Source organism: Lissotriton vulgaris, unplaced genomic scaffold (assembly GCF_964263255.1).
Source record: "Lissotriton vulgaris unplaced genomic scaffold, aLisVul1.2 SCAFFOLD_250, whole genome shotgun sequence".
NCBI lineage: Eukaryota > Metazoa > Chordata > Amphibia > Caudata > Salamandridae > Lissotriton > Lissotriton vulgaris.
Genome location: NW_028240859.1, coordinates 1,441,795 through 1,513,883, shown reverse-complemented (window position 1 = coordinate 1,513,883; position 72,089 = coordinate 1,441,795).

Sequence of the window (72,089 nt, the reverse complement as noted above, 5' to 3'; positions counted from 1 at the left end):
CTTTAAACATGCTAATTTTAGCTCTAACACTGATGATCCACCTACAAATGTGAACTGACGTTCAAAAATAAAACATTTGAAAACGGACCATTTTCCACATTTCTGAAGCATGACGTAATGGGGGGGTGTTATCTCTTTTGTCAAAAATCAGCTGTTTTTGCTCTAACATTAAATGCCTCCAAATGGTATTTAATTAACTTCCCGGGTGAAGAAACCCTTTTTGAGAACTCAGAGTGAGTAAATTGGCCATTTTCATGCACTTTTAACCATTCCATAAATCTTGTGTTTTGGGCCCCTGGAAGCATGAAAATCACTTTAAACATGCTAATTTTAGCTCTAACACTGATGATCCACCTACAAATGTGAACTGACGTTCAAAAATAAAACATTTGAAAACGGACCATTTTCCACATTTCTGAAGCATGACGTAATGGGGGGGTGTTATCTCTTTTGTCGAAAATCAGCCGTTTTTGCTCGAACATTAAATGCCTCCAAATGGTATTTATTTCACTTCCCGAGCCCCTGGAAGCATGAAAATCACTTTAAACATGCTAATTTTAGCTCTAACACTGATGATCCACCGACAAATGTGAACTGACGTTCAAAAATAAAACATTTGAAAACTGACCATTTTCCACATTTCTGAAGCATGACGTAATGGGGGGGTGTTATCTCTTTTGTCGAAAATCAGCCGTTTTTGCTCGAACATTAAATGCCTCCAAATGGTATTTATTTCACTTCCCGAGCCCCTGGAAGCATGAAAATCACTTTAAACATGCTAATTTTAGCTCTAACACTGATGATCCACCTACAAATGTGAACTGACGTTCAAAAATAAAACATTTGAAAACGGACCATTTTCCACATTTCTGAAGCATGACGTAATGGGGGGGTGTTATCTCTTTTGTCGAAAATCAGCAGTTTTTGCTCGAACATTAAATGCCTCCAAATGGTATTTAATTCACTTCCCGGGGTGAAGAAACCCTTTTTGAGAACTCAGAGTGAGTAAATTGGCCATTTTCATGCACTTTTAACCATTCAATAAATCTTGTGTTTTGGGCCCCTGGAAGCATGAAAATCACTTTAAACATGCTAATTTTAGCTCTAACACTGATGATCCACCTACAAATGTGAACTGACGTTCAAAAATGAAACATTTGAAAACGGACCATTTTCCACATTTCTGAAGCATGACGTAATGGGGGGGTGTTATTTCTTTTGTCGAAAATCAGCCGTTTTTGCTCGAACATTAAATGCCTCCAAATGGTATTTAATTAACTTCCCGGGGTGAAGAAACCCTTTTTGAGAACTCAGAGTGAGTAAATTGGCCATTTTCATGCACTTTTAACCATTCCATAAATCTTGTGTTTTGGGCCCCTGGAAGCATGAAAATCACTTTAAACATGCTAATTTTAGCTCTAACACTGATGATCCACCTACAAATGTGAACTGACGTTCAAAAATAAAACATTTGAAAACGGACCATTTTCCACATTTCTGAAGCATGACGTAATGGGGGGGTGTTATCTCTTTTGTCGAAAATCAGCCGTTTTTGCTCGAACATTAAATGCCTCCAAATGGTATTTATTTCACTTCCCGAGCCCCTGGAAGCATGAAAATCACTTTAAACATGCTAATTTTAGCTCTAACACTGATGATCCACCTACAAATGTGAACTGACGTTCAAAAATAAAACATTTGAAAACGGACCATTTTCCACATTTCTGAAGCATGACGTAATGGGGGGGTGTTATCTCTTTTGTCGAAAAACAGCCGTTTTTGCTCTAACATTAAATGCCTCCAAATGGTATTTAATTAACTTCCCGGGGTGAAGAAACCCTTTTTGAGAACTCAGAGTGAGTAACTTGGCCATTTTCATGCACTTTTAACCATTCCATAAATCTTGTGTTTTGGGCCCCTGGAAGCATGAAAATCACTTTAAACATGCTAATTTTAGCTCTAACACTGATGATCCACCTACAAATGTGAACTGACGTTCAAAAATAAAACATTTGAAAACGGACCATTTTCCACATTTCTGAAGCATGACGTAATGGGGGGGTGTTATCTCTTTTGTCGAAAATCAGCCGTTTTTGCTCTAACATTAAATGCCTCCAAATGGTATTTAATTAACTTCCCGGGGTGAAGAAACCCTTTTTGAGAACTCAGAGTGAGTAAATTGGCCATTTTCATGCACTTTTAACCATTCCATAAATCTTGTGTTTTGGGCCCCTGGAAGCATGAAAATCACTTTAAACATGCTCATTTTAGCTCTAACACTGATGATCCACCTACAAATGTGAACTGACGTTCAAAAATAAAACATTTGAAAACGGACCATTTTCCACATTTCTGAAGCATGACGTAATGGGGGGGTGTTATCTCTTTTGTCGAAAATCAGCCGTTTTTGCTCGAACATTAAATGCCTCCAAATGGTATTTATTTCACTTCCCGAGCCCCTGGAAGCATGAAAATCACTTTAAACATGCTAATTTTAGCTCTAACACTGATGATCCACCTACAAATGTGAACTGACGTTCAAAAATAAAACATTTGAAAAAGGACCATTTTCCACATTTCTGAAGCATGACGTAATGGAGGGGTGTTATCTCTTTTGAGGAAAATCAGCCGTTTTTGCTCTAACATTAAATGCCTCCAAATGGTATTTAATTAACTTCCCGGGGTGAAGAAACCCTTTTTGAGAACTCAGAGTGAGTAAATTGGCCATTTTCATGCACTTTTAACCATTCCATAAATCTTGTGTTTTGGGCCCCTGGAAGCATGAAAATCACTTTAAACATGCTAATTTTAGCTCTAACACTGATGATCCACCTACAAATGTGAACTGACGTTCAAAAATAAAACATTTGAAAACGGACCATTTTCCACATTTCTGAAGCATGACGTAATGGAGGGGTGTTATCTCTTTTGTCGAAAATCTGCCGTTTTTTCTCGAACATTAAATGCCTCCAAATGGTATTTATTTCACTTCCCGAGCCCCTGGAAGCATGAAAATCACTTTAAACATGCTAATTTTAGCTCTAACACTGATGATCCACCTACAAATGTGAACTGACGTTCAAAAATAAAACATTTGAAAACGGACCATTTTCCACATTTCTGAAGCATGACGTAATGGGGGGGTGTTATCTCTTTTGTCGAAAATCAGCCGTTTTTGCTCGAAGATTAAATGCCTCCAAATGGTATTTAATTAACTTCCCGGGGTGAAGAAACCCTTTTTGAGAACTCAGAGTGAGTAAATTGGCCATTTTCATGCACTTTTAACCATTCCATAAATCTTGTGTTTTGGGCCCCTGGAAGCATGAAAATCACTTTAAACATGCTAATTTTAGCTCTAACACTGATGATCCACCTACAAATGTGAACTGACGTTCAAAAATAAAACATTTGAAAACGGACCATTTTCCACATTTCTGAAGCATGACGTAATGGGGGGGTGTTATCTCTTTTGTCGAAAATCAGCCGTTTTTGCTCGAACATTAAATGCCTCCAAATGGTATTTAATTAACTTCCCGAGCCCCTGGAAGCATGAAAATCACTTTAAACATGCTAATTTTAGCTCTAACACTGATGATCCACCTACAAATGTGAACTGACGTTCAAAAATAAAACATTTGAAAACAGACCATTTTCCACATTTCTGAAACATGACGTAATGGGGGGGTGTTATCTCTTTTGTCGAAAATCAGCCGTTTTTGCTCTAACATTAAATGCCTCCAAATGGTATTTAATTAACTTCCCGGGGTGAAGAAACCCTTTTTGAGAACTCAGAGTGAGTAAATTGGCCATTTTCATGCACTTTTAACCATTCCATAAATCTTGTGTTTTGGGCCCCTGGAAGCATGAAAATCACTTTAAACATGCTAATTTTAGCTCTAACACTGATGATCCACCTCCAAATGTGAACTGACGTTCAAAAATAAAAACTTTGAAAACTGACCATTTTCCACATTTCTGAAGCATGACGTAATGGGGGGGTGTTTTCTCTTTTGTCGAAAATCAGCCGTTTTTGCTCGAACATTAAATGCCTCCAAATGGTATTTATTTCACTTCCCGAGCCCCTGGAAGCATGAAAATCACTTTAAACATGCTAATTTTAGCTCTAACACTGAAGATCCACCTACAAATGTGAGCTGACGTTCAAAAATAAAACATTTGAAAACGGACCATTTTCCACATTTCTGAAGCATGACGTAATGGGGGGGTGTTATCTCTTTTGTCGAAAATCAGCCGTTTTTGCTCGGACATTAAATGCCTCTAAATGGTATTTAATTAACTTCCCGGGGTGAAGAAACCCTTTTTGAGAACTCAGAGTGAGTAAATTGGCCATTTTCATGCACTTTTAACCATTCCATAAATCTTGTGTTTTGGGCCCCTGGAAGCATGAAAATCACTTTAAACATGCTAATTTTAGCTCTAACACTGATGATCCACCTACAAATGTGAACTGACGTTCAAAAATAAAACATTTGAAAACGGACCATTTTCCACATTTCTGAAGCATGACGTAATGGGGGGGTGTTATCTCTTTTGTCAAAAATCAGCTGTTTTTGCTCTAACATTAAATGCCTCCAAATGGTATTTAATTAACTTCCCGGGTGAAGAAACCCTTTTTGAGAACTCAGAGTGAGTAAATTGGCCATTTTCATGCACTTTTAACCATTCCATAAATCTTGTGTTTTGGGCCCCTGGAAGCATGAAAATCACTTTAAACATGCTAATTTTAGCTCTAACACTGATGATCCACCTACAAATGTGAACTGACGTTCAAAAATAAAACATTTGAAAACGGACCATTTTCCACATTTCTGAAGCATGACGTAATGGGGGGGTGTTATCTCTTTTGTCGAAAATCAGCCGTTTTTGCTCGAACATTAAATGCCTCCAAATGGTATTTATTTCACTTCCCGAGCCCCTGGAAGCATGAAAATCACTTTAAACATGCTAATTTTAGCTCTAACACTGATGATCCACCGACAAATGTGAACTGACGTTCAAAAATAAAACATTTGAAAACTGACCATTTTCCACATTTCTGAAGCATGACGTAATGGGGGGGTGTTATCTCTTTTGTCGAAAATCAGCCGTTTTTGCTCGAACATTAAATGCCTCCAAATGGTATTTATTTCACTTCCCGAGCCCCTGGAAGCATGAAAATCACTTTAAACATGCTAATTTTAGCTCTAACACTGATGATCCACCTACAAATGTGAACTGACGTTCAAAAATAAAACATTTGAAAACGGACCATTTTCCACATTTCTGAAGCATGACGTAATGGGGGGGTGTTATCTCTTTTGTCGAAAATCAGCAGTTTTTGCTCGAACATTAAATGCCTCCAAATGGTATTTAATTCACTTCCCGGGGTGAAGAAACCCTTTTTGAGAACTCAGAGTGAGTAAATTGGCCATTTTCATGCACTTTTAACCATTCAATAAATCTTGTGTTTTGGGCCCCTGGAAGCATGAAAATCACTTTAAACATGCTAATTTTAGCTCTAACACTGATGATCCACCTACAAATGTGAACTGACGTTCAAAAATAAAACATTTGAAAACGGACCATTTTCCACATTTCTGAAGCATGACGTAATGGGGGGGTGTTATCTCTTTTGTCGAAAATCAGCCGTTTTTGCTCGAAGATTAAATGCCTCCAAATGGTATTTAATTAACTTCCCGGGGTGAAGAAACCCTTTTTGAGAACTCAGAGTGAGTAAATTGGCCATTTTCATGCACTTTTAACCATTCCATAAATCTTGTGTTTTGGGCCCCTGGAAGCATGAAAATCACTTTAAACATGCTAATTTTAGCTCTAACACTGATGATCCACCTACAAATGTGAACTGACGTTCAAAAATAAAACATTTGAAAACGGACCATTTTCCACATTTCTGAAGCATGACGTAATGGGGGGGTGTTATCTCTTTTGTCGAAAATCAGCCGTTTTTGCTCGAACATTAAATGCCTCCAAATGGTATTTAATTAACTTCCCGAGCCCCTGGAAGCATGAAAATCACTTTAAACATGCTAATTTTAGCTCTAACACTGATGATCCACCTACAAATGTGAACTGACGTTCAAAAATAAAACATTTGAAAACAGACCATTTTCCACATTTCTGAAACATGACGTAATGGGGGGGTGTTATCTCTTTTGTCGAAAATCAGCCGTTTTTGCTCTAACATTAAATGCCTCCAAATGGTATTTAATTAACTTCCCGGGGTGAAGAAACCCTTTTTGAGAACTCAGAGTGAGTAAATTGGCCATTTTCATGCACTTTTAACCATTCCATAAATCTTGTGTTTTGGGCCCCTGGAAGCATGAAAATCACTTTAAACATGCTAATTTTAGCTCTAACACTGATGATCCACCTCCAAATGTGAACTGACGTTCAAAAATAAAAACTTTGAAAACTGACCATTTTCCACATTTCTGAAGCATGACGTAATGGGGGGGTGTTTTCTCTTTTGTCGAAAATCAGCCGTTTTTGCTCGAACATTAAATGCCTCCAAATGGTATTTATTTCACTTCCCGAGCCCCTGGAAGCATGAAAATCACTTTAAACATGCTAATTTTAGCTCTAACACTGATGATCCACCTACAAATGTGAGCTGACGTTCAAAAATAAAACATTTGAAAACGGACCATTTTCCACATTTCTGAAGCATGACGTAATGGGGGGGTGTTATCTCTTTTGTCGAAAATCAGCCGTTTTTGCTCGGACATTAAATGCCTCTAAATGGTATTTAATTAACTTCCCGGGGTGAAGAAACCCTTTTTGAGAACTCAGAGTGAGTAAATTGGCCATTTTCATGCACTTTTAACCATTCCATAAATCTTGTGTTTTGGGCCCCTGGAAGCATGAAAATCACTTTAAACATGCTAATTTTAGCTCTAACACTGATGATCCACCTACAAATGTGAACTGACGTTCAAAAATAAAACATTTGAAAACGGACCATTTTCCACATTTCTGAAGCATGACGTAATGGGGGGGTGTTATCTCTTTTGTCAAAAATCAGCTGTTTTTGCTCTAACATTAAATGCCTCCAAATGGTATTTAATTAACTTCCCGGGTGAAGAAACCCTTTTTGAGAACTCAGAGTGAGTAAATTGGCCATTTTCATGCACTTTTAACCATTCCATAAATCTTGTGTTTTGGGCCCCTGGAAGCATGAAAATCACTTTAAACATGCTAATTTTAGCTCTAACACTGATGATCCACCTACAAATGTGAACTGACGTTCAAAAATAAAACATTTGAAAACGGACCATTTTCCACATTTCTGAAGCATGACGTAATGGGGGGGTGTTATCTCTTTTGTCGAAAATCAGCCGTTTTTGCTCGAACATTAAATGCCTCCAAATGGTATTTATTTCACTTCCCGAGCCCCTGGAAGCATGAAAATCACTTTAAACATGCTAATTTTAGCTCTAACACTGATGATCCACCGACAAATGTGAACTGACGTTCAAAAATAAAACATTTGAAAACTGACCATTTTCCACATTTCTGAAGCATGACGTAATGGGGGGGTGTTATCTCTTTTGTCGAAAATCAGCCGTTTTTGCTCGAACATTAAATGCCTCCAAATGGTATTTATTTCACTTCCCGAGCCCCTGGAAGCATGAAAATCACTTTAAACATGCTAATTTTAGCTCTAACACTGATGATCCACCTACAAATGTGAACTGACGTTCAAAAATAAAACATTTGAAAACGGACCATTTTCCACATTTCTGAAGCATGACGTAATGGGGGGGTGTTATCTCTTTTGTCGAAAATCAGCAGTTTTTGCTCGAACATTAAATGCCTCCAAATGGTATTTAATTCACTTCCCGGGGTGAAGAAACCCTTTTTGAGAACTCAGAGTGAGTAAATTGGCCATTTTCATGCACTTTTAACCATTCAATAAATCTTGTGTTTTGGGCCCCTGGAAGCATGAAAATCACTTTAAACATGCTAATTTTAGCTCTAACACTGATGATCCACCTACAAATGTGAACTGACGTTCAAAAATGAAACATTTGAAAACGGACCATTTTCCACATTTCTGAAGCATGACGTAATGGGGGGGTGTTATTTCTTTTGTCGAAAATCAGCCGTTTTTGCTCGAACATTAAATGCCTCCAAATGGTATTTAATTAACTTCCCGGGGTGAAGAAACCCTTTTTGAGAACTCAGAGTGAGTAAATTGGCCATTTTCATGCACTTTTAACCATTCCATAAATCTTGTGTTTTGGGCCCCTGGAAGCATGAAAATCACTTTAAACATGCTAATTTTAGCTCTAACACTGATGATCCACCTACAAATGTGAACTGACGTTCAAAAATAAAACATTTGAAAACGGACCATTTTCCACATTTCTGAAGCATGACGTAATGGGGGGGTGTTATCTCTTTTGTCGAAAATCAGCCGTTTTTGCTCGAACATTAAATGCCTCCAAATGGTATTTATTTCACTTCCCGAGCCCCTGGAAGCATGAAAATCACTTTAAACATGCTAATTTTAGCTCTAACACTGATGATCCACCTACAAATGTGAACTGACGTTCAAAAATAAAACATTTGAAAACGGACCATTTTCCACATTTCTGAAGCATGACGTAATGGGGGGGTGTTATCTCTTTTGTCGAAAAACAGCCGTTTTTGCTCTAACATTAAATGCCTCCAAATGGTATTTAATTAACTTCCCGGGGTGAAGAAACCCTTTTTGAGAACTCAGAGTGAGTAAATTGGCCATTTTCATGCACTTTTAACCATTCCATAAATCTTGTGTTTTAGGCCCCTGGAAGCATGAAAATCACTTTAAACATGCTAATTTTAGCTCTAACACTGATGATCCACCTACAAATGTGAACTGACGTTCAAAAATAAAACATTTGAAAACGGACCATTTTCCACATTTCTGAAGCATGACGTAATGGGGGGGTGTTATCTCTTTTGTCGAAAATCAGCCGTTTTTGCTCTAACATTAAATGCCTCCAAATGGTATTTAATTAACTTCCCGGGGTGAAGAAACCCTTTTTGAGAACTCAGAGTGAGTAAATTGGCCATTTTCATGCACTTTTAACCATTCCATAAATCTTGTGTTTTGGGCCCCTGGAAGCATGAAAATCACTTTAAACATGCTCATTTTAGCTCTAACACTGATGATCCACCTACAAATGTGAACTGACGTTCAAAAATAAAACATTTGAAAACGGACCATTTTCCACATTTCTGAAGCATGACGTAATGGGGGGGTGTTATCTCTTTTGTCGAAAATCAGCCGTTTTTGCTCGAACATTAAATGCCTCCAAATGGTATTTATTTCACTTCCCGAGCCCCTGGAAGCATGAAAATCACTTTAAACATGCTAATTTTAGCTCTAACACTGATGATCCACCTACAAATGTGAACTGACGTTCAAAAATAAAACATTTGAAAAAGGACCATTTTCCACATTTCTGAAGCATGACGTAATGGAGGGGTGTTATCTCTTTTGAGGAAAATCAGCCGTTTTTGCTCTAACATTAAATGCCTCCAAATGGTATTTAATTAACTTCCCGGGGTGAAGAAACCCTTTTTGAGAACTCAGAGTGAGTAAATTGGCCATTTTCATGCACTTTTAACCATTCCATAAATCTTGTGTTTTGGGCCCCTGGAAGCATGAAAATCACTTTAAACATGCTAATTTTAGCTCTAACACTGATGATCCACCTACAAATGTGAACTGACGTTCAAAAATAAAACATTTGAAAACGGACCATTTTCCACATTTCTGAAGCATGACGTAATGGAGGGGTGTTATCTCTTTTGTCGAAAATCTGCCGTTTTTTCTCGAACATTAAATGCCTCCAAATGGTATTTATTTCACTTCCCGAGCCCCTGGAAGCATGAAAATCACTTTAAACATGCTAATTTTAGCTCTAACACTGATGATCCACCTACAAATGTGAACTGACGTTCAAAAATAAAACATTTGAAAACGGACCATTTTCCACATTTCTGAAGCATGACGTAATGGGGGGGTGTTATCTCTTTTGTCGAAAATCAGCCGTTTTTGCTCGAAGATTAAATGCCTCCAAATGGTATTTAATTAACTTCCCGGGGTGAAGAAACCCTTTTTGAGAACTCAGAGTGAGTAAATTGGCCATTTTCATGCACTTTTAACCATTCCATAAATCTTGTGTTTTGGGCCCCTGGAAGCATGAAAATCACTTTAAACATGCTAATTTTAGCTCTAACACTGATGATCCACCTACAAATGTGAACTGACGTTCAAAAATAAAACATTTGAAAACGGACCATTTTCCACATTTCTGAAGCATGACGTAATGGGGGGGTGTTATCTCTTTTGTCGAAAATCAGCCGTTTTTGCTCGAACATTAAATGCCTCCAAATGGTATTTAATTAACTTCCTGAGCCCCTGGAAGCATGAAAATCACTTTAAACATGCTAATTTTAGCTTTAACACTGATGATCCACCTACAAATGTGAACTGACGTTCAAAAATAAAACATTTGAAAACAGACCATTTTCCACATTTCTGAAACATGACGTAATGGGGGGGTGTTATCTCTTTTGTCGAAAATCAGCCGTTTTTGCTCTAACATTAAATGCCTCCAAATGGTATTTAATTAACTTCCCGGGGTGAAGAAACCCTTTTTGAGAACTCAGAGTGAGTAAATTGGCCATTTTCATGCACTTTTAACCATTCCATAAATCTTGTGTTTTGGGCCCCTGGAAGCATGAAAATCACTTTAAACATGCTAATTTTAGCTCTAACACTGATGATCCACCTACAAATGTGAACTGACGTTCAAAAATTAAACATTTGAAAACGGACCATTTTCCACATTTCTGAAGCATGACGTAATGGGGGGGTGTTATCTCTTTTGTCGAAAATCAGCCGTTTTTGCTCGAACATTAAATGCCTCCAAATGGTATTTATTTCACTTCCCGAGCCCCTGGAAGCATGAAAATCACTTTAAACATGCTAATTTTAGCTCTAACACTGATGATCCACCTACAAATGTGAACTGACGTTCAAAAATAAAACATTTGAAAACTGACCATTTTCCACATTTCTGAAGCATGACGTAATGGGGGGGGTGTTATCTCTTTTGTCGAAAATCAGCCGTTTTTGCTCGAACATTAAATGCCTCCAAATGGTATTTATTTCACTTCCCGAGCCCCTGGAAGCATGAAAATCACTTTAAACATGCTAATTTTAGCTCTAACACTGATGATCCACCTACAAATGTGAACTGACGTTCAAAAATAAAACATTTGAAAACGGACCATTTTCCACATTTCTGAAGCATGACGTAATGGGGGGGTGTTATCTCTTTTGTCGAAAATCAGCCGTTTTTGCTCGAACATTAAATGCCTCCAAATGGTATTTAATTCACTTCCCGGGGTGAAGAAACCCTTTTTGAGAACTCAGAGTGAGTAAATTGGCCATTTTCATGCACTTTTAACCATTCCATAAATCTTGTGTTTTGGGCCCCTGGAAGCATGAAAATCACTTTAAACATGCTAATTTTAGCTCTAACACTGATGATCCACCTACAAATGTGAACTGACGTTCAAAAATAAAACATTTGAAAACGGACCATTTTCCACATTTCTGAAGCATGACGTAATGGGGGGGTGTTATCTCTTTTGTCGAAAAACAGCCGTTTTTGCTCTAACATTAAATGCCTCCAAATGGTATTTAATTAACTTCCCGGGGTGAAGAAACCCTTTTTGAGAACTCAGAGTGAGTAAATTGGCCATTTTCATGCACTTTTAACCATTCCATAAATCTTGTGTTTTGGGCCCCTGGAAGCATGAAAATCACTTTAAACATGCTAATTTTAGCTCTAACACTGATGATCCACCTACAAATGTGAACTGACGTTCAAAAATAAAACATTTGAAAACGGACCATTTTCCACATTTCTGAAGCATGACGTAATGGGGGGGTGTTATCTCTTTTGTCGAAAATCAGCCGTTTTTGCTCTAACATTAAATGCCTCCAAATGGTATTTAATTAACTTCCCGGGGTGAAGAAACCCTTTTTGAGAACTCAGAGTGAGTAAATTGGCCATTTTCATGCACTTTTAACCATTCCATAAATCTTGTGTTTTGGGCCCCTGGAAGCATGAAAATCACTTTAAACATGCTCATTTTAGCTCTAACACTGATGATCCACCTACAAATGTGAACTGACGTTCAAAAATAAAACATTTGAAAACGGACCATTTTCCACATTTCTGAAGCATGACGTAATGGGGGGGTGTTATCTCTTTTGTCGAAAATCAGCCGTTTTTGCTCGAACATTAAATGCCTCCAAATGGTATTTATTTCACTTCCCGAGCCCCTGGAAGCATGAAAATCACTTTAAACATGCTAATTTTAGCTCTAACACTGATGATCCACCTACAAATGTGAACTGACGTTCAAAAATAAAACATTTGAAAAAGGACCATTTTCCACATTTCTGAAGCATGACGTAATGGAGGGGTGTTATCTCTTTTGAGGAAAATCAGCCGTTTTTGCTCTAACATTAAATGCCTCCAAATGGTATTTAATTAACTTCCCGGGGTGAAGAAACCCTTTTTGAGAACTCAGAGTGAGTAAATTGGCCATTTTCATGCACTTTTAACCATTCCATAAATCTTGTGTTTTGGGCCCCTGGAAGCATGAAAATCACTTTAAACATGCTAATTTTAGCTCTAACACTGATGATCCACCTACAAATGTGAACTGACGTTCAAAAATAAAACATTTGAAAACGGACCATTTTCCACATTTCTGAGCATGACGTAATGGGGGGGTGTTATCTCTTTTGTCGAAAATCAGCCGTTTTTGCTCTAACATTAAATGCCTCCAAATGGTATTTAATTAACTTCCCGGGGTGAAGAAACCCTTTTTGAGAACTCAGAGTGAGTAAATTGGCCATTTTCATGCACTTTTAACCATTCCATAAATCTTGTGTTTTGGGCCCCTGGAAGCATGAAAATCACTTTAAACATGCTAATTTTAGCTCTAACACTGATGATCCACCTACAAATGTGAACTGACGTTCAAAAATAAAACATTTGAAAACGGACCATTTTCCACATTTCTGAAGCATGACGTAATGGGGGGGTGTTATCTCTTTTGTCGAAAATCAGCCGTTTTTGCTCGAACATTAAATGCCTCCAAATGGTATTTAATTAACTTCCCGAGCCCCTGGAAGCATGAAAATCACTTTAAACATGCTAATTTTAGCTCTAACACTGATGATCCACCTACAAATGTGAACTGACGTTCAAAAATAAAACATTTGAAAACGGACCATTTTCCACATTTCTGAAGCATGACGTAATGGGGGGGTGTTATCTCTTTTGTCGAAAATCAGCCGTTTTTGCTCTAACATTAAATGCCTCCAAATGGTATTTAATTAACTTCCCGGGGTGAAGAAACCCTTTTTGAGAACTCAGAGTGAGTAAATTGGCCATTTTCATGCACTTTTAACCATTCCATAAATCTTGTGTTTTGGGCCCCTGGAAGCATGAAAATCACTTTAAACATGCTAATTTTAGCTCTAACACTGATGATCCACCTACAAATGTGAACTGACGTTCAAAAATAAAACATTTGAAAACGGACCATTTTCCACATTTCTGAAGCATGACGTAATGGGGGGGTGTTATCTCTTTTGTCGAAAATCAGCCGTTTTTGCTCGAACATTAAATGCCTCCAAATGGTATTTTATTAACTTCCCGGGGTGAAGAAACCCTTTTTGAGAACTCAGAGTGAGTAAATTGGCCATTTTCATGCACTTTTAACCATTCCATAAATCTTGTGTTTTGGGCCCCTGGAAGCATGAAAATCACTTTAAACATGCTAATTTTAGCTCTAACACTGATGATCCACCTACAAATGTGAACTGACGTTCAAAAATAAAACATTTGGAAACGGACCATTTTCCACATTTCTGAAGCATGACGTAATGGGGGGGTGTTATCTCTTTTGTCGAAAATCAGCCGTTTTTGCTCGAACATTAAATGCCTCCTAATGGTATTTAATTAACTTCCCGAGCCCCTGGAAGCATGAAAATCACTTTAAACATGCTAATTTTAGCTCTAACACTGATGATCCACCTACAAATGTGAACTGACGTTCAAAAATAAAACATTTGAAAACGGACCATTTTCCACATTTCTGAAGCATGACGTAATGGGGGGGTGTTATCTCTTTTGTCGAAAATCAGCCGTTTTTGCTCGAACATTAAATGCCTCCAAATGGTATTTATTTCACTTCCCGAGCCCCTGGAAGCATGAAAATCACTTTAAACATGCTAATTTTAGCTCTAACACTGATGATCCACCTACAAATGTGAACTGACGTTCAAAAATAAAACATTTGAAAACGGACCATTTTCCACATTTCTGAGCATGACGTAATGGGGGGGTGTTATCTCTTTTGTCGAAAATCAGCCGTTTTTGCTCTAACATTAAATGCCTCCAAATGGTATTTAATTAACTTCCCGGGGTGAAGAAACCCTTTTTGAGAACTCAGAGTGAGTAAATTGGCCATTTTCATGCACTTTTAACCATTCCATAAATCTTGTGTTTTGGGCCCCTGGAAGCATGAAAATCACTTTAAACATGCTAATTTTAGCTCTAACACTGATGATCCACCTACAAATGTGAACTGACGTTCAAAAATAAAACATTTGAAAACGGACCATTTTCCACATTTCTGAAGCATGACGTAATGGGGGGGTGTTATCTCTTTTGTCGAAAATCAGCCGTTTTTTCTCGAACATTAAATGCCTCCAAATGGTATTTATTTCACTTCCCGAGCCCCTGGAAGCATGAAAATCACTTTAAACATGCTAATTTTAGCTCTAACACTGATGATCCACCTACAAATGTGAACTGACGTTCAAAAATAAAACATTTGAAAACGGACCATTTTCCACATTTCTGAAGCATGACGTAATGGGGGGGTGTTATCTCTTTTGTCGAAAATCAGCCGTTTTTGCTCGAAGATTAAATGCCTCCAAATGGTATTTAATTAACTTCCCGGGGTGAAGAAACCCTTTTTGAGAACTCAGAGTGAGTAAATTGGCCATTTTCATGCACTTTTAACCATTCCATAAATCTTGTGTTTTGGGCCCCTGGAAGCATGAAAATCACTTTAAACATGCTAATTTTAGCTCTAACACTGATGATCCACCTACAAATGTGAACTGACGTTCAAAAATAAAACATTTGAAAACGGACCATTTTCCACTTTTCTGAAGCATGACGTAATGGGGGGGTGTTATCTCTTTTGTCGAAAATCAGCCGTTTTTGCTCGAACATTAAATGCCTCCAAATGGTATTTAATTAACTTCCCGAGCCCCTGGAAGCATGAAAATCACTTTAAACATGCTAATTTTAGCTCTAACACTGATGATCCACCTACAAATGTGAACTGACGTTCAAAAATAAAACATTTGAAAACAGACCATTTTCCACATTTCTGAAACATGACGTAATGGGGGGGTGTTATCTCTTTTGTCGAAAATCAGCCGTTTTTGCTCTAACATTAAATGCCTCCAAATGGTATTTAATTAACTTCCCGGGGTGAAGAAACCCTTTTTGAGAACTCAGAGTGAGTAAATTGGCCATTTTCATGCACTTTTAACCATTCCATAAATCTTGTGTTTTGGGCCCCTGGAAGCATGAAAATCACTTTAAACATGCTAATTTTAGCTCTAACACTGATGATCCACCTACAAATGTGAACTGACGTTCAAAAATAAAACATTTGAAAACGGACCATTTTCCACATTTCTGAAGCATGACGTAATGGGGGGGTGTTATCTCTTTTGTCGAAAATCAGCCGTTTTTGCTCGAACATTAAATGCCTCCAAATGGTATTTATTTCACTTCCCGAGCCCCTGGAAGCATGAAAATCACTTTAAACATGCTAATTTTAGCTCTAACACTGATGATCCACCTACAAATGTGAACTGACGTTCAAAAATAAAACATTTGAAAACTGACCATTTTCCACATTTCTGAAGCATGACGTAATGGGGGGGGGGTGTTATCTCTTTTGTCGAAAATCAGCCGTTTTTGCTCGAACATTAAATGCCTCCAAATGGTATTTATTTCACTTCCCGAGCCCCTGGAAGCATGAAAATCACTTTAAACATGCTAATTTTAGCTCTAACACTGATGATCCACCTACAAATGTGAACTGACGTTCAAAAATAAAACATTTGAAAACGGACCATTTTCCACATTTCTGAAGCATGACGTAATGGGGGGGTGTTATCTCTTTTGTCGAAAATCAGCCGTTTTTGCTCGAACATTAAATGCCTCCAAATGGTATTTAATTCACTTCCCGGGGTGAAGAAACCCTTTTTGAGAACTCAGAGTGAGTAAATTGGCCATTGTCATGCACTTTTAACCATTCCATAAATCTTGTGTTTTGGGCCCCTGGAAGCATGAAAATCACTTTAAACATGCTAATTTTAGCTCTAACACTGATGATCCACCTACAAATGTGAACTGACTTTCAAAAATGAAACATTTGAAAACGGACAATTTTCCACATTTCTGAAGCATGACGTAATGGGGGGGTGTTATCTCTTTTGTCGAAAATCAGCCGTTTTTGCTCGAACATTAAATGCCTCCAAATGGTATTTAATTAACTTCCCGGGGTGAAGAAACCCTTTTTGAGAACTCAGAGTGAGTAAATTGGCCATTTTCATGCACTTTTAACCATTCCATAAATCTTGTGTTTTGGGCCCCTAGAAGCATGAAAATCACTTTAAACATGCTAATTTTAGCTCTAACACTGATGATCCACCTACAAAAGTGAACTGACGTTCAAAAATAAAACATTTGAAAACGGACCATTTTCCACATTTCTGAAGCATGACGTAATGGGGGGGTGTTATCTCTTTTGTCGAAAATCAGCCGTTTTTGCTCGAACATTAAATGCCTCCAAATGGTATTTATTTCACTTCCCGAGCCCCTGGAAGCATGAAAATCACTTTAAACATGCTAATTTTAGCTCTAACACTGATGATCCACCTACAAATGTGAACTGACGTTCAAAAATAAAACATTTGAAAACTGACCATTTTCCACATTTCTGAAGCATGACGTAATGGGGGGGTGTTATCTCTTTTGTCGAAAATCAGCCGTTTTTGCTCGAACATTAAATGCCTCCAAATGGTATTTATTTCACTTCCCGAGCCCCTGGAAGCATGAAAATCACTTTAAACATGCTAATTTTAGCTCTAACACTGATGATCCACCTACAAATGTGAACTGACGTTCAAAAATAAAACATTTGAAAACGGACCATTTTCCACATTTCTGAAGCATGACGTAATGGGGGGGTGTTATCTCTTTTGTCGAAAATCAGCCGTTTTTGCTCTAACATTAAATGCCTCCAAATGGTATTTAATTAACTTCCCGGGGTGAAGAAACCCTTTTTGAGAACTCAGAGTGAGTAAATTGGCCATTTTCATGCACTTTTAACCATTCCATAAATCTTGTGTTTTGGGCCCCTGGAAGCATGAAAATCACTTTAAACATGCTAATTTTAGCTCTAACACTGATGATCCACCTACAAATGTGAACTGACGTTCAAAAATAAAACATTTGAAAACGGACCATTTTCCACATTTCTGAAGCATGACGTAATGGGGGGGTGTTATCTCTTTTGTCGAAAATCAGCCGTTTTTGCTCGAACATTAAATGCCTCCAAATGGTATTTATTTCACTTCCCGAGCCCCTGGAAGCATGAAAATCACTTTAAACATGCTAATTTTAGCTCTAACACTGATGATCCACCTACAAATGTGAACTGACGTTCAAAAATAAAACATTTGAAAACGGACCATTTTCCACATTTCTGAAGCATGACGTAATGGGGGGGTGTTATCTCTTTTGTCGAAAATCAGCCGTTTTTGCTCGAACATTAAATGCCTCCAAATGGTATTTAATTAACTTCCCGGGGTGAAGAAACCCTTTTTGAGAACTCAGAGTGAGTAAATTGGCCATTTTCATGCACTTTTAACCATTCCATAAATCTTGTGTTTTGGGCCCCTGGAAGCATGAAAATCACTTTAAACATGCTAATTTTAGCTCTAACACTGATGATCCACCTACAAATGTGAACTGACGTTCAAAAATAAAACATTTGAAAACGGACCATTTTCCACATTTCTGAAGCATGACGTAATGGGGGGGTGTTATCTCTTTTGTCGAAAATCAGCCGTTTTTGCTCGAACATTAAATGCCTCCAAATGGTATTTATTTCACTTCCCGAGCCCCTGGAAGCATGAAAATCACTTTAAACATGCTAATTTTAGCTCTAACACTGATGATCCACCTACAAATGTGAACTGACGTTCAAAAATAAAACATTTGAAAACTGACCATTTTCCACATTTCTGAAACATGACGTAATGGGGGGGGGTGTTATCTCTTTTGTCGAAAATCAGCCGTTTTTGCTCGAACATTAAATGCCTCCAAATGGTATTTATTTCACTTCCCGAGCCCCTGGAAGCATGAAAATCACTTTAAACATGCTAATTTTAGCTCTAACACTGATGATCCACCTACAAATGTGAACTGACGTTCAAAAATAAAACATTTGAAAACGGACCATTTTCCACATTTCTGAAGCATGACGTAATGGGGGGTGTTATCTCTTTTGTCGAAAATCAGCCGTTTTTGCTCGAACATTAAATGCCTCCAAATGGTATTCAATTCACTTCCCGGGGTGAAGAAACCCTTTTTGATAACTCAGAGTGAGTAAATTGGCCATTTTCATGCACTTTTAACCATTCCATAAATCTTGTGTTTTGGGCCCCTGGAAGCATGAAAATCACTTTAAACATGCTAATTTTAGCTCTAACACTGATGATCCACCTACAAATGTGAACTGACGTTCAAAAATGAAACATTTGAAAACGGACCATTTTCCACATTTCTGAAGCATGACGTAATGGGGGGGTGTTATCTCTTTTGTCGAAAATCAGCTGTTTTTGCTCGAACATTAAATGCCTCCAAATGGTATTTATTTCACTTCCCGAGCCCCTGGAAGCATGAAAATCACTTTAAACATGCTAATTTTAGCTCTAACACTGATGATCCACCTACAAATGTGAACTGACGTTCAAAAATAAAACATTTGAAAACGGACCATTTTCCACATTTCTGAAGCATGACGTAATGGGGGGGGTGTTATCTCTTTTGTCGAAAATCAGCCGTTTTTGCTCGAACATTAAATGCCTCCAAATGGTATTTATTTCACTTCCCGAGCCCCTGGAAGCATGAAAATCACTTTAAACATGCTAATTTTAGCTCTAACACTGATGATCCACCTACAAATGTGAACTGATGTTCAAAAATAAAACATTTGAAAACGGACCATTTTCCACATTTCTGAAGCATGACGTAATGGGGGGGTGTTATCTCTTTTGTCGAAAAACAGCCGTTTTTGCTCTAACATTAAATGCCTCCAAATGGTATTTAATTAACTTCCCGGGGTGAAGAAACCCTTTTTGAGAACTCAGAGTGAGTAAATTGGCCATTTTCATGCACTTTTAACCATTCCATAAATCTTGTGTTTTGGGCCCCTGGAAGCATGAAAATCACTTTAAACATGCTAATTTTAGCTCTAACACTGATGATCCACCTACAAATGTGAACTGACGTTCAAAAATAAAACATTTGAAAACGGACCATTTTCCACATTTCTGAAGCATGACGTAATGGGGGGGTGTTATCTCTTTTGTCGAAAATCAGCCGTTTTTGCTCTAACATTAAATGCCTCCAAATGGTATTTAATTAACTTCCCGGGGTGAAGAAACCCTTTTTGAGAACTCAGAGTGAGTAAATTGGCCATTTTCATGCACTTTTAACCATTCCATAAATCTTGTGTTTTGGGCCCCTGGAAGCATGAAAATCACTTTAAACATGCTAATTTTAGCTCTAACACTGATGATCCACCTACAAATGTGAACTGACGTTCAAAAATAAAACATTTGAAAACGGACCATTTTCCACATTTCTGAAGCATGACGTAATGGGGGGGGTGTTATCTCTTTTGTCGAAAATCAGCCGTTTTTGCTCGAACATTAAATGCCTCCAAATGGTATTTATTTCACTTCCCGAGCCCCTGGAAGCATGGAAATCACTTTAAACATGCTAATTTTAGCTCTAACACTGATGATCCACCTACAAATGTGAACTGACGTTCAAAAATAAAACATTTGAAAAAGGACCATTTTCCACATTTCTGAAGCATGACGTAATGGAGGGGTGTTATCTCTTTTGAGGAAAATCAGCCGTTTTTGCGCTAACATTAAATGCCTCCAAATGGTATTTAATTAACTTCCCGGGGTGAAGAAACCCTTTTTGAGAACTCAGAGTGAGTAAATTGGCCATTTTCATGCACTTTTAACCATTCCATAAATCTTGTGTTTTTGGCCCCTGGAAGCATGAAAATCACTTTAAACATGCTAATTTTAGCTCTAACACTGATGATCCACCTACAAATGTGAACTGACGTTCAAAAATAAAACATTTGAAAACGGACCATTTTCCACATTTCTGAAGCATGACGTAATGGGGGGGTGTTATCTCTTTTGTCGAAAATCAGCTGTTTTTGCTCGAACATTAAATGCCTCCAAATGGTATTTATTTCACTTCCCGAGCCCCTGGAAGCATGAAAATCACTTTAAACATGCTAATTTTAGCTCTAACACTGATGATCCACCTACAAATGTGAACTGACGTTCAAAAATAAAACATTTGAAAACGGACCATTTTCCACATTTCTGAAGCATGACGTAATGGGGGGGGTGTTATCTCTTTTGTCGAAAATCAGCCGTTTTTGCTCGAACATTAAATGCCTCCAAATGGTATTTATTTCACTTCCCGAGCCCCTGGAAGCATGAAAATCACTTTAAACATGCTAATTTTAGCTCTAACACTGATGATCCACCTACAAATGTGAACTGATGTTCAAAAATAAAACATTTGAAAACGGACCATTTTCCACATTTCTGAAGCATGACGTAATGGGGGGGTGTTATCTCTTTTGTCGAAAAACAGCCGTTTTTGCTCTAACATTAAATGCCTCCAAATGGTATTTAATTAACTTCCCGGGGTGAAGAAACCCTTTTTGAGAACTCAGAGTGAGTAAATTGGCCATTTTCATGCACTTTTAACCATTCCATAAATCTTGTGTTTTGGGCCCCTGGAAGCATGAAAATCACTTTAAACATGCTAATTTTAGCTCTAACACTGATGATCCACCTACAAATGTGAACTGACGTTCAAAAATAAAACATTTGAAAACGGACCATTTTCCACATTTCTGAAGCATGACGTAATGGGGGGGTGTTATCTCTTTTGTCGAAAATCAGCCGTTTTTGCTCTAACATTAAATGCCTCCAAATGGTATTTAATTAACTTCCCGGGGTGAAGAAACCCTTTTTGAGAACTCAGAGTGAGTAAATTGGCCATTTTCATGCACTTTTAACCATTCCATAAATCTTGTGTTTTGGGCCCCTGGAAGCATGAAAATCACTTTAAACATGCTAATTTTAGCTCTAACACTGATGATCCACCTACAAATGTGAACTGACGTTCAAAAATAAAACATTTGAAAACGGACCATTTTCCACATTTCTGAAGCATGACGTAATGGGGGGGGTGTTATCTCTTTTGTCGAAAATCAGCCGTTTTTGCTCGAACATTAAATGCCTCCAAATGGTATTTATTTCACTTCCCGAGCCCCTGGAAGCATGGAAATCACTTTAAACATGCTAATTTTAGCTCTAACACTGATGATCCACCTACAAATGTGAACTGACGTTCAAAAATAAAACATTTGAAAAAGGACCATTTTCCACATTTCTGAAGCATGACGTAATGGAGGGGTGTTATCTCTTTTGAGGAAAATCAGCCGTTTTTGCGCTAACATTAAATGCCTCCAAATGGTATTTAATTAACTTCCCGGGGTGAAGAAACCCTTTTTGAGAACTCAGAGTGAGTAAATTGGCCATTTTCATGCACTTTTAACCATTCCATAAATCTTGTGTTTTTGGCCCCTGGAAGCATGAAAATCACTTTAAACATGCTAATTTTAGCTCTAACACTGATGATCCACCTACAAATGTGAACTGACGTTCAAAAATAAAACATTTGAAAACGGACCATTTTCCACATTTCTGAAGCATGACGTAATGGGGGGGTGTTATCTCTTTTGTCGAAAATCAGCCGTTTTTTCTCGAACATTAAATGCCTCCAAATGGTATTTATTTCACTTCCCAAGCCCCTGGAAGCATGAAAATCACTTTAAACATGCTAATTTTAGCTCTAACACTGATGATCCACCTACAAATGTGAACTGACGTTCAAAAATAAAACATTTGAAAACGGACCATTTTCCACATTTCTGAAGCATGACGTAATGGGGGGGGGGTGTTATCTCTTTTGTCGAAAAACAGCCGTTTTTGCTCTAACATTAAATGCCTCCAAATGGTATTTAATTAACTTCCCGGGGTGAAGAAACCCTTTTTGAGAACTCAGAGTGAGTAAATTGGCCATTTTCATGCACTTTTAACCATTCCATAAATCTTGTGTTTTGGGCCCCTGGAAGCATGAAAATCACTTTAAACATGCTAATTTTAGCTCTAACACTGATGATCCACCTACAAATGTGAACTGACGTTCAAAAATAAAACATTTGAAAACGGACCATTTTCCACATTTCTGAAGCATGACGTAATGGGGGGGTGTTATCTCTTTTGTCGAAAATCAGCCGTTTTTGCTCTAACATTAAATGCCTCCAAATGGTATTTAATTAACTTCCCGGGGTGAAGAAACCCTTTTTGAGAACTCAGAGTGAGTAAATTGGCCATTTTCATGCACTTTTAACCATTCCATAAATCTTGTGTTTTGGGCCCCTGGAAGCATGAAAATCACTTTAAACATGCTAATTTTAGCTCTAACACTGATGATCCACCTACAAATGTGAACTGACGTTCAAAAATAAAACATTTGAAAACGGACCATTTTCCACATTTCTGAAGCATGACGTAATGGGGGGGGTGTTATCTCTTTTGTCGAAAATCAGCCGTTTTTGCTCGAACATTAAATGCCTCCAAATGGTATTTATTTCACTTCCCGAGCCCCTGGAAGCATGAAAATCACTTTAAACATGCTAATTTTAGCTCTAACACTGATGATCCACCTACAAATGTGAACTGACGTTCAAAAATAAAACATTTGAAAAAGGACCATTTTCCACATTTCTGAAGCATGACGTAATGGAGGGGTGTTATCTCTTTTGAGGAAAATCAGCCGTTTTTGCGCTAACATTAAATGCCTCCAAATGGTATTTAATTAACTTCCCGGGGTGAAGAAACCCTTTTTGAGAACTCAGAGTGAGTAAATTGGCCATTTTCATGCACTTTTAACCATTCCATAAATCTTGTGTTTTGGGCCCCTGGAAGCATGAAAATCACTTTAAACATGCTAATTTTAGCTCTAACACTGATGATCCACCTACAAATGTGAACTGACGTTCAAAAATAAAACATTTGAAAACGGACCATTTTCCACATTTCTGAAGCATGACGTAATGGGGGGGTGTTATCTCTTTTGTCGAAAATCAGCCGTTTTTGCTCTAACATTAAATGCCTCCAAATGGTATTTAATTAACTTCCCGGGGTGAAGAAACCCTTTTTGAGAACTCAGAGTGAGTAAATTGGCCATTTTCATGCACTTTTAACCATTCCATAAATCTTGTGTTTTGGGCCCCTGGAAGCATGAAAATCACTTTAAACATGCTAATTTTAGCTCTAACACTGATGATCCACCTACAAATGTGAACTGACGTTCAAAAATAAAACATTTGAAAACGGACCATTTTCCACATTTCTGAAGCATGACGTAATGGGGGGGGTGTTATCTCTTTTGTCGAAAATCAGCCGTTTTTGCTCGAACATTAAATGCCTCCAAATGGTATTTATTTCACTTCCCGAGCCCCTGGAAGCATGGAAATCACTTTAAACATGCTAATTTTAGCTCTAACACTGATGATCCACCTACAAATGTGAACTGACGTTCAAAAATAAAACATTTGAAAAAGGACCATTTTCCACATTTCTGAAGCATGACGTAATGGAGGGGTGTTATCTCTTTTGAGGAAAATCAGCCGTTTTTGCGCTAACATTAAATGCCTCCAAATGGTATTTAATTAACTTCCCGGGGTGAAGAAACCCTTTTTGAGAACTCAGAGTGAGTAAATTGGCCATTTTCATGCACTTTTAACCATTCCATAAATCTTGTGTTTTTGGCCCCTGGAAGCATGAAAATCACTTTAAACATGCTAATTTTAGCTCTAACACTGATGATCCACCTACAAATGTGAACTGACGTTCAAAAATAAAACATTTGAAAACGGACCATTTTCCACATTTCTGAAGCATGACGTAATGGGGGGGTGTTATCTCTTTTGTCGAAAATCAGCCGTTTTTTCTCGAACATTAAATGCCTCCAAATGGTATTTATTTCACTTCCCAAGCCCCTGGAAGCATGAAAATCACTTTAAACATGCTAATTTTAGCTCTAACACTGATGATCCACCTACAAATGTGAACTGACGTTCAAAAATAAAACATTTGAAAACGGACCATTTTCCACATTTCTGAAGCATGACGTAATGGGGGGGGGGTGTTATCTCTTTTGTCGAAAAACAGCCGTTTTTGCTCTAACATTAAATGCCTCCAAATGGTATTTAATTAACTTCCCGGGGTGAAGAAACCCTTTTTGAGAACTCAGAGTGAGTAAATTGGCCATTTTCATGCACTTTTAACCATTCCATAAATCTTGTGTTTTGGGCCCCTGGAAGCATGAAAATCACTTTAAACATGCTAATTTTAGCTCTAACACTGATGATCCACCTACAAATGTGAACTGACGTTCAAAAATAAAACATTTGAAAACGGACCATTTTCCACATTTCTGAAGCATGACGTAATGGGGGGGTGTTATCTCTTTTGTCGAAAATCAGCCGTTTTTGCTCTAACATTAAATGCCTCCAAATGGTATTTAATTAACTTCCCGGGGTGAAGAAACCCTTTTTGAGAACTCAGAGTGAGTAAATTGGCCATTTTCATGCACTTTTAACCATTCCATAAATCTTGTGTTTTGGGCCCCTGGAAGCATGAAAATCACTTTAAACATGCTAATTTTAGCTCTAACACTGATGATCCACCTACAAATGTGAACTGACGTTCAAAAATAAAACATTTGAAAACGGACCATTTTCCACATTTCTGAAGCATGACGTAATGGGGGGGGTGTTATCTCTTTTGTCGAAAATCAGCCGTTTTTGCTCGAACATTAAATGCCTCCAAATGGTATTTATTTCACTTCCCGAGCCCCTGGAAGCATGAAAATCACTTTAAACATGCTAATTTTAGCTCTAACACTGATGATCCACCTACAAATGTGAACTGACGTTCAAAAATAAAACATTTGAAAAAGGACCATTTTCCACATTTCTGAAGCATGACGTAATGGAGGGGTGTTATCTCTTTTGAGGAAAATCAGCCGTTTTTGCGCTAACATTAAATGCCTCCAAATGGTATTTAATTAACTTCCCGGGGTGAAGAAACCCTTTTTGAGAACTCAGAGTGAGTAAATTGGCCATTTTCATGCACTTTTAACCATTCCATAAATCTTGTGTTTTGGGCCCCTGGAAGCATGAAAATCACTTTAAACATGCTAATTTTAGCTCTAACACTGATGATCCACCTACAAATGTGAACTGACGTTCAAAAATAAAACATTTGAAAACGGACCATTTTCCACATTTCTGAAGCATGACGTAATGGGGGGGTGTTATCTCTTTTGTCGAAAATCAGCCGTTTTTGCTCTAACATTAAATGCCTCCAAATGGTATTTAATTAACTTCCCGGGGTGAAGAAACCCTTTTTGAGAACTCAGAGTGAGTAAATTGGCCATTTTCATGCACTTTTAACCATTCCATAAATCTTGTGTTTTGGGCCCCTGGAAGCATGAAAATCACTTTAAACATGCTAATTTTAGCTCTAACACTGATGATCCACCTACAAATGTGAACTGACGTTCAAAAATAAAACATTTGAAAACGGACCATTTTCCACATTTCTGAAGCATGACGTAATGGGGGGGTGTTATCTCTTTTGTCGAAAATCAGCCGTTTTTTCTCGAACATTAAATGCCTCCAAATGGTATTTATTTCACTTCCCAAGCCCCTGGAAGCATGAAAATCACTTTAAACATGCTAATTTTAGCTCTAACACTGATGATCCACCTACAAATGTGAACTGACGTTCAAAAATAAAACATTTGAAAACGGACCATTTTCCACATTTCTGAAGCATGACGTAATGGGGGGGTGTTATCTCTTTTGTCGAAAATCAGCCGTTTTTGCTCGAAGATTAAATGCCTCCAAATGGTATTTAATTAACTTCCCGGGGTGAAGAAACCCTTTTTGAGAACTCAGAGTGAGTAAATTGGCCATTTTCATGCACTTTTAACCATTCCATAAATCTTGTGTTTTGGGCCCCTGGAAGCATGAAAATCACTTTAAACATGCTAATTTTAGCTCTAACACTGATGATCCACCTACAAATGTGAACTGACGTTCAAAAATAAAACATTTGAAAACGGACCATTTTCCACATTTCTGAAGCATGACGTAATGGGGGGGTGTTATCTCTTTTGTCGAAAATCAGCCGTTTTTGCTCGAAGATTAAATGCCTCCAAATGGTATTTAATTAACTTCCCGGGGTGAAGAAACCCTTTTTGAGAACTCAGAGTGAGTAAATTGGCCATTTTCATGCACTTTTAACCATTCCATAAATCTTGTGTTTTGGGCCCCTGGAAGCATGAAAATCACTTTAAACATGCTAATTTTAGCTCTAACACTGATGATCCACCTACAAATGTGAACTGACGTTCAAAAATAAAACATTTGAAAACGGACCATTTTCCACATTTCTGAAGCATGACGTAATGGGGGGGTGTTATCTCTTTTGTCGAAAATCAGCCGTTTTTGCTCGAACATTAAATGCCTCCAAATGGTATTTATTTCACTTCCCGAGCCCCTGGAAGCATGAAAATCACTTTAAACATGCTAATTTTAGCTCTAACACTGATGATCCACCTACAAATGTGAACTGACGTTCAAAAATAAAACATTTGAAAACGGACCATTTTCCACATTTCTGAAGCATGACGTAATGGGGGGGTGTTATCTCTTTTGTCGAAAATCAGCCGTTTTTGCTCGAACATTAAATGCCTCCAAATGGTATTTATTTCACTTCCCGAGCCCCTGGAAGCATGAAAATCACTTTAAACATGCTAATTTTAGCTCTAACACTGATGATCCACCTACAAATGTGAACTGACGTTCAAAAATAAAACATTTGAAAACGGACCATTTTCCACATTTCTGAAGCATGACGTAATGGGGGGGGTGTTATCTCTTTTGTCGAAAATCAGCCGTTTTTGCTCGAACATTAAATGCCTCCAAATGGTATTTATTTCACTTCCCGAGCCCCTGGAAGCATGAAAATCACTTTAAACATGCTAATTTTAGCTCTAACACTGATGATCCACCTACAAATGTGAACTGACGTTCAAAAATAAAACATTTGAAAACGGACCATTTTCCACATTTCTGAAGCATGACGTAATGGGGGGGTGTTATCTCTTTTGTCGAAAAACAGCCGTTTTTGCTCTAACATTAAATGCCTCCAAATGGTATTTAATTAACTTCCCGGGGTGAAGAAACCCTTTTTGAGAACTCAGAGTGAGTAAATTGGCCATTTTCATGCACTTTTAACCATTCCATAAATCTTGTGTTTTGGGCCCCTGGAAGCATGAAAATCACTTTAAACATGCTAATTTTAGCTCTAACACTGATGATCCACCTACAAATGTGAACTGACGTTCAAAAATAAAACATTTGAAAACGGACCATTTTCCACATTTCTGAAGCATGACGTAATGGGGGGGTGTTATCTCTTTTGTCGAAAATCAGCCGTTTTTGCTCTAACATTAAATGCCTCCAAATGGTATTTAATTAACTTCCCGGGGTGAAGAAACCCTTTTTGAGAACTCAGAGTGAGTAAATTGGCCATTTTCATGCACTTTTAACCATTCCATAAATCTTGTGTTTTGGGCCCCTGGAAGCATGAAAATCACTTTAAACATGCTAATTTTAGCTCTAACACTGATGATCCACCTACAAATGTGAACTGACGTTCAAAAATAAAACATTTGAAAACGGACCATTTTCCACATTTCTGAAGCATGACGTAATGGGGGGGGTGTTATCTCTTTTGTCGAAAATCAGCCGTTTTTGCTCGAACATTAAATGCCTCCAAATGGTATTTATTTCACTTCCCGAGCCCCTGGAAGCATGAAAATCACTTTAAACATGCTGATTTTAGCTCTAACACTGATGATCCACCTACAAATGTGAACTGACGTTCAAAAATAAAACATTTGAAAAAGGACCATTTTCCACATTTCTGAAGCATGACGTAATGGAGGGGTGTTATCTCTTTTGAGGAAAATCAGCCGTTTTTGCGCTAACATTAAATGCCTCCAAATGGTATTTAATTAACTTCCCGGGGTGAAGAAACCCTTTTTGAGAACTCAGAGTGAGTAAATTGGCCATTTTCATGCACTTTTAACCATTCCATAAATCTTGTGTTTTGGGCCCCTGGAAGCATGAAAATCACTTTAAACATGCTAATTTTAGCTCTAACACTGATGATCCACCTACAAATGTGAACTGACGTTCAAAAATAAAACATTTGAAAACGGACCATTTTCCACATTTCTGAAGCATGACGTAATGGGGGGGTGTTATCTCTTTTGTCGAAAATCAGCCGTTTTTTCTCGAACATTAAATGCCTCCAAATGGTATTTATTTCACTTCCCAAGCCCCTGGAAGCATGAAAATCACTTTAAACATGCTAATTTTAGCTCTAACACTGATGATCCACCTACAAATGTGAACTGACGTTCAAAAATAAAACATTTGAAAACGGACCATTTTCCACATTTCTGAAGCATGACGTAATGGGGGGGGTGTTATCTCTTTTGTCGAAAAACAGCCGTTTTTGCTCTAACATTAAATGCCTCCAAATGGTATTTAATTAACTTCCCGGGGTGAAGAAACCCTTTTTGAGAACTCAGAGTGAGTAAATTGGCCATTTTCATGCACTTTTAACCATTCCATAAATCTTGTGTTTTGGGCCCCTGGAAGCATGAAAATCACTTTAAACATGCTAATTTTAGCTCTAACACTGATGATCCACCTACAAATGTGAACTGACGTTCAAAAATAAAACATTTGAAAACGGACCATTTTCCACATTTCTGAAGCATGACGTAATGGGGGGGTGTTATCTCTTTTGTCGAAAATCAGCCGTTTTTGCTCTAACATTAAATGCCTCCAAATGGTATTTAATTAACTTCCCGGGGTGAAGAAACCCTTTTTGAGAACTCAGAGTGAGTAAATTGGCCATTTTCATGCACTTTTAACCATTCCATAAATCTTGTGTTTTGGGCCCCTGGAAGCATGAAAATCACTTTAAACATGCTAATTTTAGCTCTAACACTGATGATCCACCTACAAATGTGAACTGACGTTCAAAAATAAAACATTTGAAAACGGACCATTTTCCACATTTCTGAAGCATGACGTAATGGGGGGGTGTTATCTCTTTTGTCGAAAATCAGCCGTTTTTGCTCGAACATTAAATGCCCCCAAATGGTATTTATTTCACTTCCCGAGCCCCTGGAAGCATGAAAATCACTTTAAACATGCTAATTTTAGCTCTAACACTGATGATCCACCTACAAATGTGAACTGACGTTCAAAAATAAATCATTTGAAAAAGGACCATTTTCCACATTTCTGAAGCATGACGTAATGGAGGGGTGTTATCTCTTTTGAGGAAAATCAGCCGTTTTTGCGCTAACATTAAATGCCTCCAAATGGTATTTAATTAACTTCCCGGGGTGAAGAAACCCTTTTTGAGAACTCAGAGTGAGTAAATTGGCCATTTTCATGCACTTTTAACCATTCCATAAATCTTGTGTTTTGGGCCCCTGGAAGCATGAAAATCACTTTAAACATGCTAATTTTAGCTCTAACACTGATGATCCACCTACAAATGTGAACTGACGTTCAAAAATAAAACATTTGAAAACGGACCATTTTCCACATTTCTGAAGCAGGACGTAATGGGGGGGTGTTATCTCTTTTGTCGAAAATCAGCCGTTTTTGCTCTAACATTAAATGCCTCCAAATGGTATTTAATTAACTTCCCGGGGTGAAGAAACCCTTTTTGAGAACTCAGAGTGAGTAAATTGGCCATTTTCATGCACTTTTAACCATTCCATAAATCTTGTGTTTTGGGCCCCTGGAAGCATGAAAATCACTTTAAACATGCTAATTTTAGCTCTAACACTGATGATCCACCTACAAATGTGAACTGACGTTCAAAAATAAAACATTTGAAAACTGACCATTTTCCACATTTCTGAAGCATGACGTAATGGGGGGGTGTTATCTCTTTTGTCGAAAATCAGCCGTTTTTGCTCGAACATTAAATGCCTCCAAATGGTATTTATTTCACTTCCCGAGCCCCTGGAAGCATGAAAATCACTTTAAACATGCTAATTTTAGCTCTAACACTGATGATCCACCTACAAATGTGAACTGACGTTCAAAAATAAAACATTTGAAAAAGGACCATTTTCCACATTTCTGAAGCATGACGTAATGGAGGGGTGTTATCTCTTTTGAGGAAAATCAGCCGTTTTTGCGGTAACATTAAATGCCTCCAAATGGTATTTAATTAACTTCCCGGGGTGAAGAAACCCTTTTTGAGAACTCAGAGTGAGTAAATTGGCCATTTTCATGCACTTTTAACCATTCCATAAATCTTGTGTTTTGGGCCCCTGGAAGCATGAAAATCACTTTAAACATGCTAATTTTAGCTCTAACACTGATGATCCACCTACAAATGTGAACTGACGTTCAAAAATAAAACATTTGAAAACGGACCATTTTCCACATTTCTGAAGCATGACGTAATGGGGGGGTGTTATCTCTTTTGTCGAAAATCAGCCGTTTTTTCTCGAACATTAAATGCCTCCAAATGGTATTTATTTCACTTCCCAAGCCCCTGGAAGCATGAAAATCACTTTAAACATGCTAATTTTAGCTCTAACACTGATGATCCACCTACAAATGTGAACTGACGTTCAAAAATAAAACATTTGAAAACGGACCATTTTCCACATTTCTGAAGCATGACGTAATGGGGGGGTGTTATCTCTTTTGTCGAAAATCAGCCGTTTTTGCTCGAAGATTAAATGCCTCCAAATGGTATTTAATTAACTTCCCGGGGTGAAGAAACCCTTTTTGAGAACTCAGAGTGAGTAAATTGGCCATTTTCATGCACTTTTAACCATTCCATAAATCTTGTGTTTTGGGCCCCTGGAAGCATGAAAATCACTTTAAACATGCTAATTTTAGCTCTAACACTGATGATCCACCTACAAATGTGAACTGACGTTCAAAAATAAAACATTTGAAAACGGACCATTTTCCACATTTCTGAAGCATGACGTAATGGGGGGGTGTTATCTCTTTTGTCGAAAATCAGCCGTTTTTGCTCGAAGATTAAATGCCTCCAAATGGTATTTAATTAACTTCCCGGGGTGAAGAAACCCTTTTTGAGAACTCAGAGTGAGTAAATTGGCCATTTTCATGCACTTTTAACCATTCCATAAATCTTGTGTTTTGGGCCCCTGGAAGCATGAAAATCACTTTAAACATGCTAATTTTAGCTCTAACACTGATGATCCACCTACAAATGTGAACTGACGTTCAAAAATAAAACATTTGAAAACGGACCATTTTCCACATTTCTGAAGCATGACGTAATGGGGGGGTGTTATCTCTTTTGTCGAAAATCAGCCGTTTTTGCTCGAACATTAAATGCCTCCAAATGGTATTTATTTCACTTCCCGAGCCCCTGGAAGCATGAAAATCACTTTAAACATGCTAATTTTAGCTCTAACACTGATGATCCACCTACAAATGTGAACTGACGTTCAAAAATAAAACATTTGAAAACGGACCATTTTCCACATTTCTGAAGCATGACGTAATGGAGGGGTGTTATCTCTTTTGAGGAAAATCAGCCGTTTTTGCTCTAACATTAAATGCCTCCAAATGGTATTTAATTAACTTTCCGGGGTGAAGAAACCCTTTTTGAGAACTCAGAGTGAGTAAATTGGCCATTTTCATGCACTTTTAACCATTCCATAAATCTTGTGTTTTGGGCCCCTGGAAGCATGAAAATCACTTTAAACATGCTAATTTTAGCTCTAACACTGATGATCCACCTACAAATGTGAACTGACGTTCAAAAATAAAACATTTGAAAACGGACCATTTTCCACATTTCTGAAGCATGACGTAATGGGGGGGTGTTATCTCTTTTGTCGAAAATCAGCCGTTTTTGCTCTAACATTAAATGCCTCCAAATGGTATTTAATTAACTTCCCGGGGTGAAGAAACCCTTTTTGAGAACTCAGAGTGAGTAAATTGGCCATTTTCATGCACTTTTAACCATTCCATAAATCTTGTGTTTTGGGCCCCTGGAAGCATGAAAATCACTTTAAACATGCTAATTTTAGCTCTAACACTGATGATCCACCTACAAATGTGAACTGACGTTCAAAAATAAAACATTTGAAAACGGACCATTTTCCACATTTCTGAAGCATGACGTAATGGGGGGGTGTTATCTCTTTTGTCGAAAATCAGCCGTTTTTGCTCGAAGATTAAATGCCTCCAAATGGTATTTAATTAACTTCCCGGGGTGAAGAAACCCTTTTTGAGAACTCAGAGTGAGTAAATTGGCCATTTTCATGCACTTTTAACCATTCCATAAATCTTGTGTTTTGGGCCCCTGGAAGCATGAAAATCACTTTAAACATGCTAATTTTAGCTCTAACACTGATGATCAACCTACAAATGTGAACTGACGTTCAAAAATAAAACATTTGAAAACGGACCATTTTCCACATTTCTGAAGCATGACGTAATGGGGGGTGTTATCTCTTTTGTCGAAAATCTGCCGTTTTTGCTCGAACATTAAATGCCTCCAAATGGTATTTATTTCACTTCCCGAGACCCTGGAAGCATGAAAATCACTTTAAACAAGCTAATTTTAGCTCTAACACTGATGATCCACCTACAAATGTGAACTGACGTTCAAAAATGAAACATTTGAAAACGGACCATTTTCCACATTTCTGAAGCATGACGTAATGGGGGGGTGTTATCTCTTTTGTCGAAAATCAGCCGTTTTTGCTCGAACATTAAATGCATCCAAATGGTATTTAATTAACTTCCCGGGGTGAAGAAACCCTTTTTGAGAACTCAGAGTGAGTAAATTGGCCATTTTCATGCACTTTTAACCATTCCATAAATCTTGTGTTTTGGGCCCCTGGAAGCATGAAAATCACTTTAAACATGCTAATTTTAGCTCTAACACTGATGATCCACCTACAAATGTGAACTGACGTTCAAAAATAAAACATTTGAAAACGGACCATTTTCCACATTTCTGAAGCATGACGAAATGGGGGGGTGTTATCTCTTTTGTCGAAAATCAGCCGTTTTTGCTCGAACATTAAATGCCTCCAAATGGTATTTAATTAACTTCCCGAGCCCCTGGAAGCATGAAAATCACTTTAAACATGCTAATTTTAGCTCTAACACTGATGATCCACCTACAAATGTGAACTGACGTTCAAAAATAAAACATTTGAAAACGGACCATTTTCCACATTTCTGAAGCATGACGTAATGGGGGGGTGTTATCTCTTTTGTCGAAAATCAGCCGTTTTTGCTCGAACATTAAATGCCTCCAAATGGTATTTAATTAACTTCCCGGGGTGAAGAAACCCTTTTTGAGAACTCAGAGTGAGTAAATTGGCCATTTTCATGCACTTTTAACCATTCCATAAATCTTGTGTTTTGGGCCCCTGGAAGCATGAAAATCACTTTAAACATGCTAATTTTAGCTCTAACACTGATGATCCACCTACAAATGTGAACTGACGTTCGAAAATAAAACATTTGAAAACGGACCATTTTCCACATTTCTGAAGCATGACGTAATGGGGGGGTGTTATCTCTTTTGTCGAAAATCAGCCGTTTTTGCTCGAACATTAAATGCCTCCAAATGGTATTTATTTCACTTCCCGAGCCCCTGGAAGCATGAAAATCACTTTAAACATGCTAATTTTAGCTCTAACACTGATGATCCACCTACAAATGTGAACTGACGTTCAAAAATAAAACATTTGAAAACGGACCATTTTCCACATTTCTGAAGCATGACGTAATGGGGGGGTGTTATCTCTTTTGTCGAAAATCAGCCGTTTTTGCTCGAACATTAAATGCCTCCAAATGGTATTTAATTAACTTCCCGGGGTGAAGAAACCCTTTTTGAGAACTCAGAGTGAGTAAATTGGCCATTTTCATGCACTTTTAACCATTCCATAAATCTTGTGTTTTGGGCCCCTGGAAGCATGAAAATCACTTTAAACATGCAAATTTTAGCTCTAACACTGATGATCCACCTACAAATGTGAACTGACGTTCAAAAATAAAACATTTGAAAACTGACCATTTTCCACATTTCTGAAGCATGACGTAATGGGGGGGTGTTATCTCTTTTGTCGAAAATCAGCCGTTTTTGCTCGAACATTAAATGCCTCCAAATGGTATTTATTTCACTTCCCGAGCCCCTGGAAGCATGAAAATCACTTTAAACATGCTAATTTTAGCTCTAACACTGATGATCCACCTACAAATGTGAACTGACGTTCAAAAATAAAACATTTGAAAACGGACCATTTTCCACATTTCTGAAGCATGACGTAATGGGGGGGTGTTATCTCTTTTGTCGAAAATCAGCCGTTTTTGCTCGAACATTAAATGCCTCCAAATGGTATTTATTTCACTTCCCGAGCCCCTGGAATCATGAAAATCACTTTAAACATGCTAATTTTAGCTCTAACACTGATGATCCACCTACAAATGTGAACTGACGTTCAAAAATAAAACATTTGAAAACGGACCATTTTCCACATTTCTGAAGCATGACGTAATGGGGGGGTGTTATCTCTTTTGTCGAAAATCAGCCGTTTTTGCTCTAACATTAAATGCCTCCAAATGGTATTTAATTAACTTCCCGGGGTGAAGAAACCCTTTTTGAGAACTCAGAGTGAGTAAATTGGCCATTTTCATGCACTTTTAACCATTCCATAAATCTTGTGTTTTGGGCCCCTGGAAGCATGAAAATCACTTTAAACATGCTAATTTTAGCTCTAACACTGATGATCCACCTACAAATGTGAACTGACGTTCAAAAATAAAACATTTGAAAACGGACCATTTTCCACATTTCTGAAGCATGACGTAATGGGGGGGTGTTATCTCTTTTGTCGAAAATCAGCCGTTTTTGCTCGAACATTAAATGCCTCCAAATGGTATTTATTTCACTTCCCGAGCCCCTGGAAGCATGAAAATCACTTTAAACATGCTAATTTTAGCTCTAACACTGATGATCCACCTACAAATGTGAACTGACGTTCAAAAATAAAACATTTGAAAAAGGACCATTTTCCACATTTCTGAAGCATGACGTAATGGAGGGGTGTTATCTCTTTTGAGGAAAATCAGCCGTTTTTGCTCTAACATTAAATGCCTCCAAATGGTATTTAATTAACTTTCCGGGGTGAAGAAACCCTTTTTGAGAACTCAGAGTGAGTAAATTGGCCATTTTCATGCACTTTTAACCATTCCATAAATCTTGTGTTTTGGGCCCCTGGAAGCATGAAAATCACTTTAAACATGCTAATTTTAGCTCTAACACTGATGATCCACCTACAAATGTGAACTGACGTTCAAAAATAAAACATTTGAAAACGGACCATTTTCCACATTTCTGAAGCATGACGTAATGGGGGGGTGTTATCTCTTTTGTCGAAAATCAGCCGTTTTTTCTCGAACATTAAATGCCTCCAAATGGTATTTATTTCACTTCCCGAGCCCCTGGAAGCATGAAAATCACTTTAAACATGCTAATTTTAGCTCTAACACTGATGATCCACCTACAAATGTGAACTGACGTTCAAAAATAAAACATTTGAAAACGGACCATTTTCCACATTTCTGAAGCATGACGTAATGGGGGGGTGTTATCTCTTTTGTCGAAAATCAGCCGTTTTTGCTCGAAGATTAAATGCCTCCAAATGGTATTTAATTAACTTCCCGGGGTGAAGAAACCCTTTTTGAGAACTCAGAGTGAGTAAATTGGCCATTTTAATGCACTTTTAACCATTCCATAAATCTTGTGTTTTGGGCCCCTGGAAGCATGAAAATCACTTTAAACATGCTAATTTTAGCTCTAACACTGATGATCCACCTACAAATGTGAACTGACGTTCAAAAATAAAACATTTGAAAACGGACCATTTTCCACATTTCTGAAGCATGACGTAATGGGGGGGTGTTATCTCTTTTGTCGAAAATCAGCCGTTTTTGCTCGAACATTAAATGCCTCCAAATGGTATTTATTTCACTTCCCGAGCCCCTGGAAGCATGAAAATCACTTTAAACATGCTAATTTTAGCTCTAACACTGATGATCCACCTACAAATGTGAACTGACGTTCAAAAATAAAACATTTGAAAACGGACCATTTTCCACATTTCTGAAGCATGACGTAATGGGGGGGTGTTATCTCTTTTGTCGAAAATCAGCCGTTTTTGCTCGAACATTAAATGCCTCCAAATGGTATTTAATTCACTTCCCGGGGTGAAGAAACCCTTTTTGAGAACTCAGAGTGAGTAAATTGGCCATTTTCATGCACTTTTAACCATTCCATAAATCTTGTGTTTTGGGCCCCTGGAAGCATGAAAATCACTTTAAACATGCTAATTTTAGCTCTAACACTGATGATCCACCTACAAATGTGAACTGACGTTCAAAAATAAAACATTTGAAAACGGACCATTTTCCACATTTCTGAAGCATGACGTAATGGGGGGGTGTTATCTCTTTTGTCGAAAATCAGCCGTTTTTGCTCGAACATTAAATGCCTCCAAATGGTATTTAATTAACTTCCCGGGGTGAAGAAACCCTTTTTGAGAACTCAGAGTGAGTAAATTGGCCATTTTCATGCACTTTTAACCATTCCATAAATCTTGTGTTTTGGGCCCCTGGAAGCATGAAAATCACTTTAAACATGCTAATTTTAGCTCTAACACTGATGATCCACCTACAAATGTGAACTGACGTTCAAAAATAAAACATTTGAAAACGGACCATTTTCCACATTTCTGAAGCATGACGTAATGGGGGGGTGTTATCTCTTTTGTCGAAAATCAGCCGTTTTTGCTCGAACATTAAATGCCTCCAAATGGTATTTACTTCACTTCCCGAGCCCCTGGAAGCATGAAAATCACTTTAAACATGCTAATTTTAGCTCTAACACTGATGATCCACCTACAAATGTGAACTGACGTTCAAAAATAAAACATTTGAAAACGGACCATTTTCCACATTTCTGAAGCATGACGTCATGGAGGGGTGTTATCTCTTTTGAGGAAAATCAGCCGTTTTTGCTCTAACATTAAATGCCTCCAAATGGTATTTAATTAACTTCCCGGGGTGAAGAAACCCTTTTTGAGAACTCAGAGTGAGTAAATTGGCCATTTTCATGCACTTTTAACCATTCCATAAATCTTGTGTTTTGGGCCCCTGGAAGCATGAAAATCACTTTAAACATGCTAATTTTAGCTCTAACACTGATGATCCACCTACAAATGTGAACTGACGTTCAAAAATAAAACATTTGAAAACGGACCATTTTCCACATTTCTGAAGCATGACGTAATGGGGGGGTGTTATCTCTTTTGTCGAAAATCAGCCGTTTTTGCTCTAACATTAAATGCCTCCAAATGGTATTTAATTAACTTCCCGGGGTGAAGAAACCCTTTTTGAGAACTCAGAGTGAGTAAATTGGCCATTTTCATGCACTTTTAACCATTCCATAAATCTTGTGTTTTGGGCCCCTGGAAGCATGAAAATCACTTTAAACATGCTAATTTTAGCTCTAACACTGATGATCCACCTACAAATGTGAACTGACGTTCAAAAATAAAACATTTGAAAACGGACCATTTTCCACATTTCTGAAGCATGACGTAATGGGGGGGTGTTATCTCTTTTGTCGAAAATCAGCTGTTTTTGCTCTAACATTAAATGCCTCCAAATGGTATTTAATTAACTTCCCGGGGTGAAGAAACCCTTTTTGAGAACTCAGAGTGAGTAAATTGGCCATTTTCATGCACTTTTAACCATTCCATAAATCTTGTGTTTTGGGCCCCTGGAAGCATGAAAATCACTTTAAACATGCTAATTTTAGCTCTAACACTGATGATCCACCTACAAATGTGAACTGACGTTCAAAAATAAAACATTTGAAAACGGACCATTTTCCACATTTCTGAAGCATGACGTAATGGGGGGTGTTATCTCTTTTGTCGAAAATCAGCCGTTTTTGCTCGAACATTAAATGCCTCCAAATGGTATTTATTTCACTTTCCGAGCCCCTGGAAGCATGAAAATCACTTTAAACATGCTAATTTTAGCTCTAACACTGATGATCCACCTACAAATGTGAACTGACGTTCAAAAATGAAACGTTTGAAAACGGACCATTTTCCACATTTCTGAAGCATGACGTAATGGGGCGGTGTTATCTCTTTTGTCGAAAATCAGCCGTTTTTGCTCGAACATTAAATGCATCCAAATGGTATTTAATTAACTTCCCGGGGTGAAGAAACCCTTTTTGAGAACTCAGAGTGAGTAAATTGGCCATTTTCATGCACTTTTAACCATTCCATAAATCTTGTGTTTTGGGCCCCTGGAAGCATGAAAATCACTTTAAACATGCTAATTTTAGCTCTAACACTGATGATCCACCTACAAATGTGAACTGACGTTCAAAAATAAAACATTTGAAAACGGACCATTTTCCACATTTCTGAAGCATGACGAAATGGGGGGGTGTTATCTCTTTTGTCGAAAATCAGCCGTTTTTGCTCGAACATTAAATGCCTCCAAATGGTATTTAATAACTTCCCGAGCCCCTGGAAGCATGAAAATCACTTTAAACATGTTAATTTTAGCTCTAACACTGATGATCCACCTACAAATGTGAACTGACGTTCAAAAATAAAACATTTGAAAACGGACCAGTTTTCCACATTTCTGAAGCATGACATATGGGGGGGTGTTATCTCTTTTGTCGAAAATCAGCCGTTTTTGCTCGAACATTAAATGCCTCCAAATGGTATTTAATTCACTTCCCGGGGTGAAGAAACCCTTTTTGAGAACTCAGAGTGAGTAAATTGGCCATTTTCATGCACTTTTAACCATTCCATAAATCTTGTGTTTTGGGCCCCTGGAAGCATGAAAATCACTTTAAACATGCTAATTTTAGCTCTAACACTGATGACCCACATCCACCTACAAATGTGAACTGACGTTCAAAAATGAAACATTTGAAAACGGACCATTTTCCACATTTCTGAAGCATGACGTAATGGGGGGGTGTTATCTCTTTTGTCGAAAATCAGCCGTTTTTGCTCGAACATTAAATGCCTCCAAATGGTATTTAATTAACTTCCCGGGGTGAAGAAACCCTTTTTGAGAACTCAGAGTGAGTAAATTGGCCATTTTCATGCACTTTTAACCATTCCATAAATCTTGTGTTTTGGGCCCCTGGAAGCATGAAAATCACTTTAAACATGCTAATTTTAGCTCTAACACTGATGATCCACCTACAAATGTGAACTGATGTTCAAAAATAAAACATTTGAAAACGGACCATTTTCCACATTTCTGAAGCATGACGTAATGGGGGGGTGTTATCTCTTTTGTCGAAAATCAGCCGTTTTTGCTCGAACATTAAATGCCTCCAAATGGTATTTATTTCACTTCCCGAGCCCCTGGAAGCATGAAAATCACTTTAAACATGCTAATTTTAGCTCTAACACTGATGATCCACCTACAAATGTGAACTGACGTTCAAAAATAAAACATTTGAAAACGGACCATTTTCCACATTTCTGAAGCATGACGTAATGGGGGGGTGTTATCTCTTTTGTCGAAAATCAGCCGTTTTTGCTCGAACATTAAATGCCTCCAAATGGTATTTAATTAACTTCCCGGGGTGAAGAAACCCTTTTTGAGAACTCAGAGTGAGTAAATTGGCCATTTTCATGCACTTTTAACCATTCCATAAATCTTGTGTTTTGGGCCCCTGGAAGCATGAAAATCACTTTAAACATGCTAATTTTAGCTCTAACACTGATGATCCACCTACAAATGTGAACTGACGTTCAAAAATAAAACATTTGAAAACTGACCATTTTCCACATTTCTGAAGCATGACGTAATGGGGGGGTGTTATCTCTTTTGTCGAAAATCAGCCGTTTTTGCTCGAACATTAAATGCCTCCAAATGGTATTTATTTCACTTCCCGAGCCCCTGGAAGCATGAAAATCACTTTAAACATGCTAATTTTAGCTCTAACACTGATGATCCACCTACAAATGTGAACTGACGTTCAAAAATAAAACATTTGAAAACGGACCATTTTCCACATTTCTGAAGCATGACGTAATGGGGGGGTGTTATCTCTTTTGTCGAAAATCAGCAGTTTTTGCTTGAACATTAAATGCCTCCAAATGGTATTTATTTCACTTCCCGAGCCCCTGGAATCATGAAAATCACTTTAAACATGCTAATTTTAGCTCTAACACTGATGATCCACCTACAAATGTGAACTGACGTTCAAAAATAAAACATTTGAAAACGGACCATTTTCCACATTTCTGAAGCATGACGTAATGGGGGGGTGTTATCTCTTTTGTCGAAAATCAGCCGTTTTTGCTCTAACATTAAATGCCTCCAAATGGTATTTAATTAACTTCCCGGGGTGAAGAAACCCTTTTTGAGAACTCAGAGTGAGTAAATTGGCCATTTTCATGCACTTTTAACCATTCCATAAATCTTGTGTTTTGGGCCCCTGGAAGCATGAAAATCACTTTAAACATGCTAATTTTAGCTCTAACACTGATGATCCACCTACAAATGTGAACTGACGTTCAAAAATAAAACATTTGAAAACGGACCATTTTCCACATTTCTGAAGCATGACGTAATGGGGGGGTGTTATCTCTTTTGTCGAAAATCAGCCGTTTTTGCTCTAACATTAAATGCCTCCAAATGGTATTTAATTAACTTACCGGGGTGAAGAAACCCTTTTTGAGAACTCAGAGTGAGTAAATTGGCCATTTTCATGCACTTTTAACCATTCCATAAATCTTGTGTTTTGGGCCCCTGGAAGCATGAAAATCACTTTAAACATGCTAATTTTAGCTCTAACACTGATGATCCACCTACAAATGTGAACTGACGTTCAAAAATAAAACATTTGAAAACGGACCATTTTCCACATTTCTGAAGCATGACGTAATGGGGGGGTGTTATCTCTTTTGTCGAAAATCAGCCGTTTTTGCTCGAACATTAAATGCCTCCAAATGGTATTTATTTCACTTCCCGAGCCCCTGGAAGCATGAAAATCGCTTTAAACATGCTAATTTTAGCTCTAACACTGATGATCCATCTACAAATGTGAACTGACGTTCAAAAATAAAACATTTGAAAACGGACCATTTTCCACATTTCTGAAGCATGACGTAATGGGGGGGTGTTATCTCTTTTGTCGAAAATCAGCCGTTTTTGCTCGAACATTAAATGCCTCCAAATGGTATTTATTTCACTTCCCGAGCCCCTGGAAGCATGAAAATCGCTTTAAACATGCTAATTTTAGCTCTAACACTGATGATCCACCTACAAATGTGAACTGACGTTCAAAAATAAAACATTTGAAAACGGACCATTTTCCACATTTCTGAAGCATGACGTAATGGGGGGGTGTTATCTCTTTTGTCGAAAATCAGCCGTTTTTGCTCGAACATTAAATGCCTCCAAATGGTATTTATTTCACTTCCCGAGCCCCTGGAAGCATGAAAATCACTTTAAACATGCTAATGTTAGCTCTAACACTGATGATCCACCTACAAATGTGAACTGACGTTCAAAAATGAAACATTTGAAAACGGACCATTTTCCACATTTCTGAAGCATGACGTAATGGGGGGGTGTTATCTCTTTTGTCGAAAATCAGCCATTTTTGCTCGAACATTAAATGCCTCCAAATGGTATTTATTTCACTTCCCGAGCCCCTGGAAGCATGAAAATCACTTTAAACATGCTAATGTTAGCTCTAACACTGATGATCCACCTACAAATGTGAACTGACGTTCAAAAATGAAACATTTGAAAACGGACCATTTTCCACATTTCTGAAGCATGACGTAATGGGGGGGTGTTATCTCTTTTGTCGAAAATCAGCCGTTTTTGCTCGAACATTAAATGCCTCCAAATGGTATTTAATTAACTTCCCGGGGTGAAGAAACCCTTTTTGAGAACTCAGAGTGAGTAAATTGGCCATTTTCATGCACTTTTAACCATTCCATAAATCTTGTGTTTTGGGCCCCTGGAAGCATGAAAATCACTTTAAACATGCTAATTTTAGCTCTAACACTGATGATCCACCTACAAATGTGAACTGACGTTCAAAAATAAAACATTTGAAAACGGACCATTTTCCACATTTCTGAAGCATGACGTAATGGGGGGGTGTTATCTCTTTTGTCGAAAATCAGCCGTTTTTGCTCTAACATTAAATGCCTCCAAATGGTATTTAATTAACTTCCCGGGGTGAAGAAACCCTTTTTGAGAACTCAGAGTGAGTAAATTGGCCATTTTTATGCACTTTTAACCATTCCATAAATCTTGTGTTTTGGGCCCCTGGAAGCATGAAAATCACTTTAAACATGCTAATTTTAGCTCTAACACTGATGATCCACCTACAAATGTGAACTGACGTTCAAAAATAAAACATTTGAAAACGGACCATTTTCCACATTTCTGAAGCATGACGTAATGGGGGGGTGTTATCTCTTTTGTCGAAAATCAGCCGTTTTTGCTCGAACATTAAATGCCTCCAAATGGTATTTATTTCACTTCCCGAGCCCCTGGAAGCATGAAAATCACTTTAAACATGCTAATTTTAGCTCTAACACTGATGATCCACCTACAAATGTGAACTGACGTTCAAAAATAAAACATTTGAAAACGGACCATTTTCCACATTTCTGAAGCATGACGTAATGGGGGGGTGTTATCTCTTTTGTCGAAAATCAGCCGTTTTTGCTCGAAGATTAAATGCCTCCAAATGGTATTTAATTAACTTCCCGGGGTGAAGAAACCCTTTTTGAGAACTCAGAGTGAGTAAATTGGCCATTTTCATGCACTTTTAACCATTCCATAAATCTTGTGTTTTGGGCCACTGGAAGCATGAAAATCACTTTAAACATGCTAATTTTAGCTCTAACACTGATGATCCACCTACAAATGTGAACTGATGTTCAAAAATAAAACATTTGAAAACGGACCATTTTCCACATTTCTGAAGCATGACGTAATGGGGGGGTGTTATCTCTTTTGTCGAAAATCAGCCGTTTTTGCTCGAACATTAAATGCCTCCAAATGGTATTTATTTCACTTCCCCAGCCCCTGGAAGCATGAAAATCACTTTAAACATGCTAATGTTAGCTCTAACACTGATGATCCACCTACAAATGTGAACTGACGTTCAAAAATGAAACATTTGAAAAGGGACCATTTTCCACATTTCTGAAGCATGACGTAATGGGGGGGTGTTATCTCTTTTGTCGAAAATCAGCCGTTTTTGCTCGAACATTAAATGCCTCCAAATGGTATTTATTTCACTTCCCGAGCCCCTGGAAGCATGAAAATCACTTTAAACATGCTAATGTTAGCTCTAACACTGATGATCCACCTACAAATGTGAACTGACGTTCAAAAATGAAACATTTGAAAACGGACCATTTTCCACATTTCTGAAGCATGACGTAATGGGGGGGTGTTATCTCTTTTGTCGAAAATCAGCCGTTTTTGCTCGAACATTAAATGCCTCCAAATGGTATTTAATTAACTTCCCGGGGTGAAGAAACCCTTTTTGAGAACTCAGAGTGAGTAAATTGGCCATTTTCATGCACTTTTAACCATTCCATAAATCTTGTGTTTTGGGCCCCTGGAAGCATGAAAATCACTTTAAACATGCTAATTTTAGCTCTAACACTGATGATCCACCTACAAATGTGAACTGACGTTCAAAAATAAAACATTTGAAAACGGACCATTTTCCACATTTCTGAAGCATGACGTAATGGGGGGGTGTTATCTCTTTTGTCGAAAATCAGCCGTTTTTGCTCGAACATTAAATGCCTCCAAATGGTATTTATTTCACTTCCCGAGCCCCTGGAAGCATGAAAATCACTTTAAACATGCTAATTTTAGCTCTAACACTGATGATCCACCTACAAATGTGAACTGACGTTCAAAAATAAAACATTTGAAAACTGACCATTTTCCACATTTCTGAAGCATGACGTAATGGGGGGGGTGTTATCTCTTTTGTCGAAAATCAGCCGTTTTTGCTCGAACATTAAATGCCTCCAAATGGTATTTATTTCACTTCCCGAGCCCCTGGAAGCATGAAAATCACTTTAAACATGCTAATTTTAGCTCTAACACTGATGATCCACCTACAAATGTGAACTGACGTTCAAAAATAAAACATTTGAAAACGGACCATTTTCCACATTTCTGAAGCATGACGTAATGGGGGGGTGTTATCTCTTTTGTCGAAAATCAGCCGTTTTTGCTCGAACATTAAATGCCTCCAAATGGTATTTAATTCACTTCCCGGGGTGAAGAAACCCTTTTTGAGAACTCAGAGTGAGTAAATTGGCCATTTTCATGCACTTTTAACCATTCCATAAATCTTGTGTTTTGGGCCCCTGGAAGCATGAAAATCACTTTAAACATGCTAATTTTAGCTCTAACACTGATGATCCACCTACAAATGTGAACTGACGTTCAAAAATGAAACATTTGAAAACGGACCATTTTCCACATTTCTGAAGCATGACGTAATGGGGGGGTGTTATCTCTTTTGTCGAAAATCAGCCGTTTTTGCTCGAACATTAAATGCCTCCAAATGGTATTTAATTAACTTCCCGGGGTGAAGAAACCCTTTTTGAGAACTCAGAGTGAGTAAATTGGCCATTTTCATGCACTTTTAACCATTCCATAAATCTTGTGTTTTGGGCCCCTGGAAGCATGAAAATCACTTTAAACATGCTAATTTTAGCTCTAACACTGATGATCCACCTACAAATGTGAACTGACGTTCAAAAATAAAACATTTGAAAACGGACCATTTTCCACATTTCTGAAGCATGACGTAATGGGGGGGTGTTATCTCTTTTGTCGAAAATCAGCCGTTTTTGCTCGAACATTAAATGCCTCCAAATGGTATTTATTTCACTTCCCGAGCCCCTGGAAGCATGAAAATCACTTTAAACATGCTAATTTTAGCTCTAACACTGATGATCCACCTACAAATGTGAACTGACGTTCAAAAATAAAACATTTGAAAACGGACCATTTTCCACATTTCTGAAGCATGACGTAATGGGGGGGTGTTATCTCTTTTGTCGAAAATCAGCCGTTTTTGCTCGAACATTAAATGCCTCCAAATGGTATTTATTTCACTTCCCGAGCCCCTGGAAGCATGAAAATCACTTTAAACATGCTAATTTTAGCTCTAACACTGATGATCCACCTACAAATGTGAACTGACGTTCAAAAATAAAACATTTGAAAACGGACCATTTTCCACATTTCTGAAGCATGACGTAATGGGGGGGTGTTATCTCTTTTGTCGAAAAACAGCTGTTTTTGCTCTAACATTAAATGCCTCCAAATGGTATTTAATTAACTTCCCGGGGTGAAGAAACCCTTTTTGAGAACTCAGAGTGAGTAAATTGGCCATTTTCATGCACTTTTAACCATTCCATAAATCTTGTGTTTTGGGCCCCTGGAAGCATGAAAATCACTTTAAACATGCTAATTTTAGCTCTAACACTGATGATCCACCTACAAATGTGAACTGACGTTCAAAAATAAAACATTTGAAAACGGACCATTTTCCACATTTCTGAAGCATGACGTAATGGGGGGTGTTATCTCTTTTGTCGAAAATCAGCCGTTTTTGCTCGAACATTAAATGCCTCCAAATGGTATTTATTTCACTTCCCGAGCCCCTGGAAGCATGAAAATCACTTTAAACATGCTAATTTTAGCTCTAACACTGATGATCCACCTACAAATGTGAACTGACGTTCAAAAATAAAACATTTGAAAAAGGACCATTTTCCACATTTCTGAAGCATGACGTAATGGAGGGGTGTTATCTCTTTTGAGGAAAATCAGCCGTTTTTGCTCTAACATTAAATGCCTCCAAATGGTATTTAATTAACTTCCCGGGGTGAAGAAACCCTTTTTGAGAACTCAGAGTGAGTAAATTGGCCATTTTCATGCACTTTTAACCATTCCATAAATCTTGTGTTTTGGGCCCCTGGAAGCATGAAAATCACTTTAAACATGCTAATTTTAGCTCTAACACTGATGATCCACCTACAAATGTGAACTGACGTTCAAAAATAAAACATTTGAAAACGGACCATTTTCCACATTTCTGAAGCATGACGTAATGGGGGGGTGTTATCTCTTTTGTCGAAAATCAGCCGTTTTTTCTCGAACATTAAATGCCTCCAAATGGTATTTATTTCACTTCCCGAGCCCCTGGAAGCATGAAAATCACTTTAAACATGCTAATTTTAGCTCTAACACTGATGATCCACCTACAAATGTGAACTGACGTTCAAAAATAAAACATTAGAAAACGGACCATTTTCCACATTTCTGAAGCATGACGTAATGGGGGGGTGTTATCTCTTTTGTCGAAAATCAGCCGTTTTTGCTCGAAGATTAAATGCCTCCAAATGGTATTTAATTAACTTCCCGGGGTGAAGAAACCCTTTTTGAGAACTCAGAGTGAGTAAATTGGCCATTTTCATGCACTTTTAACCATTCCATAAATCTTGTGTTTTGGGCCCCTGGAAGCATGAAAATCACTTTAAACATGCTAATTTTAGCTCTAACACTGATGATCCACCTACAAATGTGAACTGACGTTCAAAAATAAAACATTTGAAAACTGACCATTTTCCACATTTCTGAAGCATGACGTAATGGGGGGGTGTTATCTCTTTTGTCGAAAATCAGCCGTTTTTGCTCGAAGATTAAATGCCTCCAAATGGTATTTAATTAACTTCCCGGGGTGAAGAAACCCTTTTTGAGAACTCAGAGTGAGTAAATTGGCCATTTTCATGCACTTTTAACCATTCCATAAATCTTGTGTTTTGGGCCCCTGGAAGCATGAAAATCACTTTAAACATGCTAATTTTAGCTCTAACACTGATGATCCACCTACAAATGTGAACTGACGTTCAAAAATAAAACATTTGAAAACGGACCATTTTCCACATTTCTGAAGCATGACGTAATGGGGGGGTGTTATCTCTTTTGTCGAAAATCAGCCGTTTTTGCTCTAACATTAAATGCCTCCAAATGGTATTTAATTAACTTCCCGGGGTGAAGAAACCCTTTTTGAGAACTCAGAGTGAGTAAATTGGCCATTTTCATGCACTTTTAACCATTCCATAAATCTTGTGTTTTGGGCCCCTGGAAGCATGAAAATCACTTTAAACATGCTAATTTTAGCTCTAACACTGATGATCCACCTACAAATGTGAACTGACGTTCAAAAATAAAACATTTGAAAACGGACCATTTTCCACATTTCTGAAGCATGACGTAATGGGGGGGTGTTATCTCTTTTGTCGAAAATCAGCCGTTTTTGCTCGAACATTAAATGCCTCCAAATGGTATTTATTTCACTTCCCGAGCCCCTGGAAGCATGAAAATCACTTTAAACATGCTAATTTTAGCTCTAACACTGATGATCCACCTACAAATGTGAACTGACGTTCAAAAATAAAACATTTGAAAACGGACCATTTTCCACATTTCTGAAGCATGACGTAATGGAGGGGTGTTATCTCTTTTGAGGAAAATCAGCCGTTTTTGCTCTAACATTAAATGCCTCCAAATGGTATTTAATTAACTTCCCGGGGTGAAGAAACCCTTTTTGAGAACTCAGAGTGAGTAAATTGGCCATTTTCATGCACTTTTAACCATTCCATAAATCTTGTGTTTTGGGCCCCTGGAAGCATGAAAATCACTTTAAACATGCTAATTTTAGCTCTAACACTGATGATCCACCTACAAATGTGAACTGACGTTCAAAAATAAAACATTTGAAAACGGACCATTTTCCACATTTCTGAAGCATGACGTAATGGGGGGGTGTTATCTCTTTTGTCGAAAATCAGCCGTTTTTGCTCTAACATTAAATGCCTCCAAATGGTATTTAATTAACTTCCCGGGGTGAAGAAACCCTTTTTGAGAACTCAGAGTGAGTAAATTGGCCATTTTCATGCACTTTTAACCATTCCATAAATCTTGTGTTTTGGGCCCCTGGAAGCATGAAAATCACTTTAAACATGCTAATTTTAGCTCTAACACTGATGATCCACCTACAAATGTGAACTGACGTTCAAAAATAAAACATTTGAAAACGGACCATTTTCCACATTTCTGAAGCATGACGTAATGGGGGGGTGTTATCTCTTTTGTCGAAAATCAGCCGTTTTTGCTCGAAGATTAAATTCCTCCAAATGGTATTTAATTAACTTCCCGGGGTGAAGAAACCCTTTTTGAGAACTCAGAGTGAGTAAATTGGCCATTTTCATGCACTTTTAACCATTCCATAAATCTTGTGTTTTGGGCCCCTGGAAGCATGAAAATCACTTTAAACATGCTAATTTTAGCTCTAACACTGATGATCCACCTACAAATGTGAACTGACGTTCAAAAATAAAACATTTGAAAACGGACCATTTTCCACATTTCTGAAGCATGACGTAATGGGGGGTGTTATCTCTTTTGTCGAAAATCAGCCGTTTTTGCTCGAACATTAAATGCCTCCAAATGGTATTTATTTCACTTCCCGAGCCCCTGGAAGCATGAAAATCACTTTAAACATGCTAATTTTAGCTCTAACACTGATGATCCACCTACAAATGTGAACTGACGTTCAAAAATGAAACATTTGAAAACGGACCATTTTCCACATTTCTGAAGCATGACGTAATGGGGGGGTGTTATCTCTTTTGTCGAAAATCAGCCGTTTTTGCTCGAACATTAAATGCATCCAAATGGTATTTAATTAACTTCCCGGGGTGAAGAAACCCTTTTTGAGAACTCAGAGTGAGTAAATTGGCCATTTTCATGCACTTTTAACCATTCCATAAATCTTGTGTTTTGGGCCCCTGGAAGCATGAAAATCACTTTAAAGATGCTAACTTTAGCTCTAACACTGATGATCCACCTACAAATGTGAACTGACGTTCAAAAATAAAACATTTGAAAACAGACCATTTTCCACATTTCTGAAGCATGACGTAATGGGGGGGGTGTTATCTCTTTTGTCGAAAATCAGCCGTTTTTGCTCGAACATTAAATGCCTCCAAATGGTATTTATTTCACTTCCCGAGCCCCTGGAATCATGAAAATCACTTTAAACATGCTAATTTTAGCTCTAACACTGATGATCCACCTACAAATGTGAACTGACGTTCAAAAATAAAACATTTGAAAACGGACCATTTTCCACATTTCTGAAGCATGACGTAATGGGGGGGTGTTATCTCTTTTGTCGAAAATCAGCCGTTTTTGCTCTAACATTAAATGCCTCCAAATGGTATTTAATTAACTTCCCGGGGTGAAGAAACCCTTTTTGAGAACTCAGAGTGAGTAAATTGGCCATTTTCATGCACTTTTAACCATTCCATAAATCTTGTGTTTTGGGCCCCTGGAAGCATGAAAATCACTTTAAACATGCTAATTTTAGCTCTAACACTGATGATCCACCTACAAATGTGAACTGACGTTCAAAAATAAAACATTTGAAAACGGACCATTTTCCACATTTCTGAAGCATGACGTAATGGGGGGGTGTTATCTCTTTTGTCGAAAATCAGCCGTTTTTGCTCTAACATTAAATGCCTCCAAATGGTATTTAATTAACTTCCCGGGGTGAAGAAACCCTTTTTGAGAACTCAGAGTGAGTAAATTGGCCATTTTCATGCACTTTTAACCATTCCATAAATCTTGTGTTTTGGGCCCCTGGAAGCATGAAAATCACTTTAAACATGCTAATTTTAGCTCTAACACTGATGATCCACCTACAAATGTGAACTGACGTTCAAAAATAAAACATTTGAAAACGGACCATTTTCCACATTTCTGAAGCATGACGTAATGGGGGGGTGTTATCTCTTTTGTCGAAAATCAGCCGTTTTTGCTCTAACATTAAATGCCTCCAAATGGTATTTAATTAACTTACCGGGGTGAAGAAACCCTTTTTGAGAACTCAGAGTGAGTAAATTGGCCATTTTCATGCACTTTTAACCATTCCATAAATCTTGTGTTTTGGGCCCCTGGAAGCATGAAAATCACTTTAAACATGCTAATTTTAGCTCTAACACTGATGATCCACCTACAAATGTGAACTGACGTTCAAAAATAAAACATTTGAAAACGGACCATTTTCCACATTTCTGAAGCATGACGTAATGGGGGGGTGTTATCTCTTTTGTCGAAAATCAGCCGTTTTTGCTCGAACATTAAATGCCTCCAAATGGTATTTATTTCACTTCCCGAGCCCCTGGAAGCATGAAAATCACTTTAAACATGCTAATTTTAGCTCTAACACTGATGATCCACCTACAAATGTGAACTGACGTTCAAAAATAAAACATTTGAAAACGGACCATTTTCCACATTTCTGAAGCATGACGTAATGGGGGGGTGTTATCTCTTTTGTCGAAAATCAGCCGTTTTTGCTCGAAGATTAAATGCCTCCAAATGGTATTTAATTAAGTTCCCGGGGTGAAGAAACCCTTTTTGAGAACTCAGAGTGAGTAAATTGGCCATTTTCATGCACTTTTAACCATTCCATAAATCTTGTGTTTTGGGCCCCTGGAAGCATGAAAATCACTTTAAACATGCTAATTTTAGCTCTAACACTGATGATCCACCTACAAATGTGAACTGACGTTCAAAAATAAAACATTTGAAAACTGACCATTTTCCACATTTCTGAAGCATGACGTAATGGGGGGGTGTTATCTCTTTTGTCGAAAATCAGCCGTTTTTGCTCGAACATTAAATGCCTCCAAATGGTATTTATTTCACTTCCCGAGCCCCTGGAAGCATGAAAATCACTTTAAACATGCTAATGTTAGCTCTAACACTGATGATCCACCTACAAATGTGAACTGACGTTCAAAAATGAAACATTTGAAAACGGACCATTTTCCACATTTCTGAAGCATGACGTAATGGGGGGGTGTTATCTCTTTTTTCGAAAATCAGCCGTTTTTGCTCGAACATTAAATGCCTCCAAATGGTATTTATTTCACTTCCCGAGCCCCTGGAAGCATGAAAATCACTTTAAACATGCTAATGTTAGCTCTAACACTGATGATCCACCTACAAATGTGAACTGACGTTCAAAAATGAAACATTTGAAAACGGACCATTTTCCACATTTCTGAAGCATGACGTAATGGGGGGGGTGTTATCTCTTTTGTCGAAAATCAGCCGTTTTTGCTCGAACATTAAATGCCTCCAAATGGTATTTAATTAACTTCCCGGGGTGAAGAAACCCTTTTTGAGAACTCAGAGTGAGTAAATTGGCCATTTTCATGCACTTTTAACCATTCCATAAATCTTGTGTTTTGGGCCCCTGGAAGCATGAAAATCACTTTAAACATGCTAATTTTAGCTCTAACACTGATGATCCACCTACAAATGTGAACTGACGTTCAAAAATAAAACATTTGAAAACAGACCATTTTCCACATTTCTGAAGCATGACGTAATGGGGGGGTGTTATCTCTTTTGTCGAAAATCAGCCGTTTTTGCTCGAACATTAAATGCCTCCAAATGGTATTTAATTAACTTCCCGGGGTGAAGAAACCCTTTTTGAGAACTCAGAGTGAGTAAATTGGCCATTTTCATGCACTTTTAACCATTCCATAAATCTTATGTTTTGGGCCCCTGGAAGCATGAAAATCACTTTAAACATGCTAATTTTAGCTCTAACACTGATGATCCACCTACAAATGTGAACTGACGTTCAAAAATAAAACATTTGAAAACGGACCATTTTCCACATTTCTGAAGCATGACGTAATGGGGGGGTGTTATCTCTTTTGTCGAAAATCAGCCGTTTTTGCTCGAACATTAAATGCCTCCAAATGGTATTTATTTCACTTCCCGAGCCCCTGGAAGCATGAAAATCACTTTAAACATGCTAATTTTAGCTCTAACACTGATGATCCACCTACAAATGTGACCTGACGTTCAAAAATAAAACATTTGAAAACGGACCATTTTCCACATTTCTGAAGCATGACGTAATGGGGGGGTGTTATCTCTTTTGTCGAAAATCAGCCGTTTTTGCTCGAACATTAAATGCCTCCAAATGGTATTTAATTCACTTCCCGGGGTGAAGAAACCCTTTTTGAGAACTCAGAGTGAGTAAATTGGCCATTTTCATGCACTTTTAACCATTCCATAAATCTTGTGTTTTGGGCCCCTGGAAGCATGAAAATCACTTTAAACATGCTAATTTTAGCTCTAACACTGATGATCCACCTACAAATGTGAACTGACGTTCAAAAATGAAACATTTGAAAACGGACCATTTTCCACATTTCTGAAGCATGACGTAATGGGGGGGTGTTATCTCTTTTGTCGAAAATCAGCCGTTTTTGCTCGAACATTAAATGCCTCCAAATGGTATTTAATTAACTTCCCGGGGTGAAGAAATCCTTTTTGAGAACTCAGAGTGAGTAAATTGGCCATTTTCATGCACTTTTAACCATTCCATAAATCTTGTGTTTTGGGCCCCTGGAAGCATGAAAATCACTTTAAACATGCTAATTTTAGCTCTAACACTGATGATCCACCTACAAATGTGAACTGACGTTCAAAAATAAAACATTTGAAAACGGACCATTTTCCACATTTCTGAAGCATGACGTAATGGGGGGGTGTTATCTCTTTTGTCGAAAATCAGCCGTTTTTGCTCGAACATTAAATGCCTGCAAATGGTATTTATTTCACTTCCCGAGCCCCTGGAAGCATGAAAATCACTTTAAACATGCTAATTTTAGCTCTAACACTGATGATCCACCTACAAATGTGAACTGACGTTCAAAAATAAAACATTTGAAAACGGACCATTTTCCACATTTCTGAAGCATGACGTAATGGGGGGTGTTATCTCTTTTGTCGAAAATCAGCTGTTTTTGCTCGAACATTAAATGCCTCCAAATGGTATTTATTTCACTTCCCGAGCCCCTGGAAGCATGAAAATCACTTTAAACATGCTAATTTTAGCTCTAACACTGATGATCCACCTACAAATGTGAACTGACGTTCAAAAATAAAACATTTGAAAACGGACCATTTTCCACATTTCTGAAGCATGACGTATTGGGGGGGTGTTATCTCTTTTGTCGAAAATCAGCCGTTTTTGCTCTAACATTAAATGCCTCCAAATGGTATTTAATTAACTTCCCGGGGTGAAGAAACCCTTTTTGAGAACTCAGAGTGAGTAAATTGGCCATTTTCATGCACTTTTAACCATTCCATAAATCTTGTGTTTTGGGCCCCTGGAAGCATGAAAATCACTTTAAACATGCTAATTTTAGCTCTAACACTGATGATCCACCTACAAATGTGAACTGACGTTCAAAAATAAAACATTTGAAAACGGACCATTTTCCACATTTCTGAAGCATGACGTAATGGGGGGGTGTTATCTCTTTTGTCGAAAATCAGCCGTTTTTGCTCGAAGATTAAATTCCTCCAAATGGTATTTAATTAACTTCCCGGGGTGAAGAAACCCTTTTTGAGAACTCAGAGTGAGTAAATTGGCCATTTTCATGCACTTTTAACCATTCCATAAATCTTGTGTTTTGGGCCCCTGGAAGCATGAAAATCACTTTAAACATGCTAATTTTAGCTCTAACACTGATGATCCACCTACAAATGTGAACTGACGTTCAAAAATAAAACATTTGAAAACGGACCATTTTCCACATTTCTGAAGCATGACGTAATGGGGGGTGTTATCTCTTTTGTCGAAAATCAGCCGTTTTTGCTCGAACATTAAATGCCTCCAAATGGTATTTATTTCACTTCCCGAGCCCCTGGAAGCATGAAAATCACTTTAAACATGCTAATTTTAGCTCTAACACTGATGATCCACCTACAAATGTGAACTGACGTTCAAAAATGAAACATTTGAAAACGGACCATTTTCCACATTTCTGAAGCATGACGTAATGGGGGGGTGTTATCTCTTTTGTCGAAAATCAGCCGTTTTTGCTCGAACATTAAATGCATCCAAATGGTATTTAATTAACTTCCCGGGGTGAAGAAACCCTTTTTGAGAACTCAGAGTGAGTAAATTGGCCATTTTCATGCACTTTTAACCATTCCCTAAATCTTGTGTTTTGGGCCCCTGGAAGCATGAAAATCACTTTAAACATGCTAATTTTAGCTCTAACACTGATGATCCACCTACAAATGTGAACTGACGTTCAAAAATAAAACATTTGAAAACGGACCATTTTCCACATTTCTGAAGCATGACGTAATGGGGGGTGTTATCTCTTTTGTCGAAAATCAGCCGTTTTTGCTCGAACATTAAATGCCTCCAAATGGTATTTAATTCACTTCCCGGGGTGAAGAAACCCTTTTTGAGAACTCAGAGTGAGTAAATTGGCCATTTTCATGCACTTTTAACCATTCCATAAATCTTGTGTTTTGGGCCCCTGGAAGCATGAAAATCACTTTAAAGATGCTAACTTTAGCTCTAACACTGATGATCCACCTACAAATGTGAACTGACGTTCAAAAATAAAACATTTGAAAACAGACCATTTTCCACATTTCTGAAGCATGACGTAATGGGGGGGGTGTTATCTCTTTTGTCGAAAATCAGCCGTTTTTGCTCGAACATTAAATGCCTCCAAATGGTATTTATTTCACTTCCCGAGCCCCTGGAATCATGAAAATCACTTTAAACATGCTAATTTTAGCTCTAACACTGATGATCCACCTACAAATGTGAACTGACGTTCAAAAATAAAACATTTGAAAACGGACCATTTTCCACATTTCTGAAGCATGACGTAATGGGGGGGTGTTATCTCTTTTGTCGAAAATCAGCCGTTTTTGCTCTAACATTAAATGCCTCCAAATGGTATTTAATTAACTTCCCGGGGTGAAGAAACCCTTTTTGAGAACTCAGAGTGAGTAAATTGGCCATTTTCATGCACTTTTAACCATTCCATAAATCTTGTGTTTTGGGCCCCTGGAAGCATGAAAATCACTTTAAACATGCTAATTTTAGCTCTAACACTGATGATCCACCTACAAATGTGAACTGACGTTCAAAAATAAAACATTTGAAAACGGACCATTTTCCACATTTCTGAAGCATGACGTAATGGGGGGGTGTTATCTCTTTTGTCGAAAATCAGCCGTTTTTGCTCTAACATTAAATGCCTCCAAATGGTATTTAATTAACTTCCCGGGGTGAAGAAACCCTTTTTGAGAACTCAGAGTGAGTAAATTGGCCATTTTCATGCACTTTTAACCATTCCATAAATCTTGTGTTTTGGGCCCCTGGAAGCATGAAAATCACTTTAAACATGCTAATTTTAGCTCTAACACTGATGATCCACCTACAAATGTGAACTGACGTTCAAAAATAAAACATTTGAAAACGGACCATTTTCCACATTTCTGAAGCATGACGTAATGGGGGGGTGTTATCTCTTTTGTCGAAAATCAGCCGTTTTTGCTCTAACATTAAATGCCTCCAAATGGTATTTAATTAACTTACCGGGGTGAAGAAACCCTTTTTGAGAACTCAGAGTGAGTAAATTGGCCATTTTCATGCACTTTTAACCATTCCATAAATCTTGTGTTTTGGGCCCCTGGAAGCATGAAAATCACTTTAAACATGCTAATTTTAGCTCTAACACTGATGATCCACCTACAAATGTGAACTGACGTTCAAAAATAAAACATTTGAAAACGGACCATTTTCCACATTTCTGAAGCATGACGTAATGGGGGGGTGTTATCTCTTTTGTCGAAAATCAGCCGTTTTTGCTCGAACATTAAATGCCTCCAAATGGTATTTATTTCACTTCCCGAGCCCCTGGAAGCATGAAAATCACTTTAAACATGCTAATTTTAGCTCTAACACTGATGATCCACCTACAAATGTGAACTGACGTTCAAAAATAAAACATTTGAAAACGGACCATTTTCCACATTTCTGAAGCATGACGTAATGGGGGGGTGTTATCTCTTTTGTCGAAAATCAGCCGTTTTTGCTCGAAGATTAAATGCCTCCAAATGGTATTTAATTAAGTTCCCGGGGTGAAGAAACCCTTTTTGAGAACTCAGAGTGAGTAAATTGGCCATTTTCATGCACTTTTAACCATTCCATAAATCTTGTGTTTTGGGCCCCTGGAAGCATGAAAATCACTTTAAACATGCTAATTTTAGCTCTAACACTGATGATCCACCTACAAATGTGAACTGACGTTCAAAAATAAAACATTTGAAAACTGACCATTTTCCACATTTCTGAAGCATGACGTAATGGGGGGGTGTTATCTCTTTTGTCGAAAATCAGCCGTTTTTGCTCGAACATTAAATGCCTCCAAATGGTATTTATTTCACTTCCCGAGCCCCTGGAAGCATGAAAATCACTTTAAACATGCTAATGTTAGCTCTAACACTGATGATCCACCTACAAATGTGAACTGACGTTCAAAAATGAAACATTTGAAAACGGACCATTTTCCACATTTCTGAAGCATGACGTAATGGGGGGGTGTTATCTCTTTTTTCGAAAATCAGCCGTTTTTGCTCGAACATTAAATGCCTCCAAATGGTATTTATTTCACTTCCCGAGCCCCTGGAAGCATGAAAATCACTTTAAACATGCTAATGTTAGCTCTAACACTGATGATCCACCTACAAATGTGAACTGACGTTCAAAAATGAAACATTTGAAAACGGACCATTTTCCACATTTCTGAAGCATGACGTAATGGGGGGGGTGTTATCTCTTTTGTCGAAAATCAGCCGTTTTTGCTCGAACATTAAATGCCTCCAAATGGTATTTAATTAACTTCCCGGGGTGAAGAAACCCTTTTTGAGAACTCAGAGTGAGTAAATTGGCCATTTTCATGCACTTTTAACCATTCCATAAATCTTGTGTTTTGGGCCCCTGGAAGCATGAAAATCACTTTAAACATGCTAATTTTAGCTCTAACACTGATGATCCACCTACAAATGTGAACTGACGTTCAAAAATAAAACATTTGAAAACAGACCATTTTCCACATTTCTGAAGCATGACGTAATGGGGGGGTGTTATCTTTTTTGTCGAAAATCAGCCGTTTTTGCTCGAACATTAAATGCCTCCAAATGGTATTTAATTAACTTCCCGGGGTGAAGAAACCCTTTTTGAGAACTCAGAGTGAGTAAATTGGCCATTTTCATGCACTTTTAACCATTCCATAAATCTTATGTTTTGGGCCCCTGGAAGCATGAAAATCACTTTAAACATGCTAATTTTAGCTCTAACACTGATGATCCACCTACAAATGTGAACTGACGTTCAAAAATAAAACATTTGAAAACGGACCATTTTCCACATTTCTGAAGCATGACGTAATGGGGGGGTGTTATCTCTTTTGTCGAAAATCAGCCGTTTTTGCTCGAACATTAAATGCCTCCAAATGGTATTTATTTCACTTCCCGAGCCCCTGGAAGCATGAAAATCACTTTAAACATGCTAATTTTAGCTCTAACACTGATGATCCACCTACAAATGTGACCTGACGTTCAAAAATAAAACATTTGAAAACGGACCATTTTCCACATTTCTGAAGCATGACGTAATGGGGGGGTGTTATCTCTTTTGTCGAAAATCAGCCGTTTTTGCTCGAACATTAAATGCCTCCAAATGGTATTTAATTCACTTCCCGGGGTGAAGAAACCCTTTTTGAGAACTCAGAGTGAGTAAATTGGCCATTTTCATGCACTTTTAACCATTCCATAAATCTTGTGTTTTGGGCCCCTGGAAGCATGAAAATCACTTTAAACATGCTAATTTTAGCTCTAACACTGATGATCCACCTACAAATGTGAACTGACGTTCAAAAATGAAACATTTGAAAACGGACCATTTTCCACATTTCTGAAGCATGACGTAATGGGGGGGTGTTATCTCTTTTGTCGAAAATCAGCCGTTTTTGCTCGAACATTAAATGCCTCCAAATGGTATTTAATTAACTTCCCGGGGTGAAGAAATCCTTTTTGAGAACTCAGAGTGAGTAAATTGGCCATTTTCATGCACTTTTAACCATTCCATAAATCTTGTGTTTTGGGCCCCTGGAAGCATGAAAATCACTTTCAACATGCTAATTTTAGCTCTAACACTGATGATCCACCTACAAATGTGAACTGACGTTCAAAAATAAAACATTTGAAAACGGACCATTTTCCACATTTCTGAAGCATGACGTAATGGGGGGGTGTTATCTCTTTTGTCGAAAATCAGCCGTTTTTGCTCGAACATTAAATGCCTCCAAATGGTATTTATTTCACTTCCCGAGCCCCTGGAAGCATGAAAATCACTTTAAACATGCTAATTTTAGCTCTAACACTGATGATCCACCTACAAATGTGAACTGACGTTCAAAAATAAAACATTTGAAAACGGACCATTTTCCACATTTCTGAAGCATGACGTATTGGGGGGGTGTTATCTCTTTTGTCGAAAATCAGCCGTTTTTGCTCTAACATTAAATGCCTCCAAATGGTATTTAATTAACTTCCCGGGGTGAAGAAACCCTTTTTGAGAACTCAGAGTGAGTAAATTGGCCATTTTCATGCACTTTTAACCATTCCATAAATCTTGTGTTTTGGGCCCCTGGAAGCATGAAAATCACTTTAAACATGCTAATTTTAGCTCTAACACTGATGATCCACCTACAAATGTGAACTGACGTTCAAAAATAAAACATTTGAAAACGGACCATTTTCCACATTTCTGAAGCATGACGTAATGGGGGGGTGTTATCTCTTTTGTCGAAAATCAGCCGTTTTTGCTCGAACATTAAATGCCTCCAAATGGTATTTATTTCACTTCCCGAGCCCCTGGAAGCATGAAAATCACTTTAAACATGCTAATTTTAGCTCTAACACTGATGATCCACCTACAAATGTGAACTGACGTTCAAAAATAAAACATTTGAAAACGGACCATTTTCCACATTTCTGAAGCATGACGTAATGGGGGGGGTGTTATCTCTTTTGTGGAAAATCAGCCGTTTTTGCTCTAACATTAAATGCCTCCAAATGGTATTTAATTAACTTCCCGGGGTGAAGAAACCCTTTTTGAGAACTCAGAGTGAGTAAATTGGCCATTTTCATGCACTTTTAACCATTCCATAAATCTTGTGTTTTGGGCCCCTGGAAGCATGAAAATCACTTTAAACATGCTAATTTTAGCTCTAACACTGATGATCCACCTACAAATGTGAACTGACGTTCAAAAATAAAACATTTGAAAACGGACCATTTTCCACATTTCTGAAGCATGACGTAATGGGGGGGTGTTATCTCTTTTGTCGAAAATCAGCCGTTTTTGCTCGAACATTAAATGCCTCCAAATGGTATTTAATTAACTTCCCGGGGTGAAGAAACCCTTTTTGAGAACTCAGAGTGAGTAAATTGGCCATTTTCATGCACTTTTAACCATTCCATAAATCTTGTGTTTTGGGCCCCTGGAAGCATGAAAATCACTTTAAACATGCTAATTTTAGCTCTAACACTGATGATCCACCTACAAATGTGAACTGACGTTCAAAAATAAAACATTTGAAAACTGACCATTTTCCACATTTCTGAAGCATGACGTAATGGGGGGGTGTTATCTCTTTTGTCGAAAATCAGCCGTTTTTGCTCGAACATTAAATGCCTCCAAATGGTATTTATTTCACTTCCCGAGCCCCTGGAAGCATGAAAATCACTTTAAACATGCTAATTTTAGCTCTAACACTGATGATCTACCTACAAATGTGAACTGACGTTCAAAAATAAAACATTTGAAAACGGACCATTTTCCACATTTCTGAAGCATGACGTAATGGGGGGGTGTTATCTCTTTTGTCGAAAATCAGCCGTTTTTGCTCGAACATTAAATGCCTCCAAATGGTATTTAATTAACTTCCCGAGCCCCTGGAAGCATGAAAATCACTTTAAACATGCTAATTTTAGCTCTAACACTGATGATCCACCTACAAATGTGAACTGACGTTCAAAAATAAAACATTTGAAAACGGACCATTTTCCACATTTCTGAAGCATGACGTAATGGGGGGGTGTTATCTCTTTTGTCGAAAATCAGCCGTTTTTGCTCGAACATTAAATGCCTCCAAATGGTATTTAATTAACTTCCCGAGCCCCTGGAAGCATGAAAATCACTTTAAACATGCTAATTTTAGCTCTAACACTGATGATCCACCTACAAATGTGAACTGACGTTCAAAAATAAAACATTTGAAAACGGACCATTTTCCACATTTCTGAAGCATGACGTAATGGGGGGTGGTATCTCTTTTGTCGAAAATCAGCCGTTTTTGCTCGAACATTAAATGCCTCCAAATGGTATTTAGTTAACTTCCCGAGCCCCTGGAAGCATGAAAATCACTTTAAACATGCTAATTTTAGCTCTAACACTGATGATCCACCTACAAATGTGAACTGACGTTCAAAAATAAAACATTTGAAAACTGACTATTTTCCACATTTCTGAAGCATGACGTAATGGGGGGGTGTTATCTCTTTTGTCGAAAATCAGCCGTTTTTGCTCTAACATTAAATGCCTCCAAATGGTATTTAATTAACTTCCCGGGGTGAAGAAACCCTTTTTGAGAACTCAGAGTGAGTAAATTGGCCATTTTCATGCACTTTTAACCATTCCATAAATCTTGTGTTTTGGGCCCCTGGAAGCATGAACATCACTTTAAACATGCTAATTTTAGCTCTAACACTGATGATCCACCTACAAATGTGAACTGACGTTCAAAAAGTAAACATTTGAAAACGGACCATTTTCCACATTTCTGAAGCATGACGTAATGGGGGGGTGTTATCTCTTTTGTCGAAAATCAGCCGTTTTTGCTAGAACATTAAATGCCTCCAAATGGTATTTATTTCACTTCCCGAGCCCCTGGAAGCATGAAAATCACTTTAAACATGCTAATTTTAGCTCTAACACTGATGATCCACCTACAAATGTGAACTGACGTTCAAAAATAAAACATTTGAAAACGGACCATTTTCCACATTTCTGAAGCATGACGTAATGGGGGGGGTGTTATCTCTTTTGTGGAAAATCAGCCGTTTTTGCTCTAACATTAAATGCCTCCAAATGGTATTTAATTAACTTCCCGGGGTGAAGAAACCCTTTTTGAGAACTCAGAGTGAGTAAATTGGCCATTTCCATGCACTTTTAACCATTCCATAAATCTTGTGTTTTGGGCCCCTGGAAGCATGAAAATCACTTTAAACATGCTAATTTTAGCTCTAACACTGATGATCCACCTACAAATGTGAACTGACGTTCAAAAATAAAACATTTGAAAACGGACCATTTTCCACATTTCTGAAGCATGACGTAATGGGGGGGTGTTATCTCTTTTGTCGAAAATCAGCCGTTTTTGCTCGAACATTAAATGCCTCCAAATGGTATTTAATTAACTTCCCGGGGTGAAGAAACCCTTTTTGAGAACTCAGAGTGAGTAAATTGGCCATTTTCATGCACTTTTAACCATTCCATAAATCTTGTGTTTTGGGCCCCTGGAAGCATGAAAATCACTTTAAACAAGCTAATTTTAGCTCTAACACTGATGATCCACCTACAAATGTGAACTGACGTTCAAAAATAAAACATTTGAAAACGGACCATTTTCCACATTTCTGAAGCATGACGTAATGGGGGGGGTGTTATCTCTTTTGTCGAAAATCAGCCGTTTTTGCTCGAACATTAAATGCCTCCAAATGGTATTTATTTCACTTCCCGAGCCCCTGGAAGCATGAAAATCACTTTAAACATGCTAATTTTAGCTCTAACACTGATGATCCACCTACAAATGTGAACTGACGTTCAAAAATAAAACATTTGAAAACGGACCATTTTCCACATTTCTGAAGCATGACGTAATGGGGGGGTGTTATCTCTTTTGTCGAAAATCAGCCGTTTTTGCTCGAACATTAAATGCCTCCAAATGGTATTTAATTAACTTCCCGAGCCCCTGGAAGCATGAAAATCACTTTAAACATGCTAATTTTAGCTCTAACACTGATGATCCACCTACAAATGTGAACTGACGTTCAAAAATAAAACATTTGAAAACGGACCATTTTCCACATTTCTGAAGCATGACGTAATGGGGGGTGTTATCTCTTTTGTCGAAAATCAGCAGTTTTTGCTCGAACATTAAATGCCTCCAAATGGTATTTAATTAACTTCCCGAGCCCCTGGAAGCATGAAAATCACTTTAAACATGCTAATTTTAGCTCTAACACTGATGATCCACCTACAAATGTGAACTGACGTTCAAAAATAAAACATTTGAAAACGGACCATTTTCCACATTTCTGAAGCATGATGTAATGGGGGGTGTTATCTCTTTTGTCGAAAATCAGCCGTTTTTGCTCGAACATTAAATGCCTCCAAATGGTATTAAGTTAACTTCCCGAGCCCCTGGAAGCATGAAAATCACTTTAAACATGCTAATTTTAGCTCTAACACTGATGATCCACCTACAAATGTGAACTGACGTTCAAAAATAAAACATTTGAAAACTGACCATTTTCCACATTTCTGAAGCATGACGTAATGGGGGGGTGTTATCTCTTTTGTCGAAAATCAGCCGTTTTTGCTCTAACATTAAATGCCTCCAAATGGTATTTAATTAACTTCCCGGGGTGAAGAAACCCTTTTTGAGAACTCAGAGTGAGTAAATTGGCCATTTTCATGCACTTTTAACCATTCCATAAATCTTGTGTTTTGGGCCCCTGGAAGCATGAAAATCACTTTAAACATGCTAATTTTAGCTCTAACACTGATGATCCACCTACAAATGTGAACTGACGTTCAAAAATAAAACATTTGAAAACGGACCATTTTCCACATTTCTGAAGCATGACGTAATGGGGGGGTGTTATCTCTTTTGTCGAAAATGAGCCGTTTTTGCTCTAACATTAAATGCCTCCAAATGGTATTTAATTAACTTCCCGGGGTGAAGAAACCCTTTTTGAGAACTCAGAGTGAGTAAATTGGCCATTTTCATGCACTTTTAACCATTCCATAAATCTTGTGTTTTGGGCCCCTGGAAGCATGAAAATCACTTTAAACATGCAAATTTTAGCTCTAACACTGATGATCCACCTACAAATGTGAACTGACGTTCAAAAATAAAACATTTGAAAACGGACCATTTTCCACATTTCTGAAGCATGACGTAATGGGGGGGTGTTATCTCTTTTGTCGAAAATCAGCCGTTTTTGCTCGAACATTAAATGCCTCCAAATGGTATTTATTTCACTTCCCGAGCCCCTGGAAGCATGAAAATCACTTTAAACATGCTAATTTTAGCTCTAACACTGATGATCCACCTACAAATGTGAACTGACGTTCAAAAATAAAACATTTGAAAACGGACCATTTTCCACATTTCTGAAGCATGACGTAATGGGGGGTGTTATCTCTTTTGTGGAAAATCTGCCGTTTTTGCTCTAACATTAAATGCCTCCAAATGGTATTTAATTAACTTCCCGGGGTGAAGAAACCCTTTTTGAGAACTCAGAGTGAGTAAATTGGCCATTTTCATGCACTTTTAACCATTCCATAAATCTTGTGTTTTGGGCCCCTGGAAGCATGAAAATCACTTTAAACATGCTAATTTTAGCTCTAACACTGATGATCCACCTACAAATGTGAACTGACGTTCAAAAATAAAACATTTGAAAACGGACCATTTTCCACATTTCTGAAGCATGACGTAATGGGGGGGTGTTATCTCTTTTGTCGAAAATCAGCCGTTTTTGCTCGAACATTAAATGCCTCCAAATGGTATTTATTTCACTTCCCGAGCCCCTGGAAGCATGAAAATCACTTTAAACATGCTAATTTTAGCTCTAACACTGATGATCCACCTACAAATGTGAACGGACGTTCAAAAATAAAACATTTGAAAACGGACCATTTTCCACATTTCTGAAGCATGACGTAATGGGGGGGTGTTATCTCTTTTGTTGAAAATCAGCCGTTTTTGCTCGAACATTAAATGCCTCCAAATGGTATTTAATTAACTTCCCGGGTGAAGAAACCCCTTTTGAGAACTCAGAGTGAGTAAATTGGCCATTTTCATGCACTTTTAACCATTCCATAAATCTTGTGTTTTGGGCCCCTGGAAGCATGAAAATCACTTTAAACATGCTAATTTTAGCTCTAACACTGATGATCCACCTACAAATGTGAACTGACGTTCAAAAATAAAACATTTGAAAACGGACCATTTTCCACATTTCTGAAGCATGACGTAATGGGGGGGTGTTATCTCTTTTGTCGAAAATCAGCCGTTTTTGCTCGAACATTAAATGCCTCCAAATGGTATTTATTTCACTTCCCGAGCCCCTGGAAGCATGAAAATCACTTTAAACATTCTAATTTTAGCTCTAACACTGATGATCCACCTACAAATGTGAACTGACGTTCAAAAATAAAACATTTGAAAACGGACCATTTTCCACATTTCTGAAGCATGACGTAATGGGGGGTGTTATCTCTTTTGTCGAAAATCAGCCGTTTTTGCTCGAACATTAAATGCCTCCAAATGGTATTTAATTAACTTCCCGAGCCCCTGGAAGCATGAAAATCACTTTAAACATGCTAATTTTAGCTCTAACACTGATGATCCACCTACAAATGTGAACTGACGTTCAAAAATAAAACATTTGAAAACGGACCATTTTCCACATTTCTGAAGCATGACGTAATGGGGGGTGTTATCTCTTTTGTCGAAAATCAGCCATTTTTGCTCGAACATTAAATGCCTCCAAATGGTATTTAATTAACTTCCCGAGCCCCTGGAAGCATGAAAATCACTTTAAACATGCTAATTTTAGCTCTAACACTGATGATCCACCTACAAATGTGAACTGACGTTCAAAAATAAAACATTTGAAAACGGACCATTTTCCACATTTCTGAAGCATGACGTAATGGGGGGGTGTTATCTCTTTCGTCGAAAATCAGCCGTTTTTGCTCGAACATTAAATGCCTCCAAATGGTATTTAATTCACTTCCTGGGGTGAAGAAACCCTTTTTGAGAACTAAGAGTGAGTAAATTGGCCATTTTCATGCACTTTTAACCATTCCATAAATCTTGTGTTTTGGGCCCCTGGAAGCATGAAAATCACTTTAAACATGCTAATTTTAGCTCTAACACTGATGATCCACCTACAAATGTGAACTGACGTTCAAAAATGAAACATTTGAAAACGGACCATTTTCCACATTTCTGAAGCATGACGCAATGGGGGGGTGTTATCTCTTTTGTCGTAAATCAGCTGTTTTTGCTCGAACATTAAATGCCTCCAAATTGTATTTAATTAACTTCCCGGGGTGAAGAAACCCTTTTTGAGAACTCAGAGTGAGTAAATTGGCCATTTTCATGCACTTTTAACCATTCCATAAATCTGTGTTTTGGGCCCCTGGAAGCATGAAAATCACTTTAAACATGCTAATTTTAGCTCTAACACTGATGATCCACCTACAAATGTGAACTGACGTTCAAAAATAAAACATTTGAAAACGGACCATTTTCCACATTTCTGAAGCATGACGTAATGGGGGGTTTTATCTCTTTTGTCGAAAATCAGCCGTTTTTGCTCGAACATTAAATGCCTCCAAATGGTATTTATTTCACTTCCCGAGCCCCTGGAAGCATGAAAATCACTTTAAACATGCTAATTTTAGCTCTAACACTGATGATCCACCTACAAATGTGAACTGACGTTCAAAAATAAAACATTTGAAAACGGACCATTTTCCACATTTCTGAAGCATGACGTAATGGGGGGGTGTTATCTCTTTTGTCGAAAATCAGCCGTTTTTGCTCGAACATTAAATGCCTCCAAATGGTATTTATTTCACTTCCCGAGCCCCTGGAAGCATGAAAATCACTTTAAACATGCTAATTTTAGCTCTAACACTGATGATCCACCTACAAATGTGAACTGACGTTCAAAAATAAAACATTTGAAAACGGACCATTTTCCACATTTCTGAAGCATGACGTAATGAGGGGGTGTTATCTCTTTTGTCGAAAATCAGCCGTTTTTGCTCGAACATTAAATGCCTCCAAATGGTATTTAATTAACTTCCCGGGGTGAAGAAACCCTTTTTGAGAACTCAGAGTGAGTAAATTGGCCATTTTCATGCACTTTTAACCATTCCATAAATCTTGTGTTTTGGGCCCCTGGAAGCATGAAAATCACTTTAAACATGCTAATTTTAGCTGTAACACTGATGATCCACCTACAAATGTGAACTGACGTTCAAAAATAAAACATTTGAAAACGGACCATTTTCCACATTTCTGAAGCATGACGTAATGGGGGGGTGTTATCTCTTTTGTCGAAAATCAGCCGTTTTTGCTCGAACATTAAATGCCTCCAAATGGTATTTAATTAACTTCCCGGGGTGAAGAAACCCTTTTTGAGAACTCAGAGTGAGTAAATTGGCCATTTTCATGCACTTTTAACCATTCCATAAATCTTGTGTTTTGGGCCCCTGGAAGCATGAAAATCACTTTAAACATGCTAATTTTAGCTCTAACACTGATGATCCACCTACAAATGTGAACTGACGTTCAAAAATAAAACATTTGAAAACGGACCATTTTCCACATTTCTGAAGCATGACGTAATGGGGGGGTGTTATCTCTTTTGTCGAAAATCAGCCGTTTTTGCTCGAACATTAAATGCCTCCAAATGGTATTTAATTAACTTCCCGAGCCCCTGGAAGCATGAAAATCACTTTAAACATGCTAATTTTAGCTCTAACACTGATGATCCACCTACAAATGTGAACTGACGTTCAAAAATAAAACATTTGAAAACGGACCATTTTCCACATTTCTGAAGCATGACGTAATGGGGGGGTGTTATCTCTTTTGTCGAAAATCAGCCGTTTTTGCTCGAACATTAAATGCCTCCAAATGGTATTTAATTAACTTCCCGAGCCCCTGGAAGCATGAAAATCACTTTAAACATGCTAATTTTAGCTCTAACACTGATGATCCACCTACAAATGTGAACTGACGTTCAAAAATAAAACATTTGAAAACAGACCATTTTCCACATTTCTGAAGCATGACGTAATGGGGGGGTGTTATCTCTTTTGTCGAAAATCAGCCGTTTTTGCTCGAACATTAAATGCCTCCAAATGGTATTTAATTAACTTCCCGAGCCCCTGGAAGCATGAAAATCACTTTAAACATGCTAATTTTAGCTCTAACACTGATGATCCACCTACAAATGTGAACTGACGTTCAAAAATAAAACATTTAAAAACGGACCATTTTCCACATTTCTGAAGCATGACGTAATGGGGGGGTGTTATCTCTTTTGTCGAAAATCAGCCGTTTTTGCTCTAACAATAAATGCCTCCAAATGGTATTTAATTAACTTCCCGGGGTGAAGAAACCCTTTTTGAGAACTCAGAGTGAGTAAATTGGCCATTTTCATGCACTTTTAACCATTCCATAAATCTTGTGTTTTGGGCCCCTGGAAGCATGAAAATCACTTTAAACATGCTAATTTTAGCTCTAACACTGATGATCCACCTACAAATGTGAACTGACGTTCAAAAATAAAACATTTGAAAACGGACCATTTTCCACATTTCTGAAGCATGACGTAATGGGGGGGTGTTATCTCTTTTGTCGAAAATCAGCCGTTTTTGCTCGAACATTAAATGCCTCCAAATGGTATTTATTTCACTTCCCGAGCCCCTGGAAGCATGAAAATCACTTTAAACATGCTCATTTTAGCTCTAACACTGATGATCCATCTACAAATGTGAACTGACGTTCAAAAATAAAACATTTGAAAACGGACCATTTTCCACATTTCTGAAGCATGACGTAATGGGGGGGTGTTATCTCTTTTGTCGAAAATCAGCCGTTTTTGGTCGAACATTAAATGCCTCCAAATGGTATTTAATTCACTTCCCGGGGTGAAGAAACCCTTTTTGAGAACTCAGAGTGATTAAATTGGCCATTTTCATGCACTTTTAACCATTCCATAAATCTTGTGTTTTGGGCCCCTGGAAGCATGAAAATCACTTTAAACATGCTAATTTTAGCTCTAACACTGATGATCCACCTACAAATGTGAACTGACGTTCAAAAATGAAACATTTGAAAACAGACCATTTTCCACATTTCTGAAGCATGACGTAATGGGGGGTGTTATCTCTTTTGTCGAAAATCAGCCGTTTTTGCTCGAACATTAAATGCCTCCAAATGGTATTTAATTAACTTCCCGGGGTGAAGAAACCCTTTTTGAGAACTCAGAGTGAGTAAATTGGCCATTTTCATGCACTTTTAACCATTCCATAAATCTTGTGTTTTGGGCCCCTGGAAGCATGAAAATCACTTTAAACATGCTAATTTTAGCTCTAACACTGATGATCCACCTACAAATGTGAACTGACGTTCAAAAATAAAACATTTGAAAACGGACCATTTTCCACATTTCTGAAGCATGACGTAATGGGGGGTGTTATCTCTTTTGTCGAAAATCAGCCGTTTTTGCTCGAACATTAAATGCCTCCAAATGGTATTTAATTAACTTCCCGAGCCCCTGGAAGCATGAAAATCACTTTAAACATGCTAATTTTAGCTCTAACACTGATGATCCACCTACAAATGTGAACTGACGTTCAAAAATAAAACATTTGAAAACGGACCATTTTCCACATTTCTGAAGCATGACGTAATGGGGGGGTGTTATCTCTTTTGTCGAAAATCAGCCGTTTTTGCTCGAACATTAAATGCCTCCAAATGGTATTTAATTAACTTCCCGAGCCCCTGGAAGCATGAAAATCACTTTAAACATGCTAATTTTAGCTCTAACACTGATGATCCACCTACAAATGTGAACTGACGTTCAAAAATAAAACATTTGAAAACGGACCATTTTCCACATTTCTGAAGCATGACGTAATGGGGGGGTGTTATCTCTTTTGTCGAAAATCAGCCGTTTTTGCTCGAACATTAAATGCCTCCAAATGGTATTTAATTAACTTCCCGAGCCCCTGGAAGCATGAAAATCACTTTAAACATGCTAATTTTAGCTCTAACACTGATGATCCACCTACAAATGTGAACTGACGTTCAAAAATAAAACATTTAAAAACGGACCATTTTCCACATTTCTGAAGCATGACGTAATGGGGGGTTGTTATCTCTTTTGTCGAAAATCAGCCGTTTTTGCTCTAACAATAAATGCCTCCAAATGGTATTTAATTAACTTCCCGGGGTGAAGAAACCCTTTTTGAGAACTCAGAGTGAGTAAATTGGCCATTTTCATGCACTTTTAACCATTCCATAAATCTTGTGTTTTGGGCCCCTGGAAGCATGAAAATCACTTTAAACATGCTAATTTTAGCTCTAACACTGATGATCCACCTACAAATGTGAACTGACGTTCAAAAATAAAACATTTGAAAACGGACCATTTTCCACATTTCTGAAGCATGATGTAATGGGGGGGTGTTATCTCTTTTGTCGAAAATCAGCCGTTTTTGCTCGAACATTAAATGCCTCCAAATGGTATTTATTTCACTTCCCGAGCCCCTGGAAGCATGAAAATCACTTTAAACATGCTCATTTTAGCTCTAACACTGATGATCCATCTACAAATGTGAACTGACGTTCAAAAATAAAACATTTGAAAACGGACCATTTTCCACATTTCTGAAGCATGACGTAATGGGGGGGTGTTATCTCTTTTGTCGAAAATCAGCCGTTTTTGGTCGAACATTAAATGCCTCCAAATGGTATTTAATTCACTTCCCGGGGTGAAGAAACCCTTTTTGAGAACTCAGAGTGAGTAAATTGGCCATTTTCATGCACTTTTAACCATTCCATAAATCTTGTGTTTTGGGCCCCTGGAAGCATGAAAATCACTTTAAACATGCTAATTTTAGCTCTAACACTGATGATCCACCTACAAATGTGAACTGACGTTCAAAAATGAAACATTTGAAAACGGACCATTTTCCACATTTCTGAAGCATGACGTAATGGGGGGGTGTTATCTCTTTTGTCGAAAATCAGCCGTTTTTGCTCGAACATTAAATGCCTCCAAATGGTATTTAATTAACTTCCCGGGGTGAAGAAACCCTTTTTGAGAACTCAGAGTGAGTAAATTGGCCATTTTCATGCACTTTTACCATTCCATAAATCTTGTGTTTTGGGCCCCTGGAAGCATGAAAATCACTTTAAACATGCTAATTTTAGCTCTAACACTGATGATCCACCTACAAATGTGAACTGACGTTCAAAAATAAAACATTTGAAAACGGACCATTTTCCACATTTCTGAAGCATGACGTAATGGGGGGTGTTATCTCTTTTGTCGAAAATCAGCCGTTTTTGCTCGAACATTAAATGCCTCCAAATGGTATTTATTTTACTTCCCGAGCCCCTGGAAGCATGAAAATCACTTTAAACATGCTAATTTTAGCTCTAACACTGATGATCCACCTACAAATGTGAACTGACGTTCAAAAATAAAACATTTGAAAACGGACCATTTTCCACATTTCTGAAGCATGACGTAATGGGGGGGTGTTATCTCTTTTGTCGAAAATCAGCCGTTTTTGCTCGAACATTAAGTGCCTCCAAATGGTATTTATTTCACTTCCCGAGCCCCTGGAAGCATGAAAATCACTTTAAACATGCTAATTTTAGCTCTAACACTGATGATCCACCTACAAATGTGAACTGACGTTCAAAAATAAAACATTTGAAAACGGACCATTTTCCACATTTCTGAAGCATGACGTAATGGGGGGGTGTTATCTCTTTTGTCGAAAATCAGCCGTTTTTGCTCTAACATTAAATGCCTCCAAATGGTATTTAATTAACTTCCCGGGGTGAAGAAACCCTTTTTGAGAACTCAGAGTGAGTAAATTGGCCATTTTCATGCACTTTTAACCATTCCATAAATCTTGTGTTTTGGGCCCCTGGAAGCATGAAAATCACTTTAAACATGCTAATTTTAGCTCTAACACTGATGATCCACCTACAAATGTGAACTGACGTTCAAAAATAAAACATTTGAAAACGGACCATTTTCCACATTTCTGAAGCATGACGTAATGGGGGGGTGTTATCTCTTTTGTCGAAAATCAGCCGTTTTTGCTCTAACATTAAATGCCTCCAAATGGTATTTAATTAACT